Below are 52857 nucleotides of genomic sequence, written 5' to 3' on the forward strand. Positions count from 1 at the left end.
CTCAAAAGAAGGCCTCTTCTCAAACCTTAACCTTTGATACGTGGGTGTGACCCACTTAGAAATAAGCTGCCTGAGACGCTGTCGTGGAGGCCCTGGCATGAGAAAAGTTCACAAGGAGGTAGAAGTCACACAGTGTTTCCAGTACGCCTCCAGTTTGGACCAGGAATACAGAGTAGAATAATAATGTTTTCTGGACTCCTACTCCGTCTCGTCTAGTGCCAGTTAAGAGCCGTCTCTGAATTTATCTGTGGAACTGACTGTTCTGGCATGTAGAACGGAACCACCTGAAGCAGCTTCTCCTGTGAACTGCGTACCTCAAGGGGAAACTGCTGGCATGAAACAAAAGCTGGCAAGTAGCAATTCAGCAACTATCTATAGTTGCTGTTTTAAAAGAAATGGTTAACGGAGGGCAAGGTGTTTGTTTAAACATGGTGCAAGGACCTTTTATTAAGTATGACCATAAATAAATATATATTTACAAGTTTACAGAAAAATTAGAAATTTCCCCTTCATTTTAGTAAAGCAAGGTGTATAACTGGAAATTGTTCTCTACTATAAAAGTAAAGTGCTTTATAGAGGGCAGTTTACACAACTGACTTGATAGTCCTAGCACTCTTTCTTAAGCAGAAGTCCTACTTCATTCAACTTCACTCTTTCCCGTGCAGGTCAGTATAGCCTTGTCTCCTGGTGTCCCATCGGCCCTTGTGGGCACCACAGGAATCCCCTCCCTCGCCCCCTCAAGGCCTCAAAGCCAGTGTGGGGTAGTGGTTAAGAGCACTAGTCTCGTAATCTGGGGAACCGGGTTCGGGTCTCCGCTCCTCCACCTGCAGCTGCTGGGTGACCTTGGGCCAGTCACACTTCTCTGAAGTCTCTCAGCCCCACTCACCTCACAGAGTGTTTGTTGTGGGGGAGGAAGGGAAGGGAGAATGTTAGTCGCTTTGAGACGCCTTCGGGTAGTGATAAAGCGGGATATCAAATCCAAACTCTTCTTCTCCTGTCCACCTGCCACGCTTTGCTCGGCCTTGGGCTGCTCCTGGAAGCGCAGCCCCCCAGCGGCCTTCAGGAGACAAAGCCTGTGCTGCCCAGCACCTGTGGCCTTTGGGCAGTGCCAGGCGCCCCTTTGGAAACCGGAGGGAGTGAGGAGAGAGGGGATGAGCTGGGGAGGGGAAGAAGGGAAGCCACAGAGCCATGGGGGGATTTCTTTTCCATAAAATGCCACTGCAGGGGGCTCTACACTGGGGGGGGGGGCTTAATGGTAGTGCAAATTACAATCCAGACTGAGACTCCAACAGGGAGCAAAAGGTGAAAACACATTATGCCCCACATATGAGGGTCCTGATGCACACCAGCCCCTTGGGCCTGCCATTTAGTGCTGAAAGCAGCCCAATTCATTTCAGTCAGAACATGTTTCGCATTTTTCAATTGGCTGTTGCAATGCAAATTGCTAGGCTTTGTCTGTGGTGTGTCCGTGTTTGCACATGCGTATCTGAACATCAGTTTTCTTCCAGTGAAGTTGGTATTTTATTGTGCTTTGTGAGAACAAATGCATTGTTAGGCTCAAACTTAACTGTGCTTTGTACTAGCCAGGCCCTCACAACCACCATTTTGTAGGAGGGCCCACAACAGTTTTTCTGATTTTCCAGATGTGCCTATATGTATGAAAAGTTTGGGCGGTCCTGCTTCAAACATTGCAAAAAGCACAAAAAACAAACCCACCCAGAAATCCTACAATCCAGGAAGGAACTCGTTTGAGGTGCCTGGAGACCTACTTTGCTGTGCTGTATCTCTCACTCTGCCCTGAAAGCCAGAGTGCCCAGTTGCTCTGGCACATCTACTGGTCCCATGACTGGGCTGGGGAAAACACGACCATGTGTTGCAGGATTAGCGGGGCTCTGGCACAAGACGGCATTCAGCTTCTTACGGCGTTGGGACCCTCATCACTGAATTTCTTCTAGCATCAAGCAGATATTATAATTAACTTTCCAGACAGTGCATGGTATATCGAAGAAATATTTTGTTAAACTAATACGCCACAGTTCTTTACAGCCTATACGAAGTCCATGCTTCCATTATTCACCAATTATTTCCACGCTTATTGCCACATCAGGGGAAAGAGCCCAGAGGTCTTCCAAGCTTCTCAGTTTAGCAAAGAATATGCCTTTGAAGTGCTTTCGGAAGCTGAAGAAGATGATGGTTCTGTAGAAGAGACTTGATATTTTCCTGCAGGACACAAAAGCAAAGTAATGTTCAAAAAATGTTGTTTCATTATTGGACATGTAAAGCACACACACAAAGCCCTGCTCTGCCACTGTCAATGTGGCTGGCTGTTGCCAGAAAGTGCTCTTCTTGCTTGATTAAGAGAACACAGCATAAAGTTAAACATTACTGCTTGAACAGTGTGCAGGAATAAACCACATTCAATTGTACTGCAATCACCATCGGTTTCCTTGCCGTGTACAGCATGCTTTGCCCTTTCTATCCTCCAGAGTCATCTTCACAGAGGAGGGGGCTATCAGTGGCCCCCTAGCCAGGATGGCTCGGCTCTGCCTGCACAGATGGAGACAGCAATGCTCCTGCACACCACTTGCTGGAAACCAGGGGAGGGGAGGGAGCTGCTCTTGGGCTCATGTTTTGCTCCCTGGTTTCCCACAGGCACCTAGTGGGCCACGTGGCAATAGGATGCTGGACTCGCTGGGCAGGCCCTCCTCCCGCAGACTCCCACCTTATGCCTGGCTGAAGGGTGGCTTCGATTAAGGCAGAGCTGTCCCTCTGCTCAGCTCTGGAATGGGGCCAGGGTTTCCGCAGCCACAGGAAGACCCTGAAATGGGGGGCGGGTCTTGGGGTAGAGAGAGGATGGCGCTGATCCAGCCTGGGATATGCTGGATTGCAAGTCTGTCTCGCTGCTGTTGAGTGGCAGCATTTGACCTGATCCGTGCCCAGACTCAAGCTCATGCGGCCATCGGGGTCTGTTTAGAGCCCAGGCCCCCTCCCCTTCCTCACGGTCTGCTGCCACTGCAGATACATTGCTGCCCTCTAAGGGTGGGAGTTTGGATTGCACCCTTATTCTGGCAAGAGGGGTTGGGCTGAGCTGTTGAAGGCCATCCAAGACAATGTTGTACGTGGGTCTCCATTGTTGAAGTGCAGCCTTTTAGGCACTGTTATCGCAGAGGCCCCCAACTGCTTTTGGAGGCTGATGGTAACCATGCTTGGAAAGCGCCTTCCCCTCATAATGAACTGAACCATCAGGGCATCACTTCCAGCAAGCAATGCTTTGCGCATCTGGCTTCTACGGCATATCTGGCTTGTTGATGTTTTAGCACAGCAGCTGCCTTGCAGTGCCTTGAAATGGCATGAATCTGAAGGCCCAACTTACAGAAGGGCATTTGAAATTGTACAAGGAAGTTGGTTGCTGATTACATACTGTACCTGTTTTGCCAAACCAGTTGTTTAAAGTTTTTGAGAATGGAGAACTGATGGAAAGCATAGGCGCTGACATGCCTTGGGATGTTGACTGTAAGACACAAGCACATATTAGTGAAGAGCAAGCAGCATTTTCTATAGGACAGGCTTTTATTTTGTCTTAGCTTTAATCTGGCATTTGTGGAAAACCTCAAACTTAAAACTAAGTTAACTAACTTAAAGCTAAGGATTGTCAAATTGAGCCCTGAACCAAATCAGGGGGCCTTGCACAGTCCTCGTGCAAACCATAAGCACAGATAGAAAACTGTTGGAGATAGCAAACATGTCCCTTGCACCAGAGTATGTATGGCGGAACCATATGGACCACGGAGGGCAGCTGCACTTTTAGCCCCACCCCAAACTTTGTGTTCCTCCTTTAACTATTCCCCATGGTGCATATGTATCCTGACAAAGTCCAAGGGTCCTGGTCCCATGCAAGCCCCCGCACACAAACAGGAATTTGCACACAGAGCTTTCCATACAACCAAAGAAAAAGGATCCAACATTGTCTGAAAGCAGCCCCCCCCCCTGCACACTGGGGGCGCCAACAGGGCATTTAAAGGTGTTGTGGTGCGCAGGCCTCTGAGGAGGGCCACTCTGAGCTTGCTAGCTTTCTTTTAAGTATTTAGCAATCTTATGAAGTTATCAAACGAAACTTGCAGGTCCTCTTCAAGGCAATTTCTGTGAAATGAGACAGACTGGCTGCTCCAATTGATAAGTTGCTCAAGAGTCATCAAGAGCCGCTAATTTCTCCCCATCTGTAGTGAATGCTTCCTGCTTTTGTCTTACTTTCAAGTTCTTGGACCCTACATTGTTTGCCCTTCCTTTCCCCTAGATGCTAGGATGCATCTTCCATGGGGTGGGTTTGTCTGAGATCAGGTAGTCCCTAGGAGTTATTTTCCGCAAGAACTGCTACACAATAAGTGTGAATGAATGCTGAATAATCACCCTTCCCCCACCCCCCAACAAATGTAAATGCTTTACAAAAAATGCTAAGGCACATCTCCTGCTTTGTTGTTGTTTAGTCGTATATTCATGACCCCATGGACCAGAGCACACCAGCACTCTTGTCTCCCACTGCCTCCCGCAGTTTGGTCAAACTCATGTTTGTAGCTTCGAAAACACTATCCAACCATCTCGTCCTCTGTCGTCCCCTTCTCCTTGTGCCCTCCATCTTTCCCAGCATCAGGGTCTTTTCCAGGGAGTCTTCTCTTCTCATGAGGTGGCCAAAGTCTTGGAGCCTCAGCTTCACGATCTGTCCTTCCAGTGAGCACTCAGGGCTGATTTCCTTCAGAATGGATAGGTTTGATCTTCTTGCAGTCCATGGGACTCTCAAGAGTCTCCTCCAGCACCATAATTCAAAAGCATCAATTCTTCGGCAATCAGCCTTCTTTATGGTCCAGCGCTCACTTCTGTACATCACTATTGGGAAAATCATAGCTTTAACTATACGGACCTTTGTTGGCAAGGTGATGTCTCTACTTTTTAAGATGCTGTCTAGGTTTGTCATTGCTTTCCTCCCAAGAAGCAGGCGTCTCTTAATTTCGTGGCTGCTGTCACCATCTGCAGTGATCATGGAGCCCAAGAAAGTAAAATCTCTCACTGCCTCCATTTCTTCCCCTTCTATTTGCCAGGAGGTGATGGGACCAGTGGCCATGATCTTCGTTTTTTTGATGTTGAGCTTCAGACCATATTTTGCGCTCCTCCCTTTTACCCTCATTAAGAGGTTCTTTAATTGCTTCTCACTTTCTGCCATGAAGGTTGTGTCATCTGCATATCTGAGGTTGTTGATATTTCTTCCAGCAATCTTAATTCCGTCTTGGGATTCATCCAGTCCAGCCTTTCACATGATGAATTCTGCATATAAGTTAAATAAGCAGGGAGACAATATACAGCCTTGTCATACTCCTTTCCCAATTTTGAACCAATCAGTTGTTCCATATCCAGTTCTAATTGTTTCTTCTTGTCCCACATAGAGATTTCTCAGGAGACAGATGAGGTTATCAGGCACTCCCATTTCTTTAAGAACTTGCCATAGTTAGCTGTGGTCAACACAGTCAAAGGCTTTTGCATAGTCAATGAAGCAGAAGTAGATGTCTTTCTGGAACTCTCTAGCTTTCTCCATAATCCAGCGCAAGTTTGCAATTTGGTCTCTGGTTCCTCTGCCCCTTCGAAATCCAGCTTGCACTTCTGGGAGTTCTCGGTCCACATACTGCTTGAGCCTACCTTGTAGAATTTTAAGCATAACTTTGCTAGCGTGTGAAATGAGTGCAATTGTGCGGTAGTTGGAGCATTCTTTGGCACTGCCCTTCTTTGGGATTGGGATGTGGACTGATCTTCTCCAATCCTTTGGCCACTGCTGAGTATTTCAAACCTGCTGGCATATTGAGTATAGCACCTTAACAGCATCACCTTTTAAAATTTTAAGTAGTTCAGCTGGAATACCATCACTTCCACTGGCCTTGTTATTTGCAGTGCTTTCTAAGGCCCTTTTGACTTCACTCTCCAGGATGTCTGGCTCAAGGTCAGCAACCACACTACCTGGGGTGTACGAGACATCCATTTCTTTCTGGTATAGTTCCTCTGTGTATTCTTACCACCTCTTCTTGATTTCTTCTGCGTCTGTTAGGTCCTGCTATGCAGGAGCTAAATTAAGAATTCACTATATAGGTAACTCACAGTGCAATGGCATGCATATTTACTCAGGGATGCTGAATAGTAGCCTAGCCTTTGGTTTAGGGTTAGCTTGGGGCGGGGGAATTGGGTTCTTATGCTTTTAGCAGCTGTATGACAGGCAGAAATTCAACAGATCAAGGCTTTTTTAGTATGGAAATACAATTATGAGAAAAGTTTCTCCATGGCAGTACTCTCTCTAATCGTGTGTTATGCCATGCCTGCACAGCAGCCATCCAAATGTTGCCACTGATTCAAAAAGGTTGGCAGCCCCTGCTGTAAACCATTATGCCTTAAACATAAGAAAGACAGTCCATTACAAAATCCTGTTTGATGAGGATGGTCGTGGTGATGGTGATATGTTTTTTCCATTCCCTCATTCCCTCCCTTTTCCTTATTGTGAACAGTTTCAAACACATACTCTTTATAAAGGTTGATAAAAGAAAGGTTTTCTCATTCACTGATGAGGGATTAAAATCAGAGAGAGTCTATTAAAAATTAGGCAGAGTGCAAGATTTAAAACAGTGCTTCCATTAGCAGTGGATATCTTCTGCATTTAGAAGAGCACCTTTGGCTCCAACCCCCTATTTATTCCTGGAAATAATACTACCTTTGTGTGTTGTGAACTCCAGCTGGAGAGGGAACACTTTTTCCACAGAGCTTCCCATACCTGCACATTTGAAACAGAGGAAAGCCAATATCAAACAATCTCTGCAATTCAATATAATAAAATAAAGCTCTAATATTTTAAAATTCATTTCCTACCGTTCTATCTGAGAGGATTCCAAGCAGCAGAATGAATAATCCCTGCAAAATATTTTCATATTAATATTATACACATTTGTAAAACGGCAGCCTAGATGCCTGAATCTAAAGGCCAAAGGATCTCTCTAATGTAATTCCAAAGAAAGAACAGCATTTCTGAACACTGACTGCCAAAGTTTATGGGGAAAAACATGGAGCCTAGGAGAAAAATAAGTGAGAAGTTTTGGATAACATTCTGGGGATTACAAACTAATCCTGATAACAAGCTTCAAAAGGTCAACAAGCGACATAGTGGGGAAAGAGACCTCACACTGCAATCCTATGCGTTTCCTACTGAGTTCAATGAGACTTAGTCCCTGTTAAGTGGGATCAGAATTGTAGTATAACAGACCCTCCAGGTACCCCTATTTTTCCAGGATCAGTTCCAGTTTCTGATTTGATCCTGGAATGAGACCTCCCCAGGTATAGGGCAGCATATTAAACAAACAAAAACAAACAAACACATATAAAATGGAACAAGGAATCTTTCACAAACATTTGCTCCGCATGCAATTCTGGATTCAATCTAGAGGTGACTTTGAACTCACAGTCACAGGTGTTAATTTAGGATCAGGGCTGGCACTACAGTGCTTTGATCTCAGCATTTCTCAGGTCAGGAAATATATACTTATAGTAAGTTTAATAGGAATATGTCCAGGAGAAACAGGCCTGGGTCATTGGTCATGTGATGGCACAGGCTCTAGGAAAGGAGACTGCAGCCCCTTCACTCCTCCTGGGTTGTGTCAACAGGAGTGTGTGAATCTGCACTTACATTGCTAGCAAAGTCTATTCAAACTCCTGAATGGGGGGGCAAGGTAAGGGGGGTAGCAGTCTAAGACATGGAGCAACAAAGATAGGGCCAGGTTCAGTTAACAGCTCGCTATCACAGTATTCCACCAGATTTTAGCCATTTCCTCTCTAGGATGGGCAAGAGGAGAACGGGGCCAGGCTTAGCACAGAAGTCCAAATTCAGTGACATCACTAGACTCTTATCGCATGAAAAGTAACTATATGAACCACCTCCTCGTGTGTACAGTGGTACTGAGGAGTCCCAAGAAATGTTGACAATATTTTTTTATCAGTTAAGCATAGCAAACAGCTAGGATCTTTTATCTACTTACCTGAAAAGCATTGAAAAGAGTAAATAAGTAGTGGAATGCTCTAGGGCTTCCAGGGATAACTGTAGCAAGACCAAATAACCAGGTGAGGCCTAAGAGTGATGTCAGAACACCGATACACTTGGTGATGCGATACAATGAGCTCTTTTCCTTATTTATTGATTTTTCGCCGATGGAACGTCTTTGCATTTTTGCTATGACCACAATGGTAACAATCACATTGACAGCGACAATGATCATGGCAGGAATGACTAAGGCCAAGAGAGCTCTACTCTCATCCCAGTTGAGTAAACAGACCTTTTTTCTTGTGTAATGTGGGTGGGTGCTGCTTACGGTGATAGCAGATATAGCTAGTGGGCAAAAGTATCCCAAGCAGAAGCTAAGAGCTTTCATGATGGTCTTGCTTGCATTATGTACGATAAAGACTATGTGGTAGAACACCATGAGGCCCAAGGTTAGCATCCAAAAGAAGACACAGAGGTAGAAAAACTGAACAAAGAATGCTGCTGCTATGCAGAGCCAGGCCTGGTCCATTTTCGTGTTTGTGTCATGCATTGCTGCTACCACAATGAACCAGACGTCTGCAATCAGGAGAGAAATCACTATGTTCAGTATGCAAACATGGCGCATGTAGGATATTCTTGCTTTGGTCACTGATTTCCACACGACAAATTCTATGCCAATGCAGGCCACCAGGCTCAATATAGAAATGCTCACACCAATGTAAGATATGTAATCCAACGTGTCCCATGGATCGTGAGCGGGAGACATCAAAATGGAGAATGAAGTCAAGTGATTACAGGAGCAAGTGACATTGTCCCCATTCTCTGTGGTTTCACAGCCAGTAACGTCCCAACCTCCACCATCTTCTGAGAAGCTGAAATTCCAAAATACACATCGAGGATTTTTCAGGGTCTTGTTGTCCTTCGTAAATGTCATAATGATCCTGAAATCTTCTTTTAGTCTGCTGTTGGCATTGATTACTGTTGTCATCACCAAACCATTTACTATGAATTCATCCATCTTCTTATACTGTGGAATAATAGGCCCCAAAGATGAGTAAGCCACACTGATGATGGTGGAGATGGAGTCTTCAGTTTTAATTTTTGCTTCATTAATTAGCACACTACCACTGAGGTTTGAGGGCTTGGAGAATGTAAAGCTCTCGTCGTAGTCTGAAACCTTGCTTTTGTCAATGACCACACCTTTGAGCTGGAGGTTGTCATAGCTGATGGAAGGAATAGAATTGTTAATAGGTTGAAGGGAGTCAGAAAATTGCTCCACTGAAGCCAGTAATTGAGAAGTTCCATTCACAAAATCCTTCCAAGTTTTTGTTGGACTGCTGATAACCGTGTCTACTGTGGATAAAAAATTCTGCAATAATAAGAGAATAAAGAGATATTACTAAAGTCCAGTAACAAAATTATCAGTGTGCATTAGAAATTCCAATCCCTTTTCATTTAACACTAATCCACCTACCAACTTTTCAAATTATTATTATTATTATTTATTGAATTTATATATCACCCTTCATTCAAAGTTCACAGGGTAGTTTACAATATATAAATCCCAAAATACATAACATAAGAACAAGCAAAACAATACCCCAGCCGCCCAGCCTCTCGTTTTAAAGGCCATAGAGTTTCACTAGCCATTTGAAAGGTCAAATGGTTGAAAGCTCAAGCTCCTCTCACATTTCAAATACATTATTAGATACAGATACTGATTTTATCATATTGTGATGCTGTCATATCCAACAGTCAATCAACCTATAACATCCACAGAAAGCCATGAGGCTGTGCTGAAGAACAGTCTGAGGTCCTGCACACGTATTTGTTTCATGGCAGAAACTGAAACTTTGCCTCAGTTTGCTCATTATTATTTAGGAAAAGTATAGTTCTTGATTTAACTTCTGTAAGAATTATTGGAACAAACTCTTGATATTTCCACATTGATCCTGATGCTTTCTCATTTTCTTCTTTCCTGATCTACTCTGTCATGCTCAGTCAGTCCTCAGGGAATGTGCAGGCGACCTTGGAACGGACCGCTCACGGAAGAACCCCGACCAAACCTAAGAGGAGGCGTGTAGTGGTGATAGGGGATTCACTACTGAGGGGAACAGAAGCAGTGATCTGTGGGCCTGACAAGATGTCTCGGGAAGTGTGCTGTCTCCCCGGGGCTAAGATCCAAGATGTAACTGAACGACTGCCAGGAATCATAAAACCCACTGACAAATACCCCTTCCTCTTGGTTCATGTGGGAACCAATGACACTGCAAGCAATAGCCTCCAGAAGATCAAAAGAGACTACGAGGCTCTGGGCAGGAAATTGAAGCAATTAAATGCACAAATCGTCATCTCATCTGTCCTCCCAGTTGAATGACGTGGCCCAGGGAGAGAGGGGAAAATAGTGGAAGTAAACAGGTGGCTTCGCAAATGGTGTAAACAGGAACGGTTTGGATTCTTAGATCACAGACTGCAGTTTCTTGAAGATGGACTTCTGGCAAGCGATGGGCTGCACCTCACAACGGTTGGGAGGAATGTTTTTGCCAAAAAACTCAGAAACCTCATCAGGAGGGCTTTAAACTGACTAATGTGGGGGAGGGAGACAGTGCTCCTGAAGGTAGGAGTTTATCAATTGATGAAGATGATCATCCAAATGTCATAGACCAAATGGAGCAAACAGCAAGCAGACCTAGTGGTGGGAGGAAAAAATCCTTAAATAAGAGACACGGGGGAATGACTAATGGACTTCAATGTCTGTACACTAATGCACAAAGCATGGGAAATAAACAAGATGAGCTTGAGCTCTTGGTACAGCAAACTAAATATGACATAATAGGCATCACTGAAACCTGGTGGGATAAGTCCCACAATTGGAATGTAAAAATGGAGGGATACAATCTATTTCAGAGAAACAGACCAGACAAGAAAGGAGGAGGAGTGGCGTTATATGTCAGGGATGTGTATACCTGTGAAGAGATCCAAGATTTAGAACCTCAAGGCCAAAGTGAGAGCATTTGGGTCAAAATTAAGGGAGAGAAGAATAACAGTGACCTCATTGTGGGAGTTTACTATAGATCCCCAAGCCAAACGGAGGACATAGATGATGCCTTCCTGGAACAGATGGCCAAGCATGCAAAAGGAAGGGAGATAGTGGTAATGGGGGACTTCAATTACCCGGATATTTGTTGGATGTCAAACTCAGCCATGAGCATAAGGTCAAACAGATTCCTCACTGGCCTTGCAGACAACTTCATTGTCCAGAAAGTGGGAGAAGCAACAAGAGGAACAGCCATTTTAGATCTGGTCCTAACCAATGTCGATTGCCTGGTTAGTGGGGTAGAAGTGGAAGGATCATTAGGCGCAAGTGATCATGCTCTTCTGAAGTTTACTATACAACGGAAAGGAGCAGCCAAGCATACTAGGACTCAATTTCTTGACTTTAAGAAAGCCGACTTCATAAAACTTAGGGAAGTGCTGGGTGAGATCCCATGACAGTAATACTAAAAGGTAAGGGAGTTCATGATGGCTGGGAGTTTGTTAAGAGGGAGATAGTAAAAGCACAACTTCAGGCAATACCAATGAGACGGAAACATGGAAGGTGCCTAAGGAAGCCAGGGTGGCTATCTAAAGAACTTTTAACTGAGTTAAGATTAAAAAAGGATGTGTACAAAAAATGGAAAAGGGGGGAAACCACCAAAGAGGAATTCAAACAAATAGCCAGCACGTGTAGACACAAAGTCAGAAAAGCTAAAGCACAGAATGAACTCAGGCTTGCTAGAGAGGTTAAAAGCAACAAAAAAGGCTTTTATGGGTATGTTCGTAGCAAAAGGAAGAACAAAGAAACAGTGGGGTCACTCAGAGGAGAAGATGGTGAAATGCAAACAGGGGACACAGAAAGGGCTGAACTCCTCAATGCCTTCTTTGCCTCAGTCTTCTCCGATAAAGAAAACAATGCCCGACCTGAAGAATTTGGAGCAAATGATTCAGCAGAGAAAACACAGCCCAGAATAACTAAGGAGATAGTACAAGAATACTTGGCTAGTTTAGATGTATTCAAGTCTCCAGGGCCAGATGAACTGCATCCAAGAGTATTAAAAGAACTGGCAGATGTGATCTCAGAACCACTGGCAATCATCTTTGAGAATTCCTGGAGAACAGGCGAAGTCCCAGCAGACTGGAGGAGGGCAAATGTTGTCCCTATTTTCAAAAAGGGGAAAAGAGAGGACCCAAATAATTACCGCCCAGTCAGTCTGACATCAATACCAGGGAAGATTCTGGAGCAGATCATTAAGCAAACAATCTGTGAGCACCTAGAAAGGAATGCTGTGATCACCAATAGTCAGCATGGATTTCTGAAAAATAAGTCATGTCAGACGAACCTGATCTCATTTTTTGACAGAATTACAAGCCTGGTAGATGAAGGGAACGCAGTGGATGTAGTCTACCTTGATTTCAGCAAGGCATTTGACAAGGTGCCCCATGATATTCTTGTAAAGAAGCTGGTAAAATGCGGTCTTGACTCTGCTACCACTCAATGGATTTGTAACTGGCTGACTGACCGGACCCAAAGGGTGCTCATCAATGGTTCCTCTTCATCCTGGAGAAGAGTGACTAGTGGGGTGCCACAGGGTTCTGTCTTGGGCCCGGTCTTATTCAACATCTTTATCAACGACTTGGATGATGGACTCAAGGGCATCCTGATCAAATTTGCAGATGACACCAAACTGGGAGGGGTGGCTAACACCCCAGAGGACAGGATCACACTTCAAAATGACCTTGACAGATTAGAGAACTGGGCCAAAACAAACAAGATGAATTTTAACAGGGAGAAATGTAAAGTATTGCACTTGGGCAAAAAAAATGAGAGGCACAAATACAAGATGGGTGACACCTGGCTTGAGAGCAGTACATGTGAAAAGGATCTAGGAGTCTTGGTTGACCACAAACTTGACATGAGCCAACAGTGTGACGCGGCAGCTAAAAAAGCCAATGCAATTCTGGGCTGCATCAATAGGAGTATAGCATCTAGATCAAGGGAAGTAATAGTGCCACTGTATTCTGCTCTGGTCAGACCTCACCTGGAGTACTGTGTCCAGTTCTGGGCACCACAGTTCAAGAAGGACACTGACAAACTGGAAGGTGTCCAGAGGAGGGCAACCAAAATGGTCAAAGGCCTGGAAACGATGCCTTATGAGGAACGGCTAAGGGAGCTGGGCATGTTTAGCCTGGAGAAGAGGAGGTTAAGGGGTGATATGATAGCCATGTTCAAATATATAAAAGGATGTCACATAGAGGAGGGAGAAAGGTTGTTTTCTGCTGCTCCAGAGAAGCGGACACGGAGCAATGGATCCAAACTACAAGAAAGAAGATTCCACCTAAACGTTAGGAAGAACTTCCTGACAGTAAGAGCTGTTCGACAGTGGATTTTGCTGCCAAGGAGTGTGGTGGAGTCTCCTTCTTTGGAGGTCTTTAAGCAGAGGCTTGACAACCATATGTCAGGAGTGCTCTGATGGTGTTTCCTGCTTGGCAGGGGGTTGGACTCGATGGCCCTTGTGGTCTCTTCCAACTCTATGATTCTATGATTCTATGATTCTATGCTCTTGTGAATAGGTGTGTGAATCTGAACTTATTCCTATGGTTTATCTAATAGCATTGAAATAAAAGCTTGACATAACTGAAATATGACATGAGATTCTCCACCACGAACCTTCCTTGACCTTGGTAAAACCTGATACCAGCCTCATCTCAAAACATGTCCTAAAGGCACTCTGAGAAACACCCTCAAACCTTGCATAAATCAAGCTGTCTATTCAACTCCTGAATGGGAGTCAGCAGACAAAAGATAGCCAGTTCAGCCACAGCCCACTAAGATGACTTTCATGCAAACATTTAATTTGCAAGATGGGCGGGGTGAGAAGCAGGCAGAAATTCTGGGATGAATTCAAATCTGTAACAAAACTAGCTGAAGGAGAAAACAAGCTTGCGTCATCTTCCATGTGACAGCCCTTTAGATATTTGAAGATGGCTCTCAGGCTCCTCTTTTCCAGGCTAAGCATATCCAACTAGTGCAGATGAAAAGAAAGGAGTTCTCAACTTCTGCAAAGTCTTCTGCAACTTACTTCCATTGTTTCCTGCTCAGCAGCTACCGGCACGACTGAAACCATATTCAAAATTTCCACAACAGCTTTCAGGTTTGCAACAGCTTTCAGACTTTGCTGCTGTTGCTTGATGGTACGGTTCAGGTGGCTGAGGAATTCAGGCAAATTCTTCTTTTGCTCAGGACTAGACACCAAAGACTAGAATTAAAGTTAAATGTGTTAAACACAGAGTAAATTGCACTTAAGGCTTGTTATTAAATAGAAAGCCCACAGATTCTCTTCAGCCAGCTGGAAGAGGCACAGAATGTTGTGAAATTAATTCTAGAAGGGAATCTTGCTTCACAAAAGTGGAATTTCCAGATTTCCCAGGTGACCGTCACTTGTGGCACAACCAACTTTTCCTGGTTTGGCTCCCACGGCTTCAGCAGCTAAATGATAGAGACACACTGAACAGGCCGGGATTCTCTGGTGTTTCATTGTTCAATGAAATAGGACGGAGCTGGGGGAGGAAAGTGGATTTCTGTTCGAAAAGCTTTGGGTGCCCTGGGAGCCTTGCTACAGAGAGGTGGAAACACTATTCAGCAGTATGCAACTTGGGGCACATCTACACTTGTGTTTGTAATGTTAGGCAAGGTTAAGGAAGAGTTGTGATAACGCAAAGGGACAAATGACTTGTTGCTTTTAACATTTTTAATTTGTTATTAAAATGTGACACCAGAGGGCGCTGCAGAGCAAGTGTTTTGACAAAAATAAACCATTTTTAAGTATAAGTATGCCCTGGGACATTTTAGAACGATAGATCTAATATCATTCTAATAACGTTAAAACCGGTCAGAGTAGATACAGCCCCAGTGCCAAATTCATTTCCATAACATCCATAGCTGGAGATCCCATCAGGTGTGCAGTTTAGTGCTAATGCAGCTGCCTAATGTGTTGGCTCCATTGCCATTCTGGGGGCTTCCCAAAGGGGGGTTAATATTGCAAGTGGGTTGTTCAGATACCACAAACTGGTCATTGACACTGGGGTCTTTTTAACTTGCTAGATTTTCTGCTGAAAGGGAAAACCCAGGTCAATGCAAAAAAAAAAGCAGGTTGGGACTTTGATGCAGACAAGGTTGTGTGGCTGCTGTGACAGCAAAACAAAGCCCACATTCCAATGCATGAGCAGCAGCCCCACAAGAAACTCTCCTCCCTGAGCCCCAGACGGAGCTGGAGGCTGCCCTTTGCCCTGTTCTCACAGAAGCTCAGGGACTGTGATGGCAGCGAAGGAATAAAGATCCCCTCCCCCATGATTCTGGCTCCCCCCCCACACACACACTGAACAGTCATGGGAGATGTGGGAAAGGATAGGTGCTTATTATTATATTAATAATATAAATAAATAAATAAATAAATAAACCTGTTCCTGGGCTTATCTCACTTATTTCTTTGCAAGCTGTTCAAAGACCATCTGTTTTAAGGGACAGCGCAAAGCTTCTAAAGAACCTACACCCTAGCTGTCAACGTTTCCCTTTTTTAAAGGGAAATTCCCTTATTCCAAATAGGATTCCTCACAAGAAAAGGGAAAAGTTGACAGCTATGACTTACACAAAACCCCAAAATGATATACTTGCAATCAAACTCACTCAGGTGTCTTCAATTTGTCATAAAGTGGAGATAACCCAGTATATACAGCTGTTGAAGTCTTTGAAGAGCTTACAAAAAAATAAGCGAGATCAGCCCCTGAGGAAAGCTTACCAGAGAGAAAACATGTTGGACTACTAATAAAATAATAAGCACTCATCCTGCCAGAGGTACAGGGCAGCCCAGCCGAGGCATCTCGGGCAGCAGAAGCCCCCAAGGCACTTCCCCCGCAGGTGGCAGAGGCAGCGTGGAGGGTGGCAGTGGGGGGCATGGCAGCAGGGCCAGCTGGCAGAGGCGGCAAGAGTGGCAGACTGTCTGGCCAGAGTGGTGCATGCTCTGGTTATCTCCCGCTTGGACTACTGCAATGCGCTCTATGTGGGGCTACCTTTGAAGGTGACCCAGAAACTACAACTAATCCAGAATGCAGCAGCTAGATTGGTGACTGGGAGTGGCCACCATATAACACCGGTCTTGAAAGACCTACATTGGCTCCCATACATTTCCAAGCACAATTCTGTTGGTGCTGACCTTTAAAGCCCTAAACGGCCTCAATCCTGTATACCTGAAGGAGCGTCTCCACCCCCATTTTTCAGCCCAGACACTGAGGTCCAGCTCCAAGGACCTTCTGGCGGTTCCCTCACTGTGAGAAGCTAAGGTACAGGGAACCAGGCAGAGGGCCTTCTCGGTAGTGGCTCCCACCCTGTGGAACACCTTCCCATCAGATGTCAAAGAAAAATAACTTCCAAACTTTTAGAAGACATCTGAAGGCAGCCCTGTTTAGGGAAGCTTTTAATGTTTAATGTTTTATCACTTTAATCATCATCATCATCATCTGTTGGGAGCTGCCTAGAGTGGCTGGGGAAACCCAGCCAGATGGGCAGGGAATAAATAATAAATTATTATTATTATTATTATTATTATTATTATTATTATTATTATTATTATTATTCTACTCCTATGTGTTCCCTCCAAATGAATGCTTCATACTTTGTGACCTCTCTGTCACCATTTTAAAAGCTCTTAAACCTGCTGATATATCCCAGCAATGTTCTGTTTACATATGTGCTCAACTCGTTTTGCACAAGGCTGCTAATTTGAGTTGTTGCAGTGTATAATGCTTAGTTTTAAAAATCTACTTCTCTGAATAGTCTGGGGCAGCCTGTGCTCCAGACAAAGGGATGCTTTTACCTCTGCAGAGCTGAGAAGGTTGTCCACTGGGACAGCTAGGCAGCTATTTCCCACGATTTCCCATGAATTATGTTTGCACTTATAGGTGATACTTCCTCTGACAGGGTGGTTTGCCTCATTCCTGCAAGGCCTTGTGAGCTCAGCTCCATCCTCTCCGGTGCCAATCTCTGAAGAATTGCATGCTACCTTCTTTGCTGTGAAAGAAAGGAGAAGAGACGTTGTTTTATCTCTTGAAACATCAGGACGCCATACAGTGTAGACAAGTGTAATGTATGGACAAGTATAAGGATATTTGGATCACATTGATACAAAATATAGTAAGCTGCAAATAAACACACACACGGATAATAATAAGATTTGCATTCACCTTTGCTGGTGAAACATAAACATTGGGGATTTGATTGTGAGTTCATTATTTTGTTTATTTAGGGAGATTGTCTCCCACTTTGCACATTGTCTCAGCATGGCTTACGGTAAAATAGCAGAAACTTAAACATCAGAATAGCATACACACAAAGAAATCAAAGGAGAAAAGTCCTTCCCAAAGAGATGCTTACCCACTCGAAAATATGTCACACGGATAACTTTGTGTTTGCGGGCACCATTGGTAGTGTTCAGCTCACATGTGTAATCCGTTTTGGTTCCAGACTTGTCTGCTGGGCATTGAGATTCATTAGCCTGAAGGAGGTACTTGGTACAGTTGTGAGTGGCAGTGGTGGTCCCTGCAAGGAAGGGAAATGAGTTAGAAGCAGGGCAAAGCACTACCTGCAACTGAGGCTGAAAACTGGTCAACACCTTGACTCAAAGCAAAGCTGAAGAGTTGCTTCAGTGTCAGTGTCGCTGGGTGGTCAGAGTACGATATCACCCCCATTTAGAAGCTGGCCAGTATGTTATCAGCTCCTACTCCCAGTAGAGACTAACATGTCCTACAAACTTATCCAAAGCGGCCTGTTTAATTCCAGAAGGATGTTTTCAGGGACATGCCAGACAATTGCTCCCAGCCATATCCAAAGCTGCTCTAGGCCAAAGATACCACACTTAGAATCACAGAACTGTAGAGCTGGAAGGGACCAACCCCCCCCCCCCCCTGCTTTGCAGGAATCTTTTGCCCAACGTGGGCCTCAAACCCACAACCCAGAGATTAAGAGTCTCCTGCTCTACTGACTGAGCCACTGGAAGACAAGGAGAGGCAACAGGAATTTGTGACTAGGAATGAATGAAACACCCCCAGTTCCCATCAAAAGCTGTTCGCTTTGTGGTCATTTCTTGCATACACTAGCAAATAAACAAAAACCCTCAAAGTGTTTTGCAAGGACTCACAAGGAATGCTTACAAAACCAAAGTGTTATTATCATTAAAGGTAAAAAGGTAAAGGTACCCCTGCCCGTACGGGCCAGTCATGTCCGACTCTGGGGTTGTGCGCCCATCTCACTTAAGAGGCCGGAGGCCAGCGCTGTCTGAAGACACTTCCGGGTCACGTGGCCAGCGTGACGAAGCTGCATCTGGCAAGCCAGCGCAGCACACGGAAACGCCGTTTACCTTCCCGCTAGTAAGCGGCCCCTATTTATCTACTTGCACCCGGGGGTGCTTTCAAACTGCTAGGTTGGCAGGCGCTGGGACCGAACGACGGGAGCGCACCCCGCCGCGACGATCGGCAAGTCCTAGGCACTGAGGTTTTGCCCACAGCGCCACCCGCGTCCCGTTATTATCATTATTATTTATTAAATTTGTAGCTGCCCTTCATCTGTAGATCTCAGGGCAGAGCACAACATAAAAATACAATATAGAAAACACAAAATACATAGTAAAAATAAGAACAAAAACAAATCAATAATCCCCCTCCCCCTTGCAGTTTTCTCTCCCCCCACCCTCCTCACAAGGGAAATAAGGGCCTCTCCTTGTGAAGGAGGCAAAGGGATACCAGCAGGGAATGGCAGCAGCATCGCCCTGACCCTCCTGGCTGACTCCAGAGGCTGCTGTGGCTCTGCCTGCAATCTGAGGCGGATTTAGGGGAACAGGACCAGTTCGCCTGCACTGGGAGCAGCAATGACAAGCAATGGAAGGTGAGTGGCCAGGGTGAGGGTGCTGCTGGAATTTTAAAGCCCAAAGTCCACCACTGCTGTGATTCACCACTCTGTGGAGCCGGCAATGACAGCGCAGGAGAAAGAGCCTGACTCTTGACAGGTCTCCTTGTGCTTTGCAAATGCTGTGAGAGAGATGCATGTGTGGAGTTGGGCAAAGAAAAAGTTTTATGCACACTTAGGAGCCAAGAGAGATTCTTGCACTTCATACCTGAAATATTTATTGCTCCATTTGTTTTCCAGTAATAAGTGAAGAGCTGGATATCTCTGTCTGTGCAGCAACTCAGTTCTTTAGTGTCACCATTGCACACAATCACAACATCCTCTGAGGGCACAATTTTGATTGGAGAGACTGTTATATCAGTCCCAGCAACATGTATGACTGACACATTATTAATCCATTCCTTAAAGCTGCAACGGTAATAACCTGCAAAAAAGACAAAAATCTGGTATTTAGCTCCATAAAGCAATGTGCTCAAACATTTCCAGATCCAACTGTGAACCTTCCAGCTTGTCTCATCTCCATGATAAAATTAACTCAATTGAATCAAAGCATTAAATGAGTGGCAAAACCTTTACATTTACACCGCTGATCTGAATGTGCAAAGGAACTGCATAACAGTCAGCCGTTTTGTGTGTGGAGCAGCTCCCCCGAAAGGGCACTTTTAGGCTGCATTAATGGTTTTCAAGCTTTGGTTCCTCTCTCTTCTGCTCTGGTCTGGTCTGCTCTGGAGAACTGCCTTCCGTTCTGGGCGTTTTCCTTTAAGGAGGAGATAGACCAGCGGCTCTCAGTGAAAATGGCTGGTGGTCTTGGTAGACCATTTAAGGGTTTTTCTGCTTGTTGCACAATTGTAATGTGCTGTGCTAGATGCTACATTTTAAATCCAATTTTTATTACTTCTTCTATTTCTTATACAGTAAGACCGCAACATACTCACATTTACCTTGTGCCCATCCAGCTTCATGTGCTTCGCAAAATAAAATAAAATAATTAAAAGGGGACAGGCCTCGGGGGGGGGGAGACTTTGGCCACATACCCCCATGGCACTCGATGTGTTTTGACTATGTGCAGTTTTGGCACAGGCGCAATGGGCACTAGCTGCCTCTGCCTGGAGGGTGGCAGACTCTCCCTTGCTGGAGATTTTCAAGCCAAGGCTGGGTAGCCATCTGTGGAAGATGTTCAAGCTCTGGATTTCCTGTATCTGCATGAGTTAACCAGCAAAAAGCCCACAGTTCCTTCCGCAGAATGGAGATTATAGGTAACATAAATATTGCCAACTCACTAAAGAAACATTAACTAATCATGAGAGATAATCGGGTCGCATGACCCCTCCTGGTACACCTGAGACCCCGGGGGACACACCTAGAATCATAGAATCATAGAATCATAGAATCATAGAGTTGGAAGAGACCACAAGGGTCATCGAGTCCAACCCCCTGCCAAGCAGGAAACACCATCAGAGCACTCCTGACATATGGTTGTCAAGCCTCTGCTTAAAGACCTCCAAAGAAGGAGACTCCACCACACTCCTTGGCAGCAAATTCCACTGTCGAACAGCTCTTACTGTCAGGAAGTTCTTCCTAATGTTTAGGTGGAATCTTCTTTCTTGTAGTTTGTATCCATTGCTCCGTGTCCGCTTCTCTGGAGCAGCAGAAAACAACCTTTCTCCCTCCTCTATGTGACATCCTTTTATATATTTGAACATGGCTATCATATCACCCCTTAACCTCCTCTTCTCCAGGCTAAACATGCCCAGCTCCCTTAGCCGATCCTCATAAGGCATTGTTTCCAGGCCTTTGACCATTTTGGTTGCCCTCCTCTGTACACGTTCTAGTTTGTCAGTGTCCTTCTTGAACTGTGGTGCCCAGAACTGGACACAGTACTCCAGGTGAGGTCTGACCAGAGCAGAATACAGTGGCACTATAACTTCCCTTGATCTAGATGCTATACTCCTATTGATGCAGCCCAGAATTGCATTGGCTTTTTTAGCTGCCGCGTCACACTGTTGGCTCATGTTAAGTTTTTGGTCAACCAAGACTCCTAGATCCTTTTCACATGTACTGCTCTCAAGCCAGGTGTCACCCATCTTGTATTTGTGCCTCTCATTTTTTTTGCCCAAGTGCAATACTTTACATTTCTCCCTGTTAAAATTCATCTTGTTTGTTTTGGCCCAGTGTTTTGGCCCCCCTATTTTATGGTCAGACAACTGGAAGTGCAGGACTCTTGGGAAGGGCAAGAACACCTGCAGAATTGATTTAACAAGACACAGAGAAAGCTGTGGCGCCCTCGTCACGGCTGCATCCCTTCTTTGAATCTAGGTTTCCATTGCATGTCACTCTGTATGTTACAATCTTAGAATATGATGGTCATTGTTGTTGAATATGATGGTCACTGCAGGCCACCCAATACACTCCCAGCCTTGTTTGATGCAGAATATTGCAGTGTTTGCTTGATGCGGTTTTATTCTTTGGAGTATTGTCTTACAGAGGGTAATAATCTGTATTTGTTCCCCATGTTCCCTAGTGACAGACTACTTCCCCTGTCCTCACTTTGGTAGGAGGTGACTGTAAAGCCTAGGTCTGACTCAGTATAGCAATTCTTACACTCTTGACTTAAATACTTTTCTATTTAGAATTACCGGCATCTTCCAATTTAATGTTTGTAATTTTCAGTGTTGATGTTGACTTTCCATCTATAGTGTCATTTTTAAGAAGCTCCCTGCCACGGCTAAAAGTTTCTGGGAAGTGCCAGGTTGCCCCCGAAGAAGAATTTGACTGGCATGTCATTGTTACAGTATCACCCTCAAAAATGTCGTCAGGAGAAATGGAGATGTTTGTTCCACCTGCAAGGCAAAAGGAGAAGTTCTCAAAACCAACGAAAAGAAAGCTTTATTTCTTGCTACATGTACAGAGTGCCACTCAGCTAATGCATCAACTATTCATTTCACAGTTTCACTTGCTCTTGTTCTGAACGCACCCAGAAAAGCTTTGGAAAATTAGTTTGCAGAGTCTAGACAAGGCCTTGACCAAGGGTGGTTGCGGCAAAAGTGAACATGTCTTGCTTTCCTGTCATGGAGTTTTATAAGTGGGATTTTCCAAAGTGACCAATGGCCTTTAGCTGAGTGGGTTTAAACTCTCCATGTTTAGAATGAAGGCAGCACCAATGGGCAGGTGTGCTTCCCACCTTCCAGGGCAAATGAGGAATCTCTATTCCCAATTTTCACTGGCAGAGCATCAGCTGCGATTGCAACCCAAATACATATTCCTGATGTGATATATTGACAACCATGTATGATGCTGGCAACATTGCTCTTTGACAGGAAGCTGAGTTTATCCCTTCTTCCACCAGCACCTAGAGCCCTGCTTTTCCCACATCAGCAGTTAATACCCATTGACTAGGTAAAGGTAAGGGGACCCCTGACCATTAGGTCCAGTCGTGACTGACTCTGGGGTTGTGGCGCTCATTTCGCTTTATTGGCCGAGGGAGCCGGCGCACAACTTCCGGGTCATGTGGCCAGCATAACTAAGCCGCTTCTGGCAAACCAGAGCAGCGCATGGAAATGCTGTTTAGCTTCCCGCCAGAGCAGTACCTATTTATCTACTTGAACTTTGAGGTGCTTTCGAACTGCTTGGTTGGCAGGAGCAGGGACTGAGCAACGGGAGCTCACCCCGTCACGGGGATTCGAAGCACCAACCTTCTGATCGGCAAGCCCTAGACTCAGTGGTTTAACCCACAGCGCCACCCGCGTCCCATTGACTAATGACTATTAAAAACCCGTCCACCAAAGACAGGTAGATTTGATTCTTACTGTTGTGTGGATGCAGGGAAGACCATCCTTCTGGCCTAGCAAGGTTAAACTCTTCCCCTTGGAATGCAGATGTATTCATACACGTATATTGGGAAGGTGCCTCAGTCTGCACACACAACAGAACGACAAGTTCCTTGCATAAAACTATTTGGAGAGCTCTCTGAAACCAGAACATGAAGCTTCCACCAAAAAGTTCCGGAGACACCCTGCAGCACGCCCAGAGGCTCCTGAGCACCCGGGACACAGGCTTTGCAACACACTTTCCCCTCAGATGATTCTGGGCTCTGCAGCTTCCTCCTCAGGGTGCTACAGTTACCAGCAACTCTTTAGCAGACTGCAGGGATCAAAAGTCTTTGAGGGAGAGAATGTGCTTTGAATGTGCTTTAAAGGCAAAGTGTGAGGGGGCTCAGCTTCTCTCTCCATAATCAAAATGGGGTGGTCTGGAGGGTGTTTTATATGTGTATTCATTGTGGGAGAAAAATGGCATTTCTACCATTAAAATGATAATATACATCTCAATAAGCAGGCTTTTGACATTACCATGCACTTCCATTGAAGACACCTCAAATGATGTGGGCACAATCTTGTAGGAACGATCTAAGGCTTCCGCTGCATCTGTATTTGCACTTTCAGGCGGCATATTCACTGCTGATGTTAATTCATACTGAACCATGATGCTTCCAGGTCTATGCAAAAAGGATATCATACCTGATTATTTCAGATTCATTATTAGTATATGGGTATAAATTGTAAGATAAGAGAGGGAAAACAACAGCGACCTTACTATGGGGGTCTGCTATAGAACGCCAAGCCAGACTGAAGACTTAGATTATGCCTTCCTAGAGCAGATTACCAACTTTCGAAAAAGAAGAGACATAGTAGTCATGGGAGACTAAAACTACCCAAATATCTGTTGGAACTCAAACTCTGCCAAGAATGAAAGGACAAAAAATTCCTCCATTGCCTTGCTGACAATTTCATTTCTCAGAAGGTGGAAGAAGCAACAATGGGATCATTTATCTTGGACCTGATCCTCACCGATAGGGAGGAACTAATTGACCAAGTGGAAGAACTCGGAAACTTGGGAAGAAGTGATCCTGTCCTCTTGGGTTTCATGTTACATAGGCAAGAGAACAGTGAGTGTAGTTGGACATGCACTCTGAACTTTAAGAGGGCCAATTTCAAAAAGCTTAAGCATCACTGTATGAGAGATCCCATGATACGCAGGCTGAGACCCTCCCTGCCCGTGGACTGTCTCGCCAGAGTGGTGCATGCTTTAGTTATCTCCCGCTTGGACTACTGCAATGCACTCTACGTGGGGCTACCTTTGAAGGTGACTCGGAAACTGCAATTAATCCAAAACGCAGCAGCTAGACTGGTGATTGGGAGTGGTCGCCGAGACCACATAACACCGGTCCTGTAAGAGCTACATTGGCTCCCAGTACATTTCTGGGCACAATTCAAAGTGTTGGTGCTGAGAAAATGTGATGAAAATGATGTATCGATGGTATGTAACACCGGTGAAATTAGCAAGGATGTATAAGATAAGTAACAAATGTTGGAAATGTAAAGAAAAGTAAGGTACATTCCATCATATGTGGTGGGAATGTAAGAAAGTTAAAAGCTTTTGGGAAATGATATATAATGAATTGAAGAAAATGTTGAAATATACATTTGTTAAAAAACCAGAAGCGTTTTTACTAGGCATTACAGCTAATGAGATAAATAAGAAAGAAAAGAAGTTATTTTCATATGCAGTGACAGCAGCTAGAATACTGATGGCCCAGAAATGGAAACAAGAGGAGCTACCTACGATAGAAGAATGGAGAATGAAAATGATGGACTATGCAGAACTTGATAGACTGACTGGAAGGATCCGAAATCGACGAGATCAGAGATTTACATAAGATTGGAAGAAATTTATAGAGTATTTGCAAAAATTAAGTGATAATCAGATAATGTTTGTAAGTTTTAATGAAGCTCTGTGAGGAAAATGTTAGAATACTACTAAAAATAGGGTTTAATATATAACAATAATATAAGCATAAGTTAGAAATGTGGAAGAAGTAAAATTATGAAGGCGTTTCAGACAAGTTGAGGGAAGTCAAAAAAGAGAAATGGGATGTAATTAAGATGTATGGATTATATAATTTTGTATTGGAAAATGAATAAAAAATATTATTAAAAAAAACAAAGTGTTGGTGTTGACCTTTAAAGCCCTAAACGGCCTCAATCCTGTATATCAGAAGGAGCATCTCCACCCCCATCGTTCAGCCCGGACACTGAGGTCCAGCGCCGAGGGCCTTCTGGTGGTTCCCTCATTGCAAGGTTACAGGGAACCAGGCAGAGGGCCTTCTCGGTAGTGGCGCCTGCCCTGTGGAACGCCCTCCCAGCAGAGGTCAAGGCAATAAGCAACTATTTTACTTTTAAAAGACAACTAAAGGCAGCCCTGTTTAGGGAAGTTTTTAATGTTTGATGCTGTATTGTTTTTAATATTTGGTTGGAAGCTGCCCAGAGTGGCTGGGGAAACCCAGCCAGATGGGCGGGGTATAAATAATAAATTATTATTATTATTATTATTATTATTATTATTATTATTATTATTATTTCAGAAATACTCAAAAAGAAGGGAGTCCAAGATCGATGGAAGTTTCTTAAAGGAGAAATATTGAAGGCCCAAATGCAGACAATACCAACAAGAAAGAAAAGTGGGAGGCATCTAAGGAGCTTACAGATGAGCTGAGGTGTAAGAAGGGCATGTATAAGAAATAGAAGAAAGGGGAAATCACAAAGGAGTAGCAAACAGTTGCAAGGAGCAGGTTAGCTGGGTCCAGCTAAGGATGAACTCAGGCTTGCAAGAGGGGTTAAAAACAATTTTAAAAAGGTTTCTTTGGCTATGCTTGAAGCAAGAGGAAGAACAAGCAAGTGGCAGGTCCTCTGCATGGAGAAGACAGAGAAATGCTATTGAGTGACAGAGAGAAGGCAGAACTGATGCAATGCAGGGGGTTGAACTAGGTGACCCTAGTGTATAATTCTATGATTCTATGTAATAATATAGTAATAAATAATGAAAAATTTCATGATGTTTTTAACATTTTAAAAAGATTTTTATAGATATTGGGAAGGAAAAGGAGAAACTAGTTTCAGCTACAGCTTCTTTGTCACCTTATCTACCTGGCCAATGGAGAGGAAAGCAAAATATTAAAAACATAAAAGGCTTTAAAACTGAAATAAAATTCTCCCTATCCTATTTTAAATGCTAGTGAATATTCAGATTTTTGTATTGATACTGATGATGGGCAAGTTGCAGCCCCTGCCAAAAGCTATTTTAATTAGGCTCTGGCATCCCAACCTCATGCTAAGCAGGATGTGGAATAAAATATGTAGGTGCTGAGGTTATTTTACACTCAAATAAATATTATGTTTTGCTTTGGCTTTGCACCTACATGCAAAGGTGTTCACACTGTGGCTAGAGACCAAGCAGGACTCCATTCGGTGTGAAACTGGTATGATGAGCAGCACATTCAAGAGCAGAATTCCATAACAAAGTGCAGGGTTCATTTGCATTTTGGATAACATTGTATTAACATGGATTTAAAAGTAAGCACTGGAAATGCAGTGAGCATAACAATAAACAGAAGTGTAAACCCCCCCTGAATGTCAACTGCTTGAGAGGAGTGGAGGCAAAACGAAGGTGCCTCCTTTCCAAAAGGGGAAGGGGGTCAAGAAACATGTGGTGGGAGCAGGCATGTGTTTGCGTGTGCTGCGCCTACCTTTTAAAATTAACAAGGTGTCCAGATGGAATCCTTTAAGAAAGCCCTGTGGTCACTTGCAGGGTGTCGGGCTCTTTGCAGATGGGCAGCACTTGGAATGGCCACACAGCCACAGAATCATAGAATTGTCAAGTTCAAAGGGACCTTGAGGACATCTAGTCTAAGTCCCCCCAACTGAGAAATCTCAGCTCAAGCTTCTGTGACAGATGGCCATCCAGCCTCTGCTTTGAAACCTCCAGTGAGTCCACCACCTTCTGAGGAAGCCCATGCCAAATTGCACTTCTTTCTCGGAAGTGCTTTTCTAAAATGTTTAAATTCAATAATGTGACTAATGTACAAAGATCAAAGCTTTTTTTAATTTTCTCCTGTAATCCAAGTGAGTGCAAAGGGAAAGAAGGTGAATGTTTTCGATACCTGAATCCTGCAACTTTTACACTTCTGAAGCCTGGCAATGATTTGTATCCCTTGGTAAACTGGAAAAAAACACCAACAATATAAATTATGACATCTTTATGAGACAATTAAAACCCCATAGGAAATTGGAGTGTTTTATTTCACCTAGTAGACTGTGAACATGCCTACTTCATGCGTGAAATGAAATGAATCTATTACATTACTTTATTACTCTGTTACTGATTTTATTAATCTGTTTATGGATGGCCCACCTGCACCCAATTTGGAAATGATCCATTAAAGATTAAAAATACTTCCACTGAGCTTCTGCAATTAGAATCTCTTTCTTAAGTAAATCATTTCTAAATCGGCAAGGCCACCAGGCCATATCAGGACCCCAATGTCACCATCAGGAGTATATTGGGGGCTCAATAGTTTTTGGACCCTTTCCGAACCATTTTGGAATGGATAACCTTCACCCACCTCAACTCACTAAATGTGCTCCGTTTAAGGAATCAGTGCAGTTGGCACAGTGCTGCTGTAAAATGATAATAGCGCCCAGTCAATAACATGGCAGCTGCATTTTGCACTAATCAGTTTTTGAGCAGTTTTCCAAAGCAGCCCATGTAAGGATCCCTTATGATATTTTTTGAAGATATTAAATCTATATTCTGCAGATGATAGCTGTCAGAGGCTTAATGCTGTCCAGTGGCATAGATAAGACTCTGGGCTCCCAGCCAGTTCCAAACTATTTGATTTATTTGACAAAGTTCAAACGTACATCTCCAGCGTTTCAATTAGCGTCCGTCCCGTTGTTGCGCAGTTGCCGCCTCTAATCTTTCTTCTTCCTTTTCCGTAACCAGCATGCAAGTCTGCGGAAACTCCTCCCCTGACTTCCTCTGTGTACAGAATGACTTGTTCCAGGCTCATCCTCCTCCCCCTCTACGTCAGACCCACTGTCAGACGACAGGCTGCTGATCATCTCTTTAGGCTCTCTATAACTGCTGGTTTCTGTCCTTTCATCTTTTCCTGTTTGCCTCTCCCTGACAATAGCTATTAGAATCATCTCAGCAGGTATGTTGCACTATAACATGTACCATGAAGTTTTGACCCATGAAAATCTCTGCCATACCTCAAGGATCACCTTGTGGGAGGTATTTTAATAGCTGGGAGAGGAGATATGAATTGCAATTTACCTCTCCAGGTCTCACATGCATGGGCTGAAGAGAGTTTTAGAAGTCCCATCCTCGGCAGCAATATGGAAGCCTGTCAGAATTGGCAGTAAGTGGTGCCTTCCTTTAATTAAGTCCAGCTACAAATCAAGCTGGCTTCCCCCTTTATTTAATTGGACAACTGGAAAGTAAGCTCAAAATGTGATTTTTTTACTCAATAGTCTTGCATTGGTTTTCAGCTACAGCATCAGTAAAAACTATGCAGGGGAAATACTTATATTTATAGTAAAATCAGTCTCAGGCTTGTGCCTGGAACTGGAGCAAGTGCAGGACACGTCTGTCCTCATGGCTGGCTGAGGAGAGAGGAGGGAGGGAGAGGGAAGAGGGGAAATGACATCACACAGAGCCCTCTCTGCCAACTACATTTTCCGTAGTATGAGTAGCTGCCTATCAGCAATATAGCTCTGTAGTATTAGCCCCTTCTTATGCTAACTATCAAGGGACTCGGGTGGCACTGTGGTCTAAATCACGGAGCCTCTTGGGCTTGCCGATCGGAAGGTTGGTGGTTCGAATCCTCGCAACGGGGTGAGCTCCCATTGCTCGGTCTCAGCTCCTGCCAACATAGCAGTTCAAAAGCACATCAAAGTGCAAGTAGATAAATAGGTACCTCTCCAGCAGGAAGGTAAACGGCGTTTCCGTGCGCTGCTCTGGTTCGCCAGAAGCAGTTTAGTCATGCTGGCCACATGACCCGGAAGCTGTCTGCGGACAAACGCCGGCTCCTTCAGTCAGTAAAGTGAGAAGAGTGCCACAACCCCAGAGTTGTTCGCGACTGAACTTAACTGTCAGGGGTCCTTTACCTTTACCATATGCTAACTAGCAAGAATATGTGTTTGTTAGGTTTGGCTGCTAATCTCGCACATGCATCTCCTCATATGAACCAACCCAGACCCTGCAGTCATTGGCTGTGGCTCCTCTGTGAGATGCCCAGAGGGTGGCAAGACAAGAACAGGCCTTTTCTGTGGTGGCTCCCCGCTTGTGGAATACTCTCCCCAGGGAGGCTCGCCAGGCACCATCATTACATATTTCTAGGCACCAGGCAAAAACATTCCTCCTCTCCCAGGCCTTTGACTAATTAAACAATCTATGGCCATTTTAATGGTGTGGGGGAGGGGCATCGTTTTGTTTGCAACAATGTATTTTTGGGTTTTTATATTGTAAACTGCCCTGTGATCTTGTAATAATAACAGAAATGCAATATATCTCTGCCACATGCAGAACCAGCTCAAACATACCGCTTTCTCCAAATCACTTTTGTATCGCTTAAACATGCTAGAGGACAGATTTCTCAGATCATCTTCAAAGTCTTTGTCAAGCCGGACAGACATTTTTATAATGTATATAAACGGAACACCTAGTGCAGAAAAGAACCGGAAAAGTAGTATTACTAGTAGTAGCAACTACTGCTGATTACTACACAGCAATAAATTTTGTTTTAAAAAAAATCACCGTAAAATTCTTTCAATCTGTCCTCAAATCTTAAATCTCTGTTCCTGTCTTGTTGTTTTGCACACAGCAAAGAAGAGAGACCTTAGACTAAACTGCAGCACTGGAAGCACATGGAATTGCATGTAGAGGAAGAGCAGCTTGGCTGCAGGAATAAGATTGTAAATAAAATCGGGGAGAAGACCTCAGAGAGTGTAGCAATAAGAATAAAGGAGGGCAGGCAAGTCCTGCGGAAGACCTCTCTCAGGAAGGAGTTCCCTCATCCATGGGGCAGGCAAGAGAGACCAGAGGCGTTGCTGGGCCGTCTTTAAGAAGCAAGCTCCACTGAATTCAGGGCTTGCTCCTGGTCAGCGAGTATAGGATTGCAGTCAGTCTTAGAGATAATTCACATGGTAAATGTGTGACAAGTGAGGGGCTCAAATGTTACAAAAAGCACTGGGAAGCAAAGTTCAAATTCTAAAGCTGAAATGAAATTTCATGAAATGGCCCTTCCCTGAATTCCTTGGGGAAAGGGATAAAAGTGTTTTCAATGAAATGTCAAAATCCAGCAAATTTCAAATTCTGCTGACGTCAAAATCAGATGTCATAATGTGAAATACTCCTTTTCCACCCTAGCTGCTACAGTATGGTCGCCCTCATTTACTGCCCATTACCCCCCCCTTAAAGAAATGGGAGTGCCTGATCACCTCATCTGTCTCCTGAGAAATCTCTATGTGGGACAAGAAGCTACAGTTAGAACTGGATATGGAACAACTGATTGGTTCAAAATTGGGAAAGGAGTACGACAAGGCTGTATTTTGTCTCCCTGCTTATTTAACTTATATGCAGAATTCATCATGCGAAAGGCTGGGCTGGATGAATCCCTAGCCGGAATTAAGATTGCTGGAAGAAATATCAACAACCTCAGATATGCAGATGACACAACCTTGATGGCAGAAAGTGAGGAGGAATTAAAAAACCTTTTATTGAGGGTGAAAGAGGAGAGCGCAAAATATGGTCTGAAGCTCAACATCAAAAAAACGAAGATCATGGCCACTGGTCCCATCACCTCCTGGCAAATAGAAGGGGAGGAAATGGAGGCAGTGAGAGATTTTACTTTCTTGGGCTCCATGATCACTGCAGATGGTGACAGCAGCCACGAAATTAAGAGACGCCTGCTTCTTGGGAGGAAAGCAATGGCAAACCTAGATAGCATTTTAAAAAGTAGAGACATCACCTTGCCAACAAAGGTCCGTATAGTAAAAGCTATGGTTTTCCCAGTAGTGATGTATGGAAGTGAGAGCTGGACCATAAAGAAGTCTGATCGCCGAAGAATTGACGCTTTTGAATTATGGTGCTGGAGGAGACTCTTGAGAGTCCCATGGACTGCAAGAAGATCAAACGCATCCATTCTTAAGGAAATCAGCCCTGAGTGCTCACTGGAAGGACAGATCGTGAAGCTGAGGCTCCAATACTTTGGCCACCTCATGAGAAGAGAAGACTCACTGGAAAAAACCCTGATGTTGGGAAAGATGGAGGGCACAAGGAGAAGAGGACGACAGAGGGCGAGATGGTTAGACAGTGTTCTCGAAGCTACAAACATGAATCTGACCAAACTGCGGGTGGCAGTGGAAGACAGAAGTGCCTGGCGTGCTCTGGTCCATGGGGTCACGAAGAGTCGGACACGACTGAACGACTAAACAACAACAACACCCCCCCCCCTCCTACCTGCAGATTGCGGTTGACAGTAGGTCCCCCGAGGAGGGCGCTGGGCAAGGCAGGTGCAGCTCTCTCCTGCCGGCGCAGCACTGGGACAGGCTGGAGTAGCTCTGCATGCGCTGGCCGGCCATTCATAGCCCGACTCACAAGAACAGTGGGTGCCCTGGGGGCCACCTGAGCTGCACACTAAGGTGAAAAAGCATGAAACAGGAAGGGTGCAGGTGAGACAGGGCATTTTGCTGAGCAACGTCTACTTCCTAATTATAATTCCCTCTGTGCATGACATTCACACTGCACAAATAGTTCTTTGAAAGTTGTCAGCATTATTTGACCAGACAGTTGGACAGTTTCTCTAATATTGGCTAAAACTGTAGTAGCAGAGCTCGCCATCTCTTTTTACAATGTAGAAAACCCTACAGTACAGCTGTAAATTACTCTGGAAATATCACAAAATGCCAGCTACATTTAGTCTAATTCAGATATTTTTTAAATCTAGCCTCTTCTCATTGGACTTTCCCCCCTTTTCTTAAAAACAAAACAAAAACCTAAAACCAGAGAAAGCCAATTAAAAAAGTGGAAACTAGTGACATATAACCCACCTGTGGTGACATCAATGCTTGAAATGTTCACAGCTGAATCAGAAGCATTTACTGAGACTGGGAAGCTAAGGCTGTTTAAATAACTTCTGAGGGCCTCCAGGAGGGAGGAATCTGGAAGACTTATCTCAACAGCAACCGTGTATTCTACAGGTGAGATGCCTAATGTCACATCTGGAAAACAATTTGATAAGTTAGACATGTTATAATTACCAATCAGAAACTCCCTGTTTCAGTCTCACAAATCGTTTATATCTCTCTATACGTAAGACAGCCTCAGGCTCAGGAACAAGGAGGCCTCGCCTGAGAATACATTTGTGGACCAGGGGGCTGCTGGCTTTCTCCTTGTCCCAACAAATTTCCAAGTTTTTGAGCCTGAATGTGTTCATTTCCATTCTCATTCTCCTCTCTCTCTCATGTGGGTGAGCCAAGATCCTTCAGCCCTTGGATGAAGATTTTTAAAATGATGATTCAAATGAGGGAGGCATAAAAATCCCATAAAAGCCCCATAAAAATAATGATTGCAGAGGCACAGGATAGCAATTTAGAGAGGCCAAAATACCTCTGGCCAAAACACAAGTGCCAAAGACACTGGATGCTAATGCTAGAAGACGCTGAGCCCAGATGGGTGAACTGGAGTGCTTGGTCTTAGAAGATGACATCGACATAGTGGACACAATGGAAAATGGAGACAACCAGTAGGACACCGTTATCTCTGGATGTAAGCGCTAGAGGAAGGACAGAGACGGACATATCTCTTTCTGTATGTCAAAGACAGGGAGTCCAGCAAACCAGGAATCCCCCAAAGGCAGACTCTGTCACAGAATCAGTTTGGGTGATAATAATTTAGTAACGAGGACATGCTATCATCCTCTTGATGAAAATGCTAAAGGAGATATTGAGATGATAAATGAAATCAAGGAAATGTCCAAAGGAGGAAATGTTGTGGCATTGGGTGGTGTTAACTGGTATCCTCACAGAGACTGGCTACAGAGGTGTTCCTGTTGGAGAATTTGTAAAGGCTTCACCCCCTCAGCTACTTGCTGGTTGAGGTGGTCTCACGTTGATTTGCAATGCCCATATAAATGTCCTTTTGACTGACAGTTGGAGTCTGGATCCTATTAGCTGTCCAGCCTGAACTACAGTACAGTGGTACCTCGGGTTAAGAACTTAATACGTTCTGGAGGTCTGTTCTTAACCTGAAACTGTTCTTAACCTGAAGCACCACTTTAGCTAATGGGGCCTCCCACTGCCGCCACGCGATTTCTGTTCTCATCCTGAAGCAAAGTTCTTAACCCAAGGTAATATTTCTGGGTTTGCAGAGTCTGTGACCTGAAGTGTATGTAACCCGAGGTACCACTGTTGTGGGTTGGGTATTAAACCCCACTTTCCCCCCAACAATCCAGTCATGACAAAGCGATGACAGTTCTAGATCTGGAAAGTGGCCAATGGAACACCTTCTTTTTTTTTTTTTTTAGGGGATCCAGAAGGGATCCTGGAAATTACAAGTCAGCTCAGTGTCTGTTTGGGGGAAACTGGTGGAAAGTATTGTTAAAGTTAAAATAACCACGCATAAACCTGTTCATCTTTGATGCTTCCATTCTTACGCTGAATTGTACTATGCTCTTAGCAAACAGTTCATCTGAATACTTTCATGATGAAAAGGATTTCTTGTGTTCAGGCCAGAGTACCCTGACTGCATATCTAAGAACAAAGATTCTGCCTTCAGGCAAAACACACTGTTGAGACGTATTAACGTACCCTGCCGTTTCTGCCTGTGCAACTCTCTCTGTTCCTCTCCTCCGTTACTTTTGCTGTAAATCTGAAAGAGATGCACCCACAACATCACAACATTAGGAAAATTGGTTAAGGGCAATACAATGGGGGGAAGGGGCTCCAAGAAGAGCTAAACCCACTCATCCCTAGTGAACCGATAGTCTTGAAAGTCAGAGTGCGCTCAGAAAGAAGCAAGATCTGAAGAAATGTGGGCCTCTGCCTTTTCAGAGCTCTCTGACGTAGGAGTCAGAAAGTCACAGGGGTGAATTGGGCTGGCCTCCTCAAGTCCTGATACGGTTTCTGCAGGGGCTCTTCTGCTCCTTCCCCCTGTGGTACGGCTGGCTTCAGCAGTGCAGCCACAGGAGGAAAGCTCTGGCCAACCCTGCCATGCTTTCCAGAGTGTCTCTGCATTGAAAGAACAGCCATGTGCTCATACATAACTGTGAAGCTACACACAGTAAACATTACTCACAGGTGAATGGATGAACGAGCCAAAATTAAAATTTTGGGAAGCTGTGCTGACAACTATGAGGGTACAGAACATTGTTATCTTCCAAGGCAGCATTTTTTCCATGTTTTGTTGCTGTAGAACCTACAAGGAAATCAAAATATGATATTCTATTATTATTTTTGAATAAAATTAACATAGTTTCCCTTCTAAAGAGTCAGTCCTATAAAGAATAGGCTGTAGAGAAAGTTAGCATGTTTGTTTTTTAAGAATCCTATATACACACACTGCTCCTTCATTATGCCGCTGCTGCTGTTCTGTGGCAAATTCCTTTTCTTATTTTACAGTCTCCCTGTTTGTAATCCTTCTTCCCTTTAAAGCCTTCCAACATGGGGGACAGGATCCCATAGCAGTAACTCAAGGCACCCCAGAGCCCCCTTCTGGATCCCATCAGCCCAGGGAAAAACAGCACCCCTGCAATTCACTGCCACCAGCCTCCGAGAGCCAGTCGGGCAGAAGACCATGGTCAATGGTATCGCAAGCCACCAAGAGGTCCAGAAGAACTCCCAGGGACACGGCCCCTTGTCTGGTGCAAGGCATCCATCGGAGCAACCGGTGCTATTTTGATGCCAAAACCAGGCCAGAAAACAGACTGAAGTGGCTCTAGAAAACTAGTGTGATGCAAGCGGGGGGGGGGGGGGGGGGAGAAAGCCAGTCAGGGGAGGAGAGCAGGAGTGCCCTGTGATGATGAGGGAGCCCCAGATCTCTCTCTGCAAAGCAGCCTGACAGTGGTGGACCTTGGGCTCTCACATTTTAGCAGCACCCTGGACAACACCAAAATGCAGCGCCCCCCCCACCTCCCATTCTACAACATAGTTTGGCACCCGTGAGGCTCTGCACCCCGTGAGACCAAACAGTTCACGCTCCTCTACATCCACCTCTGAGCCTGACTGACACGTCGCCTGGAGCTGCAGCACGTGCCTAACTGTAGTTGTTGCAATACGGAAACTAATTGGTGCTTGTGGGACACTTGTGGCTCCTCCCCGGGGCTCTTCCAAACGTCCTTTTGTGCCGTGTTTCTAGGCACAGGTCCACGCCTTAAAGCTCTGCATCTCTGCTTTCCCTGCGAAATACCACTTTTTACCACTGAAAACAATTCCACAGAAACCCTGAATTGCTGTTTGTCCCAATTCAGCATTAAAGAGTGGGTTTTCCTGGGGGAAACAGGGTGGGGCAGGAAGCAGGGGCAGACCTAGCTGCTCTGGCAACCGGTGGGGCGGGGACGGGGCAATCTGTGCGTGAGGGCAGCGCAGGGCCCCAAGCCACTGCGGCACTCCCTGGAGAGACGTGTGGCTCAGGAGCACTGCAGGCCAAGCCCCTCAGTAAGTGCCCCCCCCAGGATGACACCCGGGGCGGACCGCACCCCCCTTCCTACGCCCCTGGCAAGAAGCGCTCAGACACAGTCTGGGAAAGTGTGGAGCTGTGCCTAGGAAGCAGGGGGCAAAAGGTCGTTGGGGATAAGTAAGAGTCTGGGCTCAAGTGATGCTCAAAGCACAGGAGGCAGATCTGATTTTGGGGGTGAAGACTATGGCCGGAAACCCCTCTCCTCCACTAGTTTCATTTGCTGAATTAAGTTCAGCATCATCCTTACAAAGAAGTCCAGAAGCCCTTTAGCTCTCTCTTGCTGCACCTAAGCTCTCTGGAGGAATGGCAGAGCTTGCTGCTGCTGCTGCTGCTGCTGCTGCTACCTCCTGCCACAGTTTATATTATCACACTCCTTTTTTTTAATTCTTTTTATTAATTTTCACAAACAAAAGAGAATAAAGAAAAACATAAGATACAAATTATAAAAATAAAAAAACAAAAAGAGAGATAAAGCAATCTTTTAAAATCAATATTTTGTACCGTCTTCTTTACAAAGTGCCTACTCGCGCCTTGACTTCCTTCCTCCTCTGCAGCAGCTTTCTTAATACATATCTTCTCCTACAGATTCTTATTCTTATTCCCTTTTTGTGCACATCACATGATTTATGTCAGACCCGGTACAGTTTTTAAACTTCTGCAATTTATCTTTATATAAGCAACAAATTTTCCCCATTCTTCCTCAAACTTTGACCCTTTTTGATCTCGGATCTTATAGGTCATTTTGGCCAATTCTATATACTCAAAAAGTTTAACTTGCCAGTCCGATACTGTTGGAATTTCCTGTGATTTTCATTTTTGAGCAACAAGAATCCTGGCTTCTTGATTTCTGGCATGTGGTGAACACACCCGATAGAACATTTATGCTACTCAAGTTGCTCATTGTGTTTTTATGTTGGTCACAAGAAATGGTGCATGTAAAAAAGTTTCAGGTAACATCATATTTGCTTAAGGTTATGACTCTCAAATAAAAGTAAATCATGTAGATTTTTCTTTTCATTCGTTGGCAGAGGAGGTGCATGTTTTTGTGACCAATGTAACAGGCATGCCCAACATAAATTTTGTTATCTGAAGGTCTTCTTATTCTGCTCCTAGGATAAAATTTATTGTCAGTTCACCAAATGAGAAATATTATCAAAACGATAAAGTGTCATTAACCTATTATCTGTTTTCCTGGAGAGGTCTTTAACTGAACTTTAGAAAACAATTAGAGAAGTTCTGAGTTATCTTGTGTGTTATACTTCTGATTGTCTTACTCATGTGTAAATTGCCATTTTGAAAATCTGTTGCCATATATATATATTCTTTAAAATGATACACAACACTTTAACTATATATGAAAATGAAAAATGGGTCTGTAGATTGATGTTTTCATGGAATTACTGTTGGCCTTTCCTCTTTCCCCCCAAAACATACCATTCAAAGCAGCGTCTCTTCTCCAAAAAATCTACAAGCTGTGTCTTCAAAGTTGGCTTTGGATTCATTCACAGAGAAAAACAAGACTATTGCTCCTCCTTAATCCAGCTCCTCTTATAAAGCGAACAATCTCAGAGCAAGTCTAGGCTTGGCTGCCCAGACAAGTCCCAATAAGCTCAGTGAGACTTATTTCTAGGTAAGTTCGTTTGTCGTAGATTTCAGACTCCGTGACCTGGGGTTGACAAATGGTTCCCAATGAGCAAATACTCTATTCAGACACTACTCAGACTTTTCATCTTTCCTCCTGGAGAGAGCCTAGTAAAGTGATGCTACAGCTATCTCTTGGGTTCCCCTCAATCTGATGTCTTTCCTCCTTCTCAAGGCACATAAGATACATTCCTGCTTTTTTACCTGATCAGCTTTCTCTGGACTCAGCCCTCCTATGCAGATCTGGGATCTGTGGACCTCTCCTTCCCTGCGCAGTCCGGGGCTCTTGCTTACTGAGAGGAAGTCATGCCCAAGGCAGCAAGTTAAAGAAAGTGAGCTGCGCGTTGCTGCGCAGGCAGGATCTGGGCAAGGGAGGAAGTTGAATTTCACTGTCTGTTCAGTGGGATTGTCGAAGTTATTTCCTGATGCCATTCACCTGATCTAAGCTTTTCAGTTTATTTTATCTGAGCAAGCAGGCGAACATGTTCCACAGGCATTTTACTTCTGAGAGACGCATTTGTCATGCTTGTTTGTTTGGGGTTTTTGTTACCAATGAAATGGATGAGAAAACGCCAACAGAAAAGCTTCAGCCTTGCCTTGCGTCCAAGCATAGCTAAGGAGGACTTCTACTGCCAGATTTGCTTCTAAGCGTGATGCCAAATATTTAAATTAAGAACTAATATATTGTTGGCATAGTTTAATTCTCTCACAGCAACGGGGAAGGCACAATAACATATAGCAGCATTTCTTTTTTAAAGTTGCCATTAAAGCCCTGTCATTTAGTGCAAGCAGGAAGCAGGACTGAACCCAAGGGTCCCACTGGCACTTGCTGTATGAAAAGTCCCTTATCCAAACACAAGGAAGTAGCGCCCAAACCTCGCCTTGCACACCACAGATTCAGATATCCAGAAAGTCAGGTGTGTGGGTAGTACTGTAAAAAACCACACACACAAAAACAAAAAACAAGCAGCCTTAAACAAGCCTTACTCTTTATGTTTTACTCATCCGTGACAGCTGTTTTGCCAGAAACTGGGGGTGGGGGAAGAGATTAGACAAATATTTTTTTCCCTTCCTTGTTTGCCTTCTGCAGGGTTTCAGGGGGTTTTCCTGGAGTTTTCTGGGCAGGGTTTCTGTCCTTTGGCGTCAAAATTTGGGCTCAGGAATGCATTAGAAATTTCCCCATAGGAATGAATGGAAATCATTGACTTGTTATGTGAATGCTCGCCTAACAAACCATTTCCTGAGAACGCATTGTGCTCATCTAGCAGAACCTGTGTGTATTGTAACCCTTTCCAGAAAGCTGCCCCTAGAAGCCTTCCTTACCTGGGTCATTGGGCGGTCGCTGCAGCTTTCCCACCTCCAGACCCTTTCCCAAGGCCAAGAATTAAAATAATGGGGAACCCAACCCAGACAACCCCCTCCATGTACTTAGCAGTTGCTGCAGCTGTTTAGTCAGGGATAAAGTGTCAAGCCTCCTCTTCTCCCCGACACGCCAGTGTTCAGCGTCCAGGGCATTTTTTGTAGCCAGAAGCGTTTGATCCGGTGAGCCCTGCAAGACGGGGCACTGGTCTCCTGCCACTACCATTTCCTGCAAGCCAAGGAATCCTGTATCTCAGGTATCTCCCACCAAGTCTTCAAAGCCCCAAGGTGCCTTAGGATGCTTACCTGGGAAATATGACCTACCAGGCAATAAAAACAAAATAAAAATGACTGTGTCTTTCTTTGGTTAGAAAGAACCGGTGGCCACTCCCTCTGGGGCTGACTTCTGGTCATCCTGTGCCCCACTCTGTGAAGCTGACGGCCCTCACTGCCAACGCGTATGGAGATGGTTGTGTCATCAGTAAGTAGCAGAGATGGAATCATGGGGCTCCCTTTGCTTTCAGTATTCTCTCCGCCTTTCTTTCATTCTTAAAAAAAGTTTCACAACTGGACTAGTGGAAATTGTGTGATCATTGTTCTCTTTTTTATTAAAATGGTTCTTGGGGCAGATTTAAACAAAATTAAAACATGAGAACAAAAAAAACCCCAGACATATTTTGTTGTCAATGATACATACTTTGTTTCCCCAACAGGAATGCATATGGAAACTAGATTCAATGGAATTACATATTCTTGGGAATTTTACAGGAAAGATCTGATTAGATCTGGGATACATTTGTTGGTTCCAGTTCAGATTTCCCTGCAAACATTTTTTCCATATTCATTCCTTTGTGAGTAAATGCTATGCTGAAACTGAGATAAAAGGATGATAAATATTATTGATTGTATTGTATGTCAGGATTGTATTTCCTATGAACAAACTATGAGGCTGCAATCCTGCACACACTTAGCTGGGGAAAGTTTCACTGAAATCGTTTGAGGTTACTTCTGCTTACGCAGGCCTAGGGTTGCTCTGTCAATGGCACTATTAATTGGTTGAGTAATAATAGCCCATAGTTTCACTCCAGTATCAAAATATCAACAGATTAGTTTCCTATGATTAAAATAATTCCCATGTACTATTAAAGCACAATATATTTCTCACAAAAGTAAGGCATTTTAATTGAGCAATAAGGACAATCACAGATACATAAAAATGGTTCAAATTAATTCTAGTTCAGAATAAGGATGGAGCAATATTTAAAAATTATACAACAACCAGAGGAAGAAATGAAAACAAATCCAAATATGATGCCCAAAATTTCAGTTATTTTTTAAAAAATCATTATTTTAGGTGTTACCAGAGGTCAGGAACCTCCAGTCCATGGGGAACCTCCCCATCTGGCCCCAGAGGTCATTCTGGGCAGGCCACACCCATCCAGCCCACACTTGATGTCATGCACAATGTCAGGTGTGGGCAGGAAAGGGCAGGGCTTGTCGTAAAGGGACTTTGTAGGCCCTGCGGATTGGGAGGCCTGCAAAGGTCTCTTGCACAGCTTTCAACGCGCCTGATAACTTTCTGTCGCGTTGTGCAAAGCAGGAACTCTGTGCATCAGCTGCTGCGCAGTGGGGTGAGAGAGAGCGCTCCCTGCACAGAACTCTCTTGCAGACACAATCCCATTTTTGCCTGGCGCCTAAGCATATATAAGGAAGGCACCAGGCGAACCTCCCTGGGGAGAACACTCCACAAGCAGGGAGCCACTGCAGAAAGGCCCCGTTCTCCTGTTGCCACCCTCCAGACCTCACGTGGAGGAGGGAAACAAAGAAGGGGAGAGGCAGTTCTTGAGGTCTTGCGGTCCTGAGGCACTTGCAAGGCAAGGGAAGGGGCTGTTTCCTGGCTCCTCACTTTTCTGTGGCGCTTGGTCATCAGGCAGCTGCGAGTCCAATGAAGGACCCCTCCCCCCAAGCAGGGGGCTCTGAGGGGCAGACAGAGGGCAGGCCCCCCTTAGGCAGGAAGAAAGGGGGCAGAGAGGAGTGGAAGGAGTCTTGATCTAAAAATAAATGCTTTGTGCATCCACATCTAATCTTGCCCCTTTCTAAAAGTTTCTTATTGGTGTGTGTTTTTCTTTTTGTCAATCTACCAAAGAATAAAATAAAATTGGGATTATGGGTTTTTCTCAGGATGGTGGAGGGCCTGTGTCCCGTTGACGTCGGGATGGGGGCACTCACCCTTCTTCTGATAGGAAATGCTCTGTGGGAAGGGGCACAAAAACAGGGGGTTGAAGAGGATCAGTTGGGGGGGGGGGAATGAGAAATGTCCCTATTTTCATCTGAGGAATGTTGGAGGGTATGATACAGCTTATTATGACGTGTAAGAAACAAAACCCTACACAAAGCAAGAATCGAGGGGAGAAGCTGTGAGAATGAGAGCAAATCTGCGCTGAGCTTTACAGATAAAGCAGCTTAATATAAACTGCAACAGCAAAAATTATTAAGGATTGAAGTGTCAACTTTTGCAGTGATAAGGATTTAGAGGTTAAAAAGCAGGCATTGACGTATTTCCTGCTTCCGTGTGCTGGGACAGGAGAGCAGTCGTCAGTGGGAGACTCCAGTTCCAGACACGGCAGAAACAGCAGCTCAGTTGTTCTGCCCTTTGCCTGGGGCACAGCAGTGACTTCTCTGCACATGGACTGGGTTCGCTTGGGGCTTTGAGACACACACAGGGCTAGGAATGCAATTTCAGATTTAGAGGGAATGCCCAGTGCCTGATGCACACACACACACACACACACACTCCCTTGCAAACTTTTCTGACTGCCCAAAACTCCATGGTTTGGGGCAGCAGCCGGAGCAAAAAGAAAAAAGAAAGACCCAGTGCTTGGAGGGGGGAGGTTTAGATGCAGATGCAAAGAAGTCCCTCCCTGCTCATCAGATCTGGCTTTGGATGAGTGGAGAGGAGGCCGGCTGGATCTAGACACAGCAAAGAAGCATTTAAGTTAATCGCATTGAAAACTTTATACAGTATGAGAAATTGGGTTGGCAAAAACGGAACTCCACAGCGCCATCTGGTGTCATAGTGTTAGAATGCATGAACAATGCCTATAAAGCGCTTTTTCTTTGCCAGTGTAGCCGATTCCGCTATAAACTCTTTCCTTGCACAAATCATTTATGGGGAGGGGGACGTTTGCTTGTGCAAGGCTCTCACAATCAAAGGCACACCCACCCATGTCATACCAGAAGGTTAGTTACCCCTGCTGTGTACACTAACCAGGGAGTAAGTCTTGCTGAGTTAAATGGAGCTTGCTTCTGAGTAGGTATGGACAGGATGGTACTGCTAAGTTTCAAAAACAGTGCATTTTGAGGTGCCATTGCCATTTGTTATTTATAATGTATGTACCCCCCCCCCCCTTCTTAATGGCCAGCATAGTCAATGGTCAGGGATACTGGGGGTTGGGGACTGTTGTTGTCTGAGAGGCCACAGGTTCCCCACTCATGCACAAGAGTGGACTACAGGGGAAAGTTTTAACACAAGTTCAGGTTAAAAATAAAAAAGGGAAACTTTCATGCATTTGCTAAACAAATACCAGGAGCATTTTTTAAAAGGGGGGGGCTTGAAAGAATATGCACATTTTTGTGTACAAATTCATGTATATTGTGGGAACTGCACATAAAGATGCATTTTTGGAAACAAAACACAAAAATGCAGATTAATAGGGGAAATCACTTTCAAATATTATATATAATACAAAATTGTGTATTAGGAAGAAATGTGCATGAAAATGCACAAAGTGATGCAGAAATGAGGTAAACTGAGCTTAAGATTAGAATAATTAGAAACAGAAAAACCAACATTCTCTTTCCCTAATATTTATTATACAAGCACATGCCCTTGAATTTCTTTGATGTTTGAAGGAATCCTAACAGCGGTTGGGGGTGGGGGAATAGCACTGGAAGACTCCCTTCCCCCTGGCAAACTCCCCAAATCATGTCCCTTGGCCTTAGGACTGAGCTATAGCTGGGGAGAAAGCAAGGCGGCTTAGGAGGCAGGGGCAGAAAGGGAACAGCTGGCCCTGGCCCCATTGTAGCCACTACCTCAAGTTACTATGCAGCAGCATTCTTATTCTTATTCTTATTCTTATTCTTATTATTATTATTATTATTATTATTAAAATAATATTTATTGGAAATTTAAAGTTACAAGAAAAAAGAAGAAAGAAATACAAGAAAAGCGAAAAAACAAAATTAACAATACAAATCAATAAAGGGAGAAAAATACCAAACATACAATACACCAAAATCAAAAACAAGAACAAAAGAATAAATTTAAAAACAAATCCAATATTTCGATAGCCTTATCTTCATTAACTTATTTCCTCAACCTCCTCACACCTCCCTCTTTTGTATTCTAATTATTAATTATCTCAGCAAATCCTTTCCATCTTTCACTATATTCTGTCCTTTAATTGTCTTAATTCATTTTGGCCTTATCTTACCATAAAAAGAAAAAACCCTAGAACTTAAAAAATTATTTATACATAGCTCCTTATAACATTTCTACTAAAGCCTAATAGTTTCATTCCAAGATTTTCCTAACAGTCATTAATTTTACAATACTTCTCTAGATGAATTTTTAAAAGTTCTGCCAAACTTCATCCACCGTCTCTTCTTCCTGGTCCCGAGTTCTGTCAGTCCTTTCTGTCTGTTCCATCTAGTCCATCAACCAAGTGATCTTATGTCCGAGGCTCTTAACTCTTTTCCATATCCCTTCTGCAGATCTTCTTCATAATTGTACCTACACTTTACTTTGTCTTCTGCTGGTCTTATTCTTAATTTCCTTCCTTTGTCTCTGAGGGGTAGATCTCGGGAGAGCAGCCTAAGAATGTGTTTACCCCTTCTTGACCGGTCAGCCCGTTCTCCATGGTTAGCACTAAAATCCAAAAAATGTTCCAGAGCATACTTCAATGCCCCTCCAAAATTGAGGGCCTCGACCACTCCATTCTCCTCCTGGCCCAAAACCATGTCCCAAAGGTCAAAACATCCCTGCATAGGAGGATCTGACCAACTTGCCATCTCCAGTCCCGACAGGACTCCGTGTCTCCAAGTCTGACTCACTCCAGATTCAGTCATCAGAGACGACAGCTTATGTTCTTGCAGGACCGCATCTCTCTCAACTTGTATTACTTGAGGTTCAACAATAACCTCCTCCTTTATCTTCACCACAACTTGCCCTGTCAGGGCAGATTCCTGGGTCAATTCTTGAGCAGGTTCTATATAAATGCTCACTATTTGACCAAAGTTAACAGTTGCAGTAGTCATCAAATCCATCTTCGCATGAAGCTGCTCCAACAAAGCACTTGTCCTGCACAAAGCAGACACTAAGACTTCCTGTGTCAACATTCTCAAGGTCAAAGCCTGTTTCACACGATCTCTTATCTCTACAGTTGTAGAGTCCACTCCAACAACAGTTCAAAAGCTCCCTCTAGAGGAAACAATTTCGGCAACAAAATTGCTTTCGTTTTCCAAGTCTTTCTTCCTTTTGTTCCTTTTTAGTGCAAAAGGAAACATTGGAGTCAATATGTTTCTCTTATTTGCCTATCTGCAACATACGTTATTATTCACAGTCAATGAACTTTCCCAAAACGTCTATCTTTGACAGCTTGTTCTGCAGGCTTGAACAGTTCAAAAATTTCCCCCCTCTTCTCCTGCTTCCAAGGGGGGTTTAGTAACTTTAATCGATGGAAATTTAGTACTTTACAAATAGCTTCCCAGACTTTAGCTTGTAATATCTTTGCTTCAAACTATTTACAAAAGCGGAAAGGCGGACTTCCTGTTTAGACCTTCCCGTTCCGGTGCCAAATTACGAAATTTAATAATCCAATTTTCCGTTCTACTCACGGGTACTTGTTTAGAGTCCAATTTGTCTACAGGAAAAAAGTTAACGCTCTCCGACAACAGCAATGCAGCTTCACTCCATGAAAAGAGCAATCGATTCGAAGCACCGCGCCGCTCACCCCACGTCGCTCCAGATCCCCGAAATCAGGTTTCCCCGCGAGTAGGGGAGGCGCAAAAGGTGCCAGCCGAATCCCAGGTCCACAGGCTTCTCCCGCCTGTGGTTTTGATGGGTCTCCGCCTCGCCGTGGCGGTCCAGACCCTAATTTTCACGGAGCGGTTCCTCCAGATCAGAGGACGCCCGCCATTGCCGGTGGCGCTAACCCGGAAGTCCCTATTATTATTATTATTATTATTATTATTATTATTATTATTATTACAGGATATGCTTTTAAAGTGCATTGTTTTGGAGACAATATAATATTGAATAAGTGGGTCAGCAAGCACCCCTTGAACATCCTGCAGATCTTAGATCTACTCACTCAGTCACTCAGTCCTTCTCCCTTACCCTCCCCCCAGCAGCTCCCATGCTGAGGGAGGCAGGAGGTGGGAGGGAAGACACCCCAGTTTCCCTTTTCCAGAACTGAGACGAAGACCCAGTTCCTTCCACTCTGCCCCTTGGAGACTCCCTGGGACTCTGCCTGCCCTGAAATTGCACTCGTAAGCTGCACATCATCAGGCACAGACAAAGAGTGTCCACCAGGTTCTTAGGACAAGTGAAAGCTGGATACTTGGCTAAGCACTGGAGTCCTAGAAAGTCCAATGGCAGGATGCTTCCTACTCATTGCAGCTCATTAACCTTTCGAAAACCCTTTTCCTGTTATTGTCGGCAAAGTTGCTGAAAAGACATCAAGGCAGCCGGGGCTTGGAGGAAGCGGCCGTGCAGGTGTAGATTGTTCCACATTTACATAACTCAAACAGCAGAGACTGAAGCAGTTTCCTCGACAAACCTTATTCCTGCCACACCTAGAAACCACATTATCCGAGAACAAATTAGCGTGCAGTTCCTGACAAGTATCAGGCATGAGTTAATGAGGCTTACTCCCAGGCAAACATATATAGGATTACAAGGGCAGGGGAGACCTCCAAATAAAACTGTCCAGCTTAGGCAGCCTTTTAGAAAGCTTGTATAAGCATAAGCATCATATACAGTTGGCCCTGGTTTGAAGGCCATTTATACGACAACCCTGGGGACAATAGCAACTGGACCTAAACAGTGGGCGCTCATCCACCCTTCCTCTCATCCCTGTTTCCCCTCGAGGAAAGTCGCTCTTTAGTGCTCAATCAAAGCAAAGAGCAATTCGTGTTTCCTCTGGATTGACATTTGTTCTGATTTAGCACTAAAGTGTGGGTTTTCCCTGGGAAAGCATTGGGGCAAGGGGAAAACTGGTCAGACCCACACTTTCTAGGCACAGGACAAGCAGCAGTATGGACAGGCCTGTCAATCCAGAGAAAACCCAAATTGCTGTTTGCTCTGATTGAGCACTCAAGAGCTGATTCCCCAGGGGGAAAGCAGAAGAACAAGAGGAAGTGTGGCTAAGCACCGAGCAGAGGCCCATTGAAAAGAATGGGACAAGTCTCCTCAGTGAGTCCCCTCTCATCATGACTCTGAATCCAACCCATTGAAATGGCAATTCAGTTGTTCTGCTGTGGACTTGCATGTTGCTCCTGCTCCCAAGGAATACCCATCTTTCACCCTAGCATGGGGAAGGTTTGGGCAGTTATTCTATGTTTGTTTTTATTGTTTCATTTGAGTTGTGGTGGTGTAACGTCCTGTCCGTAGGATGAGAGTGATGCATCCTCTAGTGTGGAAGGGACTGAAGAAGAATTTTAGCCCACCTCAGACACCAAGCGTGCAGTAAGTGCAGCAGAATGAGAGATCCAGAGGTCCGTGCCTGGCCTCTGCTTCTCCTGTGTGTGGCTGCTGCAGCTTCTGGCAGAGTGGGCCATTGCCAAAGGTACGGTCCGAGGGGAGAGAGCAGAGAGGCACTCAGAAGGCAGAGTGGAATTCTCTAAAGGGCTGGAGACAGGCTGACTCTGGGGGTCTGTCCGAACCCCTACTATTTGGTCAGGGATCTATTCACTGGCCCCTTCCTTCAGGTGATTCTTAAGAAGATGCTGCTATATTTCCATGATCTGAATCCTACGGCGATACGGAAACAGCTTCCGGACAAGAAAATTAGACACCGGATATCCTATAGAGAGATTGGTGCTAGACAAGCTGAGCTCCGTCCATCTGTCAGATTCTGTATCACAGTGGGAGGAAGGATTTGGGCAGGCAGGGATAAGCCAGAAGGAGATTGGTCAGAGGCCTGGGAATCGCCATCCTTCGCAAACATGGTCACATCACACATTCTGCATTCATTCAAGCAGTGGGGAAAACAAGGAAATTTAAAAGTGGCCTCGTGCTGCTTTGAAATGATCAAATAAAGTGAAGCTGAGCACATTCATTTTGAAAAGTAAACACAGGGAACCCTGTGTTAAATATGGACTTCTATATACCATGTTTCTTAGATGTTGTTTTTTAAAACATATTTTAAAATGAGGCTTTTGTCTCAATTAATTTTTTTCTGATATATTCATAAAATATAAAAAGTAGATCCAGAGAAAAAGTCAGCAACAAGCCACTATTGAAAAAACAATAGATAAAAATATTAATCATGAACTATGCATATATCTCCAAAATTGGATTATATTCTACACTATTCAACAGCTCGTGCTTTTTTACCTGTTACAATATGCATTATATACAGAACACACCCATATGCACTTTCTCTGAACCTTTTAGCCTTTTAGCTTTGCTCATGAAATCTTCTCACTGACTCCTGATATGCCGCTCCTTGCTATTACTTCACTGCCTGGACCTTGATTTGTAATTTCTCTAACAAAAATATTTTTCTGCGCCCCAAAGCAGCCGTGATGCTGGGGCCTGTTTTTCCAGTCTAGATGAATGGGTTAAAGAGAGACAGGAACTTGACTGCAGTTCCAGCCTTTTCCTTTGTGCTTTAACAATCAAAGGAAGCTCAGCCTTATTTGAGGAATTTCCCACGCCTCTACTTCAGACATTAGAAAATGGTTTTCTTAAACTCATATCAGATATGTTTACAGAAAGAGCCAAACAAGTTGGGGGGGGGGGGACCTGGATAGGATAACTATCTGTATACAGCTATTTGAACATTTTTAAAAGAAAAATTAAAAAAAATAAAAGGATAAGCCATAGAACAGTTTGGGTGCTACAGATGCCCAGGCATCTTCACTGAGATATAAGGAGGCAAACCTCCACTTCTGTCATTGTTTTATAGCAGGCATGCCCAACTTCCAAGAGAATGCAATCTACTCCTGGTATAAAAAAACTGGCAGTGATCTACCCCTTGTCACTGGAGGGGAGGAGGAGCGTGGGGATGGCCCAGTGTTGTTGAGCTTCTTTGGGGGGTGATCGCACAGAGTATTTTAGCTTTATTCCCATAACTTTTTGCACACAATAAGGACCCCGCGATCTACTAGGATCAGCCAGGGATCTACCAGTAGATCATGATCTACTGGTTGGACATCCCTGTTTTATAGGATGCCCAGGGGAAGGTGCCATCATTTAAAACAAAGAGGCTGAAAATGCTTAATGATGATTAACAGGAATGATTCAACCTTAAACAAAGCTCCTTCTTTTCACTCAGCGATAAGATCTGGTTACCTGCATAATCTAATATGTTATTTTTGCCAAGAAGGCGAGAGGTATTGGGGGTGGGGGACAACAGGAAATGGGCTGAGAAGTTGCTTGTGGGAAAGGTGAGAGCTCAGTCAAAGGTAAGAAGAGCTCAATCAGTTTTTAGCAAGACATCCCCCACCCCTTTGCTTTGGTTTATTTGTATAACCAGAACCCTTTTCTCTAAGTATAAGGGTTGGAAACGTGATCTTAAATATAGGAGTGGAAGTTTAAAATATTCTTCAGCAAGTAGGGTGGCAGGGCTCACCTGACTTTCTGACAGCTGAGCTGCTGCTGCTTAGCAGGAGGGGGGGTGGGCGCACTGCAAGTGTTCCACTAGTGCCAATCCAGCACCCTTGCCAATGGGCCTCCATCACCTGAGCCTCCTTGCCACCTCTCTAAAAGGGCCTTTCCCCAAGGCATGACTTGCAGGCCCATCCGAAATGCATCACTTGCATGGAAAGCAAAGGAGTACCATCTAACAGCAATACTTATATGTAAGCTTTTATGAGTTACGAATATAGGAAATGCAAATACAGGAGATACAAATGCTGATTTAAATATCACTCAGGTTTTGTAACCAGAGAGAAAAAGTTTCAGCTGCAGCTGGCTAAAACTCTTGCTTCCCTTTGCTTAAACAAACTTCAATGGTGCTTTTTGTGGGAACTGAAGAAAGTGACAGAGAACAAATGAATGAAATATGAAATTCCATCATCACCTTGTGGCACTGCATTTCACCCCAACAGTGCGGCGCTTGTGGCCTCAATAATTCATGGGATGATGCGCCAAGGACACTGTAGTTATGTCAAGTAAGATGCGAGAGACAATACAGTGGTACTTTGGTTTTTGAACGTCTTCCTTGACGAACATTTCGGTTTTCAAACGCTGTAAACCCGGAAGTAAAAGCTTTGGTTTTTGAACACCCCTCAGAAGTTAAACAAGAAATGCAGCTTCCGCTGAGTGCAAGATCCTGAGGCCTGGCTGTCGGCTATTGAGTTTTTGGTTTTTGAACGTTTCAGAACTTGGTCTTCTGGAATGGATTACATTCAAAAACCGAGGTACCACTGTACTAGAAAAGCCATGGGCTGAATAATCAAACTTCTGATGATCTGCAGGTGCCTTCATTTTTAAGAATATAGGCACATGTTTACATATTATGCTCTTCATTCTACATAAAAGTATACATCTAATACAAGCACTGTACTGTGCAATGCTCCCGTTCCAGCCGGCCAGCTCTGGCGATCTTCCAAAATGCTCTGTTCTGTTTCTTTGTCCCCTCCACCTCAATGGCTCTGCTCTGTCTCCCTGGTCAGAGGCAGGAATGCTTCTGCACACCACCGGCTGGCAACTGCGGGGGGGGGGGGGAGCCTCTGGTGCTCTGGTATCGCTTGCAGGTTTCCCACAGGCATATAGTAAGAACTGTTTGACAGTTCCACAGACTCCCTCGGGAGGTTACGGACCCCCTCTTTGGGGGTTTTAAGCAGAGGTTGGGTGGCCCTCTATCATGGATGCTTGAGCTGAGATTCCTGCCTTGTAGGGGTTGGACTAGATGACCCTGGGGGTCCCTTCCAACTCTATGATTCTATGATCTGGGTGGCCACTATGAGAACAGGATGCTGGACTAGGTGGGCAATTGGTCTGAAGCAGCAAGTTCTTCTTCTTGTTGCCAGCCACCCCAATCTCTGAGCCGTGTGAGAGGCCTGGGCTTCCAAGCACTTCCTTTGGGAATGAGGCACAGCAGAGACAGTGATGTCCTTATGGTTTACTGACACATCTATACAGCCTGAGCCTACAAGGGAGGAGTGCGCGGCATCCGCACCCCAAAGGGGTCTTGCTTCTCCCATAACTGCAGCCTTGGAGTCACACAGAAATCAAGCCTTGCTCTCTGATCCTCTGCTTGCTGCTTTGCTTTTTTTAGGTCACATCACTGCAAACCTTGCTCTAAAACTCAGGCTTTGTTTTTCAAACTGCCTGAGAGTTAAAGGAGGGACCCCACTCATTTGGCATCTGGCACACAGGTAGGGCTGCCATATCTGGAAGAGCAGGGAGCCAACTTGGGCCCCAGGTTATGGGTGCCTGTGTATGGGATTGTCATGATGTCAAGCCTGTGCCACCCAGCCTTGGCACCTGACTTCCGGTGGCATTGCAAGTCGGGTTCCGAGACCTCTGAAAGCATCTCCGGAGTTGCGCCGGGGGCCCTGCAGTGTGGGTGGACATTTTTGTGGACGCTCGGGCACCCAGAGCCTCCTATAGTTGGTGCCCCTGTTGAAGAGCAAAAAAGGGGGCAGCCCAAGCCCACCAACTCCAAAACCTGGACATTTCCTTTAAAATGTAAAAATCTGCCCAGGTGGGCATGTTGACCCCCCAAAAGAGGACATGTCCGGGTTTTCCTGGACGCATGGCAACCCTACACAGAGGCCCCTTTCCTTTGTTCTCTTCAGAGCCCATCACCCAAGCAATCACTTCAGCAGGAAACCAGCCTTGCTGGATCCAGGGGTTCAGGATCAGCCTGGCTGGATTAACTTTTAGCACTTGCGGGATCCAGAGAAGAGAGGAGTCCGGCACCCACAAACTCATCACAAACGCCCATGACTCCACCCCCAGGGGGAGGGGATTAATCAGTTTACTCAGCCTAAGGGCCTTCCCCTTTGGGTCACACCCCAAAGAGCTTGCCAGATGAAATGATCACCCCTCTTTTTAACATAAGTGTATGTGCAGAGGGCTTTATTTTACCCCAAAGAAACCACATCCTGTTTTTAAACAACCAGATTCTTTTGGGGGGGGGGGTGAGGACCACATCAGCAGATCTTGCCTTGTGCCTTTCCACATGAGATTCTCACTCAGTACTTCCCAGACACTAACCTGGCCTGTATGGAACAACAAAAAGAACAATGTGTCCCAGCACATGTACAGAGAGTCTTGTTGGCATTATCTGTTCTCAGCTATAAAAACAGAAGAGGGAAGGAAAGGAGAAGCAGGAGTGCTGGCCTCTCTTCCTTTAAAATTGGATTCATCAAGGATTAACCTAGAACAATTAGCTGATAGTGGGGCGTTTCTAGGTCTTTGGGAGAGTTGCCTCCTTTTATTGTGATTTGAATGATATTTACAGTAGTTGCTCCATTAATCCTTACCTGAAAGAAATGCCAAGGCCGCTTTCGTGGAGGTCCCAGCTAATGGATCTCTATTCTTTCTTTTGCAGGCTGTAGGACATTCCTGCCGCTGTGCATCTCTCGGCTCTGTGTGCTGTCTGAAATCAACAAGGCACATCGGATTTCCCCCTGAAATCAACAAGGCACATCGGATTCTCTTCTACATTCAATACAGGTCCAGGGAAAAGGGTCAAATATTTTGAAAGCTGTGATCAGAGAGCATAGCTTCAAGTTTTCAAGTGTGTGAAACATAAAACATTCAACAGAACAAAAGACCACTTCCTAACCCCACCGCCCTTTCCTGTGGTCAGCAGGAATCTCACGAGTGAAATGGAGTAAACAAAGCCAATGAAACGGGGAGGCTGGTCATCAGCTGAAGTGGCCACAGGAACAGCACAGGAGTTCACCCCCCACCTTAATTCAGGTTCCAGCTTGCAGTAGTAAGGGGCAGATATAGGATGCCCATTATGGTTCCCTGTTACTGCCGCGACAGGAAAATTAGGCAAAAAGTTGGCCTTTAAAGAAAGAAAAAATATACAATTGTGGAGAACTCATAAAAGCTATTTTGTGACATTTCTGTTGGTCTTAACAAAGCTATTCTCCTAATTGGGGAAAATCAGTCAGCTATAAATGACAAAAGAGAAATTATTTTATTTGTTGGTTCCTCCAGCCAACAACAGGGAAAGAATTTTTGTGTTACTGGTTTTATAGCATGCCATCCCATAAGGAGAGAAATGTTCTTTAGGGAACACATGCATTTTTACTATGAAATGGCAGCAATATCAAATAATGATGGGAGAAATGGCCACCACTGATGAGTCACCACAGAGCTTTCCTATCTTCCCAAGCCCAGTTCCTGTTTGGGAGAGCTTGCTTCAGGGCACCCAGGGGCTGGGCCAGGCCTGGGCTGCTCTTCGACAAGCCAAAGGACAAAAGCCCCATGGCTGCCCCAAACCAACTGCAAGACTTTTCAGGTAACTGAATTCATATATTCATCTGTCATGTTGTTCTGTCAGTGCAAGCTTTTTGGCATTCCAGAGGGAATGGGTTCCTCCCCCCCCCCAACCCCCCCAGAGCCAATTTCAGGGGGTACAGGAGCCCCCTTGTGTGGGCTCCCACTAGTGGGACTTATCAGTTGAATCCCACCCAGAATGACAAAAGCCCTCCAGCAATATAGCATATGATGCTGGCCCATTAAGAACTGCGTTGCTCTTGTGGGAAGTATATGTGTCACAGGCTTATGTCAAGCGCAAAGAGAGAGTGATCTCAAAAGGCACCCAAAGGGCCTTCGGATTGCTGGGCCTGGATCCCAAAATCTGTTCTTCCTTACCTTTTAATTATGTCTGCTGGCTTTCTTAAAATAGTGTCATATTTCTGGCTGAAAGAGTCTCATTCGGCAGCATTAACCTTAAAACAATTGCCAGAAGAGATAATCCCAAAGAGAAGGAAACAAGAAAAGGAATTTACATGCATTAGCATGAGGTGTCAATAAGACAGT

At 44.6% G+C, this 52857-nt stretch overlaps 1 protein-coding gene across 8 annotated transcripts; it reads right to left on the bottom strand.

The window, feature by feature from the left end:
* Positions 1–417: 417 nt before the first annotated feature.
* ADGRF5 (adhesion G protein-coupled receptor F5) lies at positions 418–51627 on the bottom strand. Of its 8 annotated transcripts, none has more exons than XM_083435558.1 (20): positions 51342–51624; positions 38144–38193; positions 37467–37555; positions 34242–34361; positions 33755–33815; positions 31997–32167; positions 31407–31583; positions 29489–29607; positions 27046–27104; positions 23399–23544; positions 21689–21892; positions 19261–19476; positions 17526–17690; positions 16969–17162; positions 14179–14355; positions 8058–9428; positions 6898–6939; positions 6743–6802; positions 3427–3511; positions 418–2220 (listed from the first exon to the last, which is right to left on the bottom strand). In XM_083435558.1, the coding sequence occupies exons 4-20, from the start codon at positions 34341–34343 to the stop codon at positions 2138–2140; spliced, it is 3432 nt and encodes a 1143-aa protein (XP_083291684.1). In that variant the 5' UTR covers positions 34344–34361; positions 37467–37555; positions 38144–38193; positions 51342–51624; the 3' UTR covers positions 418–2137. The 8 variants fall into 8 exon arrangements, with proteins under 8 accessions (XP_083291684.1, XP_083291685.1, XP_083291681.1 ...); XM_083435559.1 differs by having other exon boundaries at positions 37467–37624; XM_083435555.1 differs by lacking the exon at positions 38144–38193 and having other exon boundaries at positions 51342–51627.
* Between the last annotated feature and the right edge of the window lie 1230 nt (positions 51628–52857).

Source organism: Podarcis tiliguerta (assembly GCF_965153285.1).
Source record: "Podarcis tiliguerta genome assembly, chromosome: 3".
Classification (NCBI taxonomy): Eukaryota; Metazoa; Chordata; class Lepidosauria; order Squamata; family Lacertidae; genus Podarcis; species Podarcis tiliguerta.

Bases quoted from the DNA above. Each gene is read 5' to 3' on its own strand.
- ADGRF5 (XM_083435554.1), bottom strand. From the start codon at position 51,477: ATGTGCCTTGTTGATTTCAGACAGCACACAGAGCCGAGAGATGCACAG. The intron at 31,584-31,996 runs GTGGGTTATATG...TTTTCACCTTAG, and splicing joins AAGCATTGATGTCACCACAG to TGTGCAGCTCAGGTGGCCCC. The intron at 17,163-17,525 runs GTAAGCATCTCT...TTTCTTTCACAG, and splicing joins TGTGACATATTTTCGAGTGG to CAAAGAAGGTAGCATGCAAT.